Source organism: Daucus carota, chromosome 4 (assembly GCF_001625215.2).
Source record: "Daucus carota subsp. sativus chromosome 4, DH1 v3.0, whole genome shotgun sequence".
In the NCBI taxonomy this organism is placed as follows: Eukaryota; Viridiplantae; Streptophyta; class Magnoliopsida; order Apiales; family Apiaceae; genus Daucus; species Daucus carota.
The window spans coordinates 20,472,228-20,544,316 of record NC_030384.2 but is presented as its reverse complement, the minus strand read 5'-3'; the positions used below and the strand labels follow the sequence as shown (position 1 = coordinate 20,544,316).

General features: G+C 35.0%; 2 protein-coding genes across 2 annotated transcripts; both read right to left on the bottom strand.

The window, feature by feature from the left end:
* Positions 1 to 25,470: 25,470 nt before the first annotated feature.
* On the bottom strand, positions 25,471 to 40,696 carry LOC108219191 (lysophospholipid acyltransferase LPEAT2). The gene is made up of 14 exons (XM_017392497.2): positions 40,207 to 40,696; positions 38,334 to 38,514; positions 38,155 to 38,214; positions 36,780 to 36,943; positions 36,625 to 36,688; positions 35,839 to 35,907; positions 33,901 to 33,996; positions 32,003 to 32,047; positions 27,655 to 27,725; positions 27,488 to 27,554; positions 27,132 to 27,182; positions 26,152 to 26,262; positions 26,019 to 26,066; positions 25,471 to 25,892 (listed from the first exon to the last, which is right to left on the bottom strand). The coding sequence occupies exons 1-14, from the start codon at positions 40,689 to 40,691 to the stop codon at positions 25,716 to 25,718; spliced, it is 1,689 nt and encodes a 562-aa protein (XP_017247986.1). The 5' UTR covers positions 40,692 to 40,696; the 3' UTR covers positions 25,471 to 25,715.
* Positions 40,697 to 68,972: 28,276 nt separating this feature from the next.
* LOC108216998 (uncharacterized) lies at positions 68,973 to 70,301 on the bottom strand. The gene is made up of 2 exons (XM_017389850.2): positions 69,715 to 70,301; positions 68,973 to 69,327 (listed from the first exon to the last, which is right to left on the bottom strand). The coding sequence occupies exons 1-2, from the start codon at positions 70,299 to 70,301 to the stop codon at positions 68,973 to 68,975; spliced, it is 942 nt and encodes a 313-aa protein (XP_017245339.2).
* Between the last annotated feature and the right edge of the window lie 1,788 nt (positions 70,302 to 72,089).

Below are 72,089 nucleotides of genomic sequence, written 5' to 3'. Positions count from 1 at the left end.
CATCTCTAGTTATAGAAGTACGGTTGGCTCTCTTCTATACTTAACAACTAGCAGACCAGATATTATGTCTGCTACATGATTATATGCAATATTTCAAGCTGACCCTGGAGAATTTTTTTTTGTAGCTGTCGGAGAATTTTCAGATATCTCAAGGGTATTCTAAACCTTGGCATCTGATACCCTAGAGATTTCCGTTTTGATCTAATTAGCTTATCATATGCTGACCATGCAGTGTGCAAAATTGATAAAAAATGCATAAAAGGAACATGTCAGTTCTTCGAAACAAAGCTTGTATCATGGTTCACCAAGAAGCAAAATTCAATTTCTACATCAAATGCAGAAGTTGAGTAAATTAATTTTGAAATTTTGTTGTACAGATATTGTGGATGATAAATCAAATAGTTAATTATGGTTTGAAGGTAAATATAATCCCTATTTTATGTGACAACACAAATGTAATTGATATAACAAAAAATCTAGTGCCACACTAAAAGACCAAGCACATAAACATAGAGTATAATTTCATTAAAGAACATGTGATCAATGGAAATTTTGAGTTACGATTAACTTTAGTTGAACACTAAAAAAGATAAGGGTATACATCTAGTTATAAAGGTATGGTTGACTCTCTTCTATACTTAACTGCTAGTAGATCTCATATTAAATTTGTTACATGCTTATGTGTAAGATTTCAAGCTGACCCTAGAAAATTTTATTTAGTATCTATGAAGAAATTTTTCAAATATCTCAAGGGTACTCCAAAACTGTGCATTCAGCACCCTAGAGTTTTCATCTAATTAGCTTTTCAGATGCTGACAATGCATGACGCAAATTGATAGAAAATGCACAACGAGACTTTTGATTTACACTAGACTTGAGTTTAATATCAAAGAGAAAAAGGGAGACATCTCAATTTATAGAGATACGGTTGGCTCTCTTCTATACTTAACAGGTAGTAGACATGATATTACATCTACTGGATGCGTATTTACAACTTTTCAAGCTAACCTCGGAGAACTTTTTTTGTAGCTATTAAGAGAATTATCAGATATTCTCAAGGATATTCTAAACCTTGGCATTTGATACCCAAGAGATTTTGGTTTTGATCTAATTAATTTATTAAATTCTGACTATGACGGGTTCAAAATTGATTGAAAATACATAAAAAGAACATGTCAATTCTTGGGAAATAAGCTTGTATCATGGTCTAGCAAGAAGCAAATTTCAGTTTCTACATCACCTACTGAGTTGAGTATATTGCTACTCGAAATTTTTCTGTACAGATATTGTGGATGAGAAATCAATCATTCACTCTAATGAAATTATAACATAAAATATAAAAAAATAAAAATAAATATACAGATTAAAATACAAACATATCGGGCTTTATTTTCAAACAAAACACTCACACATTCCTCTTTCTCTCGATTACTCAAACCTAAACGTAGAACTCACATGCATTCAATTACACCTTCATTCTCCGATTAAACCTCTCAATTTCTTCATATCATCCCTTCTTTTCTTTCAAAAGTTTTGTTTTCAGATTTTTTTCAATTTCTTGAACATATTTGAAGTTTAAGAAGTAAAGTGTGTTCGTCTTTAAAGTTAAGATTCACATCTTGAGAACTAGAGTTTGTTGGAGTTTAAATCTTGGAGGTTATGGTTTGTTAAAGCTTAAGCTTATAGCTTGTAGTTTAGTTGAATTTTGGGGTTTGATGTTAGATTTTCTTAGATCTTGGATCTTGCTTTGTTACGTATATTCTTCTTTACATTTGTATTTATATTTGTTTGGGCTACATGTATATATTTGTGCAGTTGTACATATCCATGTGAAATTAAAATGTGTAGTTATATGTCTAAAAATGTTTGTATATTGTCCTCTTAGGAATTTTTATATGTTTGGAATTTTTGCATTTTGAATTTTTTGTATGATAGAAATTTTTGTATGTTTGGAATTTTTGGAGAGCAAACTGTTTGGACAAGATGACAAAATTATTGCGACAGATAAAATTGATGGATCTGCCGAGGACTAATGTACACAGAATTTTGAACAAATTTCAATATGTTTACGGATCACAATACTCATGTGATGTTCCCATCTTGCATCTACCAACCCTTAGTTCTTTTAAGTCTATTCATTATTGTTGATGGAGGAATTTAATAATCAACAGATGAGGTTCGTTGCTGAAATAAGGTGTTTCGTGATGATCGTATGACGGAAATCCGCCACAGGCTGGTGGTTATAAGTGTTTAAGGGTGGTTGAGATCAAAGAGATATGTGTTTACTCTCGTACTCTCAACTCTAGATGATATCCCTTCAATGTACCTATGTACCCTATCTATAGGGATCAAGCCATACGTAGTTCTGTTGAATCAAGACACCTAATCTAATTAGAAGTAGGCCTCTTGGAGATAAGACCACCCTTAATTGAGGCGGTGACTTATCCATTAGTCTTCTAAGGTCTTCTGGAGTCTCCCAAAGCGATGTGGATATACTCGGAAGGAGAGTCCTACTCCGCTAAGGACTAGCCTTGAGGCCAACTACCTGATTCCTAATCCAACTACATCACAGATACTGCATTATCCCTAATCATCAGGGATAACACTAACCGCTACTTTTCGTATCATGGAAGGAATCGTCTTGTAGAGCCGTGACATTCCTTGAGGTGTAAGGACGAGCCCTTACCCCTAGTGAGGATACTCACCAGAATACAGGGTTATAAGGTCCCCCTCTAAACAATCAAGACATACGATCATCCCAATCTCCGGATGAGGGTAGCTCACCAGAAATCAAAATATAGATCCAGACATGTGATTGTTCTTCATACCACCCTGGAGGGCCTTCAATAGAAATCGTGTTCACCTTAAGCCCCCGGACAATGGCAACTCGGCAGAATACATGGTTGAGGGTTGTAGATCACGCCAGATAGGCCCCGCGAAGCCTAGGTCTTCATATCCCCCGGAGGGGTGATCTTCGTATCCCTTGAAAGGGTTATATTCATGTCAATACCTTCATACATACATCTTAACACAAGATTACGCCTTTTAAGGGTGCACCCTTGGGTCATGGACATGCAATGTGCACCTTACACTTCGGACAACCTCTACGTTAGTCCAACTGAACCAATAATCACCAAGAGCTGCGCCCCTCCAGTATACACCTATGGGGCGCACAATTTCTTTCCACTTCATAACAGCCCCTCATTTACAGGATCAACTATATATCTAACTACCTTGGTGGTCCAGCAAGATTTGGGTATAACAATTATTATTACTCAAATTATGCACTATGTTTTATTCTTTTATCTTTAAAATCTAATCAAATCTTATGTTTGTTTCTAAGGAAAAACCAGAAGCTGCATAACTAGTGAGCAACATGTATAGGCATTATGATGAAATTTTTGTGATAGATAGAAATGATAGCGATGTTGATGATTTTTGTACATGAAATATTGGACAAATTTCTTTATGTTTATGCTATACTTAAGTGACGGGTTTACCATCTTGCACATACCATTCTTATATCTGCATTATGTCTTCGAGAGATAATCAAATTTTCTCTCTTTATCATAAAACCATACACTATAAAATAGGGTGATAAGTTTGTTTGGGCATGATATAGAGATTGTTTTGATGGATAAAAATGATCGAGCTAGGGTTGAAACTAGTATGCCAGTTTACTGGGCATGATTATATTGCTTCAGTGATTGTGCTCCAATGACATTTATAAAGTTTCTTATCCAGTTTTAAAATAACACTTTGAAGGGGGCAAATGTATCAGAGAATGACAATGAAATAGTCCTCAATGAAAATGCTATGCATGTATCATAGATGAGACACAATTTAACAACTATGCCATAAGTGCTCATTTGTAACATTCTTTTTTAGACGTTACCTTATTTAGTTATGAAAGGATATCTTCGATATTAATTTATTTTGGTATTTATAAATAAACGTAAAATTTAAATCACCTAATAATCCTCCCAATAGGATCATTAATTTGCATGATTATCTTTAAGTGGAAAAGTTATTTCTAGCAAGTTATTTGAAAAATCATTTTATATTTCTTCGTTTCAAAATACCCATTTTTAAGAAATATATTCACGCAATATTCATGCTGAGGGATATCGCCACTCTACGATATTTTCCTATTTTCATATTGCAAAATTAAACTCGCATGAAGATCGAAAAAGGATTATCAAGATTTGATATTCTTTAGAACCCTCATGTAACATTATTTTTTAAATCTCTTAATTAAAGTAATTTATTCCCTGATTTACCAATTTCTATTTTACGGGATAAATTATCTTTAATTAGTCAAAAATAAATCTTTCATTCCAAATATTGTTTTCTATCCAAAAGAAAGATTTACTCTATCAAAACATTAATATTTGGATGGTCAAATATTAATATCCATTTTTCTTGGTTTATTAAATATTTTCTCCAAGGTCTCTCAAATTATTCATTTTTCGGAGAAAAATATTTTAATACTTAGAATGCACTTTAAAATTGTTAAAACCATGATTTATCATGAATCATATTATTCTAAGTATTTTGGTATCAAAAATTAGTCAAGGGTCTACTCGTTTTGATCAAATACTAATTTTCTCGGTTTACGCATATTTCCTTATTTATCGAAGGAAATTAATTTAAATGCTCAAAAATATTTCCATAAATTCCAAACTATTCTATTCTCAAGGAAATATATTTGTAGTATTTATCCAAGTCAAAATTCTAGCCAAAAACGTTTTACAAATCGTCAAAAGGATTTACGTATTTTATTAATACCCGAAAAACGGTTTTTATCGTTTTAATTCCGGATAAAATACTTCCACTTGCTAGAATGACTTGAAACTTTGGGGATGTCAATTTTATGATGTGATGTATGTTAGGTAAAAGTTTCGTGATTTTTGGAGAATGTTTGTCGGGGTGTGTTTCCGAACGGTTGACCCGAGAAGCTTTGACTGAGCGTTTGACCTAGGAGACTTTGACCAAAAATTACCAAACTTCACAGATTTCCATTTTCCAATATTTAGAAAATTGTCATATTTTTTGTTGAATTTATTGGAGATGTTTAGAAATAAGCTAGTTTTAATTAACGATACTTAATCGTTAATTAATAGTTTATTGGGTTGCATTGGGGTGCGTGCCTTATCCTCTTCCAAGCAATAAGTGCTGAGATAAGGAGTCACATGTTGGTTGTCAAGTTGCTAGGCTAGTGGACAAGAACTATGTAGTCATCCCTTACATCACCTACCCATTTACATCATCCCTTACATCACCTTCCACTACCCACTACCCCAAAATTTCCCTATAAATACCACCCCATCCCCATTCATTTTCTACACAAGCTAAAGAGCTAATTAGTTGCTGGGAATTTTAGAAGTATTCTCTCTTTCATCTCTACAAACACTCTCTACAAATACTTCTTCTCTAAAACCTCCATTCTTATACATATATATTTATATATACAAGGTTTTAGTTATATAAGCTTAGTTCAACCAACCAAGCTCTCTCCCAACCCAACTAGCTCAACCACTACTACTTTAGGCCTCCCGTAGGGCTGCCCAAGTTCCGCCACTAAGCCAAAATCCGGCCGAACCTCCGGCGAATTTTTCCGGCGAACTTTCCGATCGTTTTTGTAAGTGGTTATTTTTTTTAGCTTCGATTCGAGTCTTAACCGACCATTATATATACAAGAGCTCGTTATTATTCTTGATCTATTCATCTTAAAGCTCTTCATCTTAAATCTCTTAGAAAAGAGATTTATTATTTCGAAATAATTTCAAACACGAACTAATAAGTCGTGTTATTCGAAATATAAATATATACATGAACTATAGATTCGTTGTATATTTACACGAACTAAGATTCGTTATATTTGAGTTATATTACATAAGAACAAAGATTATATCATTCGAAATATTCAAACTCAAATATATATAGATATATATATAAACACAAACGCACTTTAATTTATATTCTTGTTTTATTGTGTTTATAGACTTTCTCTCTCTTCGTTTTAAATTTGCTTCATCTAGTCCAAAAGACTACATCAAGAGAAGAATTGTATCAAGAAAAGTTAAAAGCTAAAGAGCTAACCATATAGCTTTCTTGATTTTATTACTTCGATATTAGACATACAAACGAAGTAATAAATAATACTTGTCAAAAAGGACGAGTAACCAAGTCGTAAGCCTTTGAGCCATAGACGACAATTTAAACTCCGAAGATCTTTAAAAGCATTATCTAACGGGGAGTTTAAATTAACAAGTATTCGTGATTTGTAATATTACGAGAATACTTGAAAAAGTCTAAAGCGAAGCACGCTTATAAGGCTTTATTTACTCCAACCAAATACTTATCTTTAGTATTGGAGTAAGTTAAAAAGTATACTTATATTTTTCTATATCCTTAGGAAAGTATACTTTAAATATATATATCATCAACATATATATATATACCCACTATCGGCCTAGTTGCGTCTAGTCCAAAACCCTTTTTATAAACTAAGGATATTTGTCGTAGATATTGTTTTCTAAGTTTTGCAGTGAGGTGAAGTGAAGTGAGGTGATCTTCGTTCTAAGACCCAAGTCCTAGACGAGCTAACGGGGAGTTAGTCGTCTTTGCACCGTGAGGAAGAGGAAAGACCCAAGACCTAAGACCTAAGATCCAAGACCCGCAAAAGTTTAGAAGTTCAAAGACTACACCCGGAGTACAAACGACTTTGAGGAGGTGACGGGGAGTTACGCTCCAAGAAGAGTCTTGTAAGTTTACATCTATAGTGAGGAGGTAACGGGAAGTTACGCTCCAAGATATATATTTGTAAAGGCTTCTCCGCCTACTGTAAAGGAGTTTCTTTATAGTAGAGAAAATCTCGAGTCCGGGGAGGAGCTCGGGGACTGGAGTAGGGGTGAGTGGACTCCAAGTGTTGAGTTAGCCACCGCGAACCAGGATAAAATCTCGTGTGTCGTATTACTCTTACATTGCTTCCGCACACATAAACTGCCTATACTCTCGATAAAAGCTATTCAAAAGGGGGATAAATTTTATTACACTACATCAATTTTTAAATTGGTGATTAAGCTATTCAACCCCCCCTTCTAGCTTAAATTACACTCTATCGGGACCTAACAATTGGTATCAGAGCCGTTGCTTTTAAAAAGTGCTATTTGAATTTCAAGCACAAAGAAAAGTAGATCCGATATGGCTTATATAAATGCTATCGGTTGTAGTGAAGGTCTCTCAAATTCTAGACCTCCTCTATTTGATGGCACAAACTTTGCTACTTGGAAAACGAGATTTAGAATATATGCAAGATCTCAAGGAGTCAAAGTTTGGATGGCCATAGAAGATGGTACTATTATACCGACTAAAATGGTCGACGATACCATCATCGAAAAGAAAGTAAGTGAATACACTCACGAAGAAGAAGATAGAATGAATATTGCCGCAAAAGCGGAAATGGTTCTCACAAGTGCACTTGCGGAAAAAGAATATAAACGAGTAAACAATTGCAAGTCGGCACAAGAAATGTGGAACAATTTAGTGGTAACCTATGAAGGTACTACCGACATAAAAGATTCTCGAATGGACACTTTAATCCAAGAATACGAGAACTTTAAACTCCAAGATGGAGAAAATATCATCGATATGGAAACAAGATTTACTCGAATATTCGATGAACTATCTCAACTCGGAAAGAACTATACACAAAATGAAAAGAATCGTAGAGTTCTTAAATCTCTACCTCCGAGTTGGAAAGTGAAAGTCACTACTATTAAAGAGATGCATAATCTCAATGACTATCACATTGATAACTTATTCGGAAACCTTCGTGCTTACGAAGAAGATAATATTCCGGATGTTGTCGTTCCTAAAGTGGAAGACAAGAAGAAAAATATGGCACTAAAGGCTATATTAATCGACGAAGATGAAAATGATGAAGAATTAAATGAAGAACTACAAAATCTCGATGAAAGCGAAATTGCTTTACTCACGAGACAACTTCGTCGTGTGCTTCAAAGCAAAGCACAAAGGTATGGAAAAGGCTTCCTAAAATCGAATAATCAACAAAGAGTATTTAACTCTAATGGAAGGCCTAATTACTCTCAAAATTATTCTCCAAACTACAAGAGTAATTTTCCTACCAACTCGGGCTATAACAAAGGCAAAACCAATCAAAGCCCAAATGGTTATAATACCAATAATTACACTCCTCCAAAACAAAAAGAACAAACTCCAGAGGAAACACAAGAAGTGTGTTTCGAGTGTAAACAACCGGGTCACTATAAACGAGAATGTCCTAAACTTTCTAAAGGAAGGATTCTCGTGGCCGAAAACGGTTGGGATTTAAGTGAAGATGAGGAACCTCCCGAAGCAAGTGAAGAAGTGGTTAATCTATGTTTGATGGCAATTGAAGATGCTTCTACATCAACGGATCCTTCCACTACTAACCAAGAGGTAAGTATTTCTTCACCAACTTTAGTTGATATTCCTCTTCTTAAACTCTCTAGTTTAAATTTGTCAAAAATGGAAAAGGATGAATTGATCAAGGTGCTAGTTGAAATGAATACTCGATATGATTATCTTGATCAATTATTTTTATCTACTTGGTCCGAGAAAGAAAAACTTGAAGATTTATATCAAACTCAACAAAAAGAGTTTTCTCGGATAAAGGAATCAAAAATTAAACTTGAAGAAGAAATGGTATCTCTTCAAGATTCCTTTAATCTTGATAACAACAAGATCAAGAATGAAATTACAAAATTGGAAATTGAAAATATTTCCTTGTTGTTACAATCTAAAGAAATGGAAGATGAGAAGCTTAAATTAAATGAAAACATTGGAAAGCTTCATGTTGATTTACTAAATCTTAAAATATTAAATGAGTCAATGACTCAAGAAAAATCAACTACGAGTTATCAAAAAGATAAACTCGAAAAAGAATTTGCTCATGTCCTTGAAGTAAAAGAAAAAGAGTTCAAAATAGAAACTCAAAAACTCAAGGATGCTCATTCCAACATCTTAGCACAATATATGGATCAAGAAAGAATTCTTAATGCTAAGATTGATGCCTTAATTAATGATAAAGAAGATCTTGAACGAACGATTCAGAGATTTACCAAAGGCAATGAAATGTTGGATAAAATGGTACATTCAAAAATATCCTACAACCGTGAAGGATTGGGATATGATAAAAATGCTCAAAGAAAGAGCAATATTCAACCAAAAGTACAACCCTCAAAAATGGCTTCCAAATCACCCATGCTTAAATGCTCATATTGCAACAAAAATGGACATGAAGTTCAAAGTTGCAAATTCAAGAGTGGTGAATTTAAGGGGAAGCATATATGGGTTCGTAAAGGGTCAAATCAATACCCCAAGGTTGAAAAACATGTACCATACAACAAAGTTGTAAATGAGCAAAGGCAACCAAGATTTAGTTATCATCAACAATCTTTTCCGTTTCAAAGAAGAAACACACGAAACAAGACCTTCTCTAATGGTCAAACTTCCAAAAATTATCATGTACCAAGTTATGATTTCTATCCAATGCATTATCCAAGTAATAGAAATCATGTGTATCAATATGAAAATTCTCAAAGATATAATTCGAGAGATACACGGTATTTTGATAACTCAAGGTATCAAAGTAGGAACAATGCACCTCAAAATTATTATGCTTCAAGAAATGTGTTGCCTACTTCTAATCCTTATCTTTATTATGAAGTACTAACCCCAGGACCCTCAAGACAAAAGGGTACCTATAAATATACTTGATTTATCTTGTAGAAATCCTTTGTTGCTAAGCAAAACATGTGGTACCTCGATAGTGGATGTTCAAGGCATATGACCGGTAACAAGTCTCTCTTGAACGAAATTAAAAAAGTAACCGCTGGAGTCGTCACTTTTGGAGATAGTAGCAAAGGTAATATTATTGGCATTGGAAATATAGGTAATGAACATTTTAAGATTGCCAATGTACAATTAGTTACGGGATTGAAATACAATCTCCTCTCGATAAGTCAACTATGTGACAATGGCTACAAGGTAATTTTCTATCCATCACATTGCTCAATTCTAAATAAGGATGGAAAATTAGTGCTTACATGTCCTCGTAGCAAAAATGTCTATACTTGCGATATTAGCAAACATAACAATGTGTGCCTAATCACTACACAAGATGACCCATGGCTATGGCATTGAAGATTAGGACATGCTAATATGAAGTTGATTAAAACTATATCAACAAATGATCGTGTTAGAGGTATACCAAAATTGAACTATCAAAAAGATCATACTTGTGAGGCTTGTGAAATAGGCAAGCAAATAAGGGCATCTCACAAAGCTAAATTCATGGTATCAACCTCTAGACCTCTCGAGCTATTACATATGGACTTAATTGGTCCGGTGCCCGTACAAAGTCTCGGAGGATGTTCTTATACCTTGGTAATTGTTGATGACTTTTCACGTTATACGTGGACGGAATTTCTCAAAGCCAAAAGTGATGCTTTTGAGTCCTTCTCGTCATTGTGCAAAAAGATTCAAAATCAACAAAATAACACCATTGTTTATATAAGAACCGATCATGGTAAAGAATTTGAAAATTCCAACTTCACTCAATTTTGTGAAGAAAATGGTATTACTCATAATTTTTCCGCTCCATATACACCTCAATCAAATGGAGTTGTTGAAAGGAAAAATAGAACATTACAAGAAATGGCAAACACGATGCTTAATGAGTATCGTCGTCCTAAGTATTTTTGGGCCGAAGCAATGTCAACGGCTTGCCATATACTAAATAGAGTTTTACTAAGACCAATTACTCAAAAGACTCCATATGAGCTTTATTATGGTAAAACTCCAAAACTTAGTTACTTTAGAGTTTTTGGATGCAAATGTTTTATTCTAAACTCTAAAGATTACCTTACGAAATTTGATCCTAAATCAAGCGAAGGTATATTTCTCGGTTATTCCACAAATAGTAAGGCTTACCGAGTATTCAATCTCAAAACTCTTGTGGTGGAAGAATCTATGAATGTTGCATTTGACGAAACAAAACCACCCTCGAAGTATATTGATCTTGTTGACAAAGAAGATGCACAACAAGATGGGATTGAAGATATTATTCGACAATTCGAAAATATGGAAGTCGGGAATACCCCTCAAAATAATCCATTAGAATTGTTAAATACGGAAGATGAACTTCCTAAAGAAATTCCTACTATACGAAGTCATCCTTTAGATAATGTATTGGGTGATTTAAGTAAAGGAGTTCAAACGCGGTCACAAGTACAAAACGTTGTGAATCATCTTAGTTTTCTATCTCAAATAGAACCTAAGACCGCTAAAGAAGCTTTACTTGACGAGGATTGGATTTCTACAATGCAAGATGAATTAAACCAATTTACTCGAAGTAAAGTGTGGGAACTCGTTCCAAAACCCGATGATACATCCATAATTGGAACAAAATGGGTTTTTAGAAATAAATTAGATGAAAATGGAACGGTTGTTCGAAATAAAGCAAGATTAGTTGCTCAAGGATATACTCAAATGGAAGGAATAGACTTCGATGAAACCTATGCTCCCGTAGCACGAATTGAATCAATTCGAATGCTATTAGCATTTGCTTGTCATAAAGGTTTCAAAGTATATCAAATGGATGTTAAATCCGCCTTCTTAAACGGGATTCTCGAAGAAGAAGTTTATGTAAAACAACCTCCCAGTTTTGAAGATCCTAATAATCCGGAATATGTATATAAATTACATAAAGCTCTATACGGATTAAAACAAGCTCCAAGAGCTTGGTATGAAAGGTTAAGCAAGTTCCTGTTGGAAAATAAATTTAAAATGGGAACTGCCGATAAAACTTTATTTACGAGACAAGAAAAAGACGATATATTACTTGTCCAAATATACGTAGACGATATCATTTTTGGATCAACAAATGATAATCTCTGCAAGGAATTCTCTGAACATATGAGTAAGGAATTCGAAATGAGTATGATGGGAGAATTAAATTTCTTTTTGGGGTTGCAAATTAAGCAATCCAATGAGGGCATTCATATTTCACAATCAAAGTATTGTAAAGAAATGCTCAAGAAATTTGAAATGGAAAATGCTAAACCCATTTCAACTCCCATGTCACTCTCGGATAAATTAACGGAAGATCCTAAAGGAATACCCGTTGACACTAAGAAATATCGTGGTATGATCGGAAGTTTATTATATATTACCGCTAGCCGACCCGATATTCAATACAGTGTTTGCAAATGTGCAAGATTCCAAGTGGCCCCTAAGGAATCACATTTATCCGCTGTAAAAAGAATATTAAGATATTTAAAGGGCACTGTTGATCTAGGCCTTTGGTATCCAAAAGGCGTACCATTTAATCTAGTATGCTATTCTGATTCGGATTATGCCGGACATTTAGTAGACAGAAAAAGCACTAGTGGTACGTGTCAATTTCTCGGTGGATGCCTAGTTTCGTGGTTTTCAAAGAAACAAAATTCCGTATTTATTTCAACCACTGAAGCTGAATATATAGCTGCTGCTAAATGTTGTGCTCAAATTTTATGGATGAAACAAACATTGGCAGACTATAATATTAAATTTGATGTCATATCAATATTATGTGACAACACGAGCGCTATTGATTTAAGTAAAAATCCCGTGTTGCATTCACGATCCAAACACATAGATATACGACATCATTTTCTACGTGATCATGTCAATAAAGGCGACATAAAAATGACTCATATTGAAACTGAGTTCAATATCGCTGACATTTTCACTAAGCCGTTAAGTTCCGAAAGATTTGCCAAATTACGTTTGGATTTGGGAATGTTGGAACCGGCTAAATAAAATTTTGGCATACTCAATTATAAAATAATAAATGAGTGCTACTCAGTCTTTCAGTTATTTCATGTACTTTAAATATCATTTTTAATTCGGTTCTCTCAAGTATACTCTAAAAATTCAGATTTGTCAATAAAGAAATTTATTGATCGGATTTTTCTGAGTCAAAATTTGGGAGTTCATAATTAATTATTATATTTATTGTACAAGCAAATATTGATGAAGCTATCTGAAATATTTGTGAAATTTCTAAATATGAGAGTCATTCACATCTTATTATGCCAAAATTAATTACAATAAATATTCAAATATTAATGATCCCATAATATTATTCAAAGAAATTATCTAAATAATGAGAAATATTGTATTATATTATTCCATATTATTTGGAAAATTAATTTGGAATTATTCTATTTTACAAAATTGTCCAACCAAGCTATCATATTAAAATATTCATTTTTGGACAAAATTGTAACAAATTCCAAATATCATTTAAATTACTATTATTATATGTCAAAACTACTCCAAATATTTTAAAATATTCAAAATTATCCAAATCGTATTTTAAATTATTTTTCAAAAATCTGGGTAATTTTATTTGTTTTTTAAAATTATTTTTCAATATTTAAATGTTTATTTTAACAAAACAGAAAAATCAAAAACTGATTTTTCGGTTTTAAAATGTTATTTTCGGGTTACAACCCGTGGATCCAACCCGACCCGAAATGAAACCCTACGATCACAACCGTTGATTTCAGTTAAGATCTAATCTGAGCCGCTCGTTGTTTTAATATATAAACTCAAAAATTATTATTTTACTCAAACAAACACAGCCGCTCTCTCCGTCTCTCGAACCCTCTCTCGCCTCTCTCTCTCGTTTTTCTCTGTAAACCCTAGCTTTCTCCGGCCGATTTCTTTCAATTTCTTCACCGGAATCGCTAGTTTCTTTCCTAAAATGCTACACTTGATAGTTTTTCTCGTTGATTTTGAGCAAAAACGGCGGATTCGCTTCGGTTTGGAACATCAAAGCTTCGATTTCAGTCAACACTCGCACATCAAAGTAATTGATGATGTGATACGACTTAGAATCGACATTGTTACATCGATTAAGATGTAATACACTTCGTGTTTGAGCGATTTTATAAAAACCCTAATTAGGGTTCTTAAAGTTTCAAAACCCTAGCTCAAATCGAAGAGTATTAAGTCTAATTGATGGAGTATCTAACATCTTTATGCAGATTGGGAGCGATTTGATTCGATTTGAACCCCAAATCGAATCAGGGTTCTAGTCGATGATTCGATTTTGGTGCTTAACTCGTTTAAAATGACAAGCATTGCACTCGATTTAGGTTCTCAGGTAAGTCTCGAGTGGTTTGAGGCCTCGAGCTCAGGTATGAACGAAACCCTAATTTAGCTTTGGTTCGATTTATCACTAACACCTCCTGTCGAGTGTTTTTGCAGGTTGGGGCTGAAGAAAAAGTGGAGCTCAGCTGGATTTAAGAGACTGGAAAGCGTTCTGTAGTACAATATGTATACAGCTGGAGAGGTAAGTCCCCAAGAGGCTTCGATGCCTTGGGGCTAGGTAAATTTTGAAAAATCCCTTATATATACTCTGTCTTTGTGAATTGAGGAGTTTGGGATTTGTTGGAGGCTTGTTGGCAGTTTGGTAGTCGTTGGATTGATTGTTGGTTTGGACTGATTAAATGAATTGGTGGCAGTTTGTTGGATTTTTGATTTAAATTTTTGGATTGTAGTTGCTGATATATTTAAGATTTTTTGAATTTGATATGTTTGAAGCATGAAAATTGGATTATTTGAATTTTGTGATGTTAATTGGTTCAAATGAATATATGAAATTGAGTTATCTGTATATTTTCTATGTTAATTGAGTTTTCTGGCATAAAACAAACTTGATTTTATTAATAATTGTTTTATCAGTTTGACTTGTTGACTTTGTATTTGATAAATGCTTGATTCATGATTCGACTCTACTGTTCATAACTGATATTTGATACTCTTGCTTATATATATATAATCTTGTTGTATGATAAGCTGTAAAATTCAAGTTGCAAAAAGTTGAGTTCAAATTGACTTCCTAGTCTGATTATTTGATTATAATATTAATATGACCTCTGTTCTTCTGACTCATCATGTGATCTTTTCTGAGTTTGTCTCCTGAGTGCATGCCTACACTTGACTTGTGTTATAAAATATTAACTGAAGTATGTGATACATGTTGATGAGGTGTCTACTTTTGTTTAATTAACCATGTGCTTAACTTATGATGTGTCATCTGCTGGTTTATTCAAAAACTATCTCTCATGAGGTGTCCTGTTTTGATTAAGTGTATGATATTAAGTGGTGAAGTGGTGCACTGATGTTATGTATACATATCTCTTGTATTCTATTTGATTAAAAATGCCTACTTTTATATGTCTGAGGTATGTATGCTTATGAATTACTCTGTTATAGTGAAAAACACTTAAAAACACATAAAACTAGGACACACACACACCTGCCCGTGCATTAAGACCTGGCTTGGGGGTCCTATGAGCCCCTGAGTATCTGGATCACTGGTGTAACCGGCCACTAGTGTTTAGGATTAGAAATTCAGACTTTTAGGAATCAGTTTCTGCAGTTAGTGACATGATATTTGCATAACTTTATACATATATGTGCTTATTGTCTGACTAAGTGATATATACATGCTTACTTGCTCTTAAATGATGCTTGGAACCTTATGTGTGATATATGAAACTGGCTGCTCACATTAATTGGATGACTGGTTATCTGAAAAGTTTGTCATACATAGATATGCTTATTACTTGCCTATTCTGATAAGTTTCATCATCTAAATGAGCTTGACTTAATTAAAATGATTTGAAAACTCATACAAGCATGCTGAACTTCTACTCCCTCACATCTGATTACTCTGTGTTAACTGTCAGTGCATTAACTCCTTATACTCAAGGTATTTTTGTATGTATACACTGTTATCTGCACTAGTTCCACAATATACATGCTTAAACACTTAGCTGAGTTGTAGTTTACTACTTGCTTCATGACAGACATTAAATGCAAGCATGCTTGAACTGTTTATGTGATATATGGCTGCATAACACTTCCAAAACTCACTAAATGCATGTCTGATCACACACACACACTGCATACTTGCATACATATTTGCATATACATGTGCACAGATTTTTATCTATAAATAGAACCTTTTGCATGATTTCAAAAACCACACCACCTTTTCAAAAACAAAGTATTTTCTGCATGGAGTTTCAAAAACTGCATTCCAACCCTTCTTCTAAACCTCTTCAAACTCTTCCTCTCTTGCATACTATGGAGAGGAAGTACCAAAATGAAAACCACCCTACTGATTTTCAAACTTATAAGCACAAATCTTTCTACAAAAAAACAAAAATACATGCATCACAACCCCTCTTCTCACAACTCTAGACAGCAAAATCATCACATACCATCACAAAACACTCATGTTCCTAGGCAGATCAATACTCCATATGCTAAGCCTACTGTCACTGCACCTAAGAGCATCTTAGTTGACTTGTCCAACTTAGGAAAACTTGATAATATGCTGCTTAACTTGCAACCTGGCATGATGATTTGTGTTCCACAAAATGGTGTAGTTCATAATCTGTTTTTGGCTGCTAAGTGGGAAAATATGGTGTTTTATAGGGGACAGAACTACTTTGTGCATCTCATTGGTGAGTTTTATGCTAATATGATAGTGCAGAAGGGTTTGGATGATGTGCTTAAGATTAGTACTGTGGTGCATAATAAGAATATGCTTGTTGATGTGAATACCTTGAATAGATGTCTTAAACTAGGAGAACATGTTCCACATCAACCATGCATTAACATTTATGAGAAATTTGTCTTTGATAAAAAGGAGTTTGAGTTGTTTGTTGGCCATTTCTGTGATGCTGATGTTCCTCTAGGGTTATGTGAAGAAAACTGTGCTATAGAGTATCATCATTTTACCCCTCTTTACCAACAAGTTGCTATTATTGTGAGATCTAATCTGTTGCCTAAGCCTAAGAATGCTCATTACTTTGATTTTGTGGATCTTAAAGTGATGTTTCAGTTGGTAACAAATCAAATTGAGTTTAACATTAACTATGTTATCTTGCTTAACATGATTATGGCTTTTGAGGTTGAATACTTGCCTTATGGATTGCTACTGACCTCCCTATTTGAACTTTATCACATAGCAATGCCTAGAATCTTAGCTGAGAAAATTGAATATTGTGATATTATTAACTTGGTTAAGCCTCAAGTTCCCTTAAGAAACTGTAAGCCCTTTGCTGTTAGTCCTGTGTGCATTTCCCCTACTGTGATGATAACTGGAAATACTCATGCTTCAGTTAAAAATGGTGCTGAGATTAATAAGTTAAAAGGTGAAATAGAAATTCTTAAGGAAATGACTACTAGTATTGTGGCTAGGCTTGATCAGTTAGAAGGCAAGAATAAGGAAGATTCTACAGTTGGTAATGTAGAGGGAATTGATGAGAAAATGGATAGATTATTTTCTGAGGAAATGGTTAATGAAATGGTTGATAAGAATGATAAAATGGCTATTGATGAGGCTGAAAAATCTGATAAAGAAATTCTTCCTGGTATGATTGACTTGACTGATGATATGGGATTTGTTTCTGTTGATGGGCCTGAGAAGGCTTAGATCTGTGTTTTGACTGCTGTTGGTTGGGAATGTTGACTGCTTGGTCCTGTTTAATCTGGTTCTTGTGTGGTTTGCTGGTTTTCTGGCTACTATGGTTGCTCTGTTGCTGGCTGGTTTCCATTTTGCTGGTTCTATAACCACTGTTAGTGGTTCTGTGTTGCTTTAATCTGTTTTGTGAATGCTGGTATGATCTCAGTCTGCTGAGATATGTATGTTAGTAAGGTTCTTGTAAGGTTGCAGGTTTTAGTCCATTTTATGGACTGATTTTGGTATATCAATATAAATCTGCAAATTATATAATCCTGTTAGTTTGTTTCATTAACATGCCTATGCTATAATTTGATAAGTTATGCATGCTAGTGTTAGTTTCTGATAAATGAGATTTCACTGATGCTTTCTTAAAACTATTAGTGAACTTGTACTCTACCATGATCTTTAGGTTCAAATGAGTTTTATATACTCTGCCTTGAGTTTACAGGTGCAGTTCAACTTTAAACTTAGTTATTGTCTAAAATCTTTCCAATGTTTTTCTTGTCCTTCTTCAAATCACAGATTTTAAATAGACCTGTATGTAATAAAGAAACTAAAATTGAATCTAGTTTCTCAATATACAGCTTCTAAGTTCGAATATGAATGCATTGGACTGATAATATGTTATAAAACTGTAGTCTTTTGGACTGACTTGATCTGCAGGGTTTTAGTTACTCTTTAGCATTCAGAGTTTTGTACACTGTAATTTGAATTCGACTTGTACAAATTTCATGAATTAATGAAAGTTCATTTTTTTTGAGATCTTATTTCAGCATTTATATTGCACTTATCTCAAATTAAACAATCTCAAGAAACTATCTCAGTTACAAAATCAAATGAATATCTTACTTCGTTTTTGGATATTATTCAAGCAAATATTTGCATTCATCCTCGAAAACGAAACGATTCACACTTATAAATTTAAAGCAAAATGCTTCAAGTGATAAAAATGAATCGAAAAGATCAAAAAGAAAATACTCTTTCATCGATTCAAAACAAATATGCTCAAAAAATTACACGATAAATACGAAACTACTGAGCATTTTTATCAAGTCTAAAAAGAAAACTAATTGCTTAAACTTGATACATTTCGAAACCAAAGTAACTCAAAAATTACAAGCAATACTCGAATTTTGAGTTAGTAAACATTTTTGAAAGATACACATTTGACTTTCAAATATACAAGATATATCAAAGTCATTCAATATGAAAAATTCAAGTCAATTATGAAACAATCTATTCATGTATCAAGGGGAAGCGAGTTATCAAAAGAATTATTTGTACTTCCTAATATCTATTGACCAAATCACTCAAATAGTTTTCATAATATGGTCAATCAGTCAAGGGAAGCAAATCAAAGTAAATTATCTCTTCCTTACTAATACATCTACAAAATGATGTGAATATTGAATACAAAGGAAATATTTTTCAGGAAGAGACGTGCTTTTTAGTCAAATTACGATATTCTACGAAACAATCGTACCTATCTAAACGGGAAAGATTATTTTTGGTTTTTATCAACCAAAAGGGGAAGAGACGTGCAATATATCAAAATTTAAAATTTTCCCAAAGATAGAGAAAAGAAAATTTTGGATTAAAATTTTAAAATTGTCTATATATCTAACCAATTTCTTTTCAAGGTACCGCTATTGGAATTACGAGGATTATAAGTTTTTGCTATCGGGATTGCGAAAACTACAAGTAAAAATTCTGAACCCTATTATGTGCCTATGTGAAAATTATTTTTCAAATTCATGCATACACTGAGGGGAAGCACACACTTGTAAAATTTAAATTTTAGGTTTGTTTGATAAATACCAAAAAGGGGAAGATTGAAAGGATATCTTCGATATTAATTTATTTTGGTATTTATAAATAAACGTAAAATTTAAATCACCTAATAATCCTCCCAATAGGATCATTAATTTGCATGATTATCTTTAAGTGGAAAAGTTATTTCTAGCAAGTTATTTGAAAAATCATTTTATATTTCTTCGTTTCAAAATACCCATTTTTAAGAAATATATTCACGCAATATTCATGCTGAGGGATATCGCCACTCTACGATATTTTCCTATTTTCATATTGCAAAATTAAACTCGCATGAAGATCGAAAAAGGATTATCAAGATTTGATATTCTTTAGAACCCTCATGTAACATTATTTTTTAAATCTCTTAATTAAAGTAATTTATTCCCTGATTTACCAATTTCTATTTTACGGGATAAATTATCTTTAATTAGTCAAAAATAAATCTTTCATTCCAAATATTGTTTTCTATCCAAAAGAAAGATTTACTCTATCAAAACATTAATATTTGGATGGTCAAATATTAATATCCATTTTTCTTGGTTTATTAAATATTTTCTCCAAGGTCTCTCAAATTATTCATTTTTCGGAGAAAAATATTTTAATACTTAGAATGCACTTTAAAATTGTTAAAACCATGATTTATCATGAATCATATTATTCTAAGTATTTTGGTATCAAAAATTAGTCAAGGGTCTACTCGTTTTGATCAAATACTAATTTTCTCGGTTTACGCATATTTCCTTATTTATCGAAGGAAATTAATTTAAATGCTCAAAAATATTTCCATAAATTCCAAACTATTCTATTCTCAAGGAAATATATTTGTAGTATTTATCCAAGTCAAAATTCTAGCCAAAAACGTTTTACAAATCGTCAAAAGGATTTACGTATTTTATTAATACCCGAAAAACGGTTTTTATCGTTTTAATTCCGGATAAAATACTTCCACTTGCTAGAATGACTTGAAACTTTGGGGATGTCAATTTTATGATGTGATGTATGTTAGGTAAAAGTTTCGTGATTTTTGGAGAATGTTTGTCGGGGTGTGTTTCCGAACGGTTGACCCGAGAAGCTTTGACTGAGCGTTTGACCTAGGAGACTTTGACCAAAAATTACCAAACTTCACAGATTTCCATTTTCCAATATTTAGAAAATTGTCATATTTTTTGTTGAATTTATTGGAGATGTTTAGAAATAAGCTAGTTTTAATTAACGATACTTAATCGTTAATTAATAGTTTATTGGGTTGCATTGGGGTGCGTGCCTTATCCTCTTCCAAGCAATAAGTGCTGAGATAAGGAGTCACATGTTGGTTGTCAAGTTGCTAGGCTAGTGGACAAGAACTATGTAGTCATCCCTTACATCACCTACCCATTTACATCATCCCTTACATCACCTTCCACTACCCACTACCCCAAAATTTCCCTATAAATACCACCCCATCCCCATTCATTTTCTACACAAGCTAAAGAGCTAATTAGTTGCTGGGAATTTTAGAAGTATTCTCTCTTTCATCTCTACAAACACTCTCTACAAATACTTCTTCTCTAAAACCTCCATTCTTATACATATATATTTATATATACAAGGTTTTAGTTATATAAGCTTAGTTCAACCAACCAAGCTCTCTCCCAACCCAACTAGCTCAACCACTACTACTTTAGGCCTCCCGTAGGGCTGCCCAAGTTCCGCCACTAAGCCAAAATCCGGCCGAACCTCCGGCGAATTTTTCCGGCGAACTTTCCGATCGTTTTTGTAAGTGGTTATTTTTTTTAGCTTCGATTCGAGTCTTAACCGACCATTATATATACAAGAGCTCGTTATTATTCTTGATCTATTCATCTTAAAGCTCTTCATCTTAAATCTCTTAGAAAAGAGATTTATTATTTCGAAATAATTTCAAACACGAACTAATAAGTCGTGTTATTCGAAATATAAATATATACACGAACTATAGATTCGTTGTATATTTACACGAACTAAGATTCGTTATATTTGAGTTATATTACATAAGAACAAAGATTATATCATTCGAAATATTCAAACTCAAATATATATAGATATATATATAAACACAAACGCACTTTAATTTATATTCTTGTTTTATTGTGTTTATAGACTTTCTCTCTCTTCGTTTTAAATTTGCTTCATCTAGTCCAAAAGACTACATCAAGAGAAGAATTGTATCAAGAAAAGTTAATAGCTAAAGAGCTAATCATATAGCTTTCTTGATTTTATTACTTCGATATTAGACATACAAACGAAGTAATAAATAATACTTGTCAAAAAGGACGAGTAACCAAGTCGTAAGCCTTTGAGCCATAGACGACAATTTAAACTCCGAAGATCTTTAAAAGCATTATCTAACGGGGAGTTTAAATTAACAAGTATTCGTGATTTGTAATATTACGAGAATACTTGAAAAAGTCTAAAGCGAAGCACGCTTATAAGGCTTTATTTACTCCAACCAAATACTTATCTTTAGTATTGGAGTAAGTTAAAAAGTATACTTATATTTTTCTATATCCTTAGGAAAGTATACTTTAAATATATATATCATCAACATATATATATATATACCCACTATCGGCCTAGTTGCGTCTAGTCCAAAACCCTTTTTATAAACTAAGGATATTTGTCGTAGATATTGTTTTCTAAGTTTTGCAGTGAGGTGAAGTGAAGTGAGGTGATCTTCGTTCTAAGACCCAAGTCCTAGACGAGCTAACGGGGAGTTAGTCGTCTTTGCACCGTGAGGAAGAGGAAAGACCCAAGACCTAAGACCTAAGATCCAAGACCCGCAAAAGTTTAGAAGTTCAAAGACTACACCCGGAGTACAAACGACTTTGAGGAGGTGACGGGGAGTTACGCTCCAAGAAGAGTCTTGTAAGTTTACATCTATAGTGAGGAGGTAACGGGAAGTTACGCTCCAAGATATATATTTGTAAAGGCTTCTCCGCCTACTGTAAAGGAGTTTCTTTATAGTAGAGAAAATCTCGAGTCCGGGGAGGAGCTCGGGGACTGGAGTAGGGGTGAGTGGACTCCAAGTGTTGAGTTAGCCACCGCGAACCAGGATAAAATCTCGTGTGTCGTATTACTCTTACATTGCTTCCGCACACATAAACTGCCTATACTCTCGATAAAAGCTATTCAAAAGGGGGATAAATTTTATTACACTACATCAATTTTTAAATTGGTGATTAAGCTATTCAACCCCCCTTCTAGCTTAAATTACACTCTATCGGGACCTAACAAGTTACAATAGACATACTTTTTTAGTCTAAAGCAACAATGCCTAATAAGTATTACATTTATACAAAACCGATGTTATTCTGAAGTTGAAGTGTTGCAACCTGCAACACTAATTAATCAAGAAACATTATAGTATAACTACTTCAATTTACTTTACATACACTAATTAATTAATTTCATATATAAATGAAATATAATCAGTTATATACAAAAATGACGAAACTTTTATTTCAGTATGTGTTTATATTATATACTTAGATTACATAATTTAATAATATTATAACTACATATAAATAATATTTTTTTAAATATTTCAAGTCATTAAAATATCAATATAGTATTAAAAAGAAAGAGAGAAAAAAACAGTGCAACACAGTTATCGAGGTGGTAAAAATAAGAGGCACTATTTCCCCCGTTCGGAAAAACACAGCCTTAGTCACTAAACCCCCCTCCCCTCCCCCTCTCCCTCCCCTCATAGCTCCCACAACTCACCCGTTTCAAATCTCACTCTCGACTCTCACCCGTCTCAACTCTCAGATTTAAGGTAAATCGAAGGAGCTCTCTTAAACTCGCTCTCGCTTCGCACTCATTTATACTCAGCTCTCGCTTCGCTAAATCGAAGGAGCTCCCTTAACCTCGCTTCGTTAATTCAAATCATAATGAAGTTATACATTGAAGAAAAATACATCAGATTGTTAAAAAAAAGTGATGTTTAAATTGTTTATAGACATCGGCTAAAAAGCGATGTGTAATGCACCTACTTTTCTCATCGCATATAAGGATATTCTTCAGATTTTTAATAGCTCACATCGCTTATTAGCCGATGTCTATTAACATATTTCTAGTAGTGACATTTCAAGATGACCCCTAAGAATATCATTTTGTAGCTATTAATAGAATTGTCATATATCTCAAGGGTACTTCAAACCTTGACATTTGGTAACCTAGAGATTCTAGTTTTGATTTAATTGACTTTTCACATGCTCACTATGCTGGGTGCAAAATTAATAGGAAATGCACAAAAGAAACATGTCAGTTTTGAAAAACAAACTTATATCATGGTTCAGTAACTGCTGAAGTTGAGTACATTGCTACTAGAAATTTTTTTACACTGATATTGTGGATGAGAAATCAATTAGTTGATTATGATTTGAAGGTAAACAAAATTCCTGTTTTCTGTGACAACCCAAGTGCAATTGATATAACAGAAAATCTTGTGCCACATTCAAGGAACAAGCACATAAACATCAAGTATCTGACCCTCTTGAAGAAAAAGGAGTCGACCTCAGTCTCTTTAACTGATAAATTGCCAATAACTGAGGCGAAGCTGTCTTTAGTGCATGAAGAGAAAGAGGGTCCTTAAATTTCTATATGTTATTTACTTCTTAACTTTTATTTTTGAATACATATGAAAAGTTGAAAAATTGAAAGATTGTATTCAACCCCTTCTACAATCATTTCAATCAATTGTATTATTAAATAACAAATATAATTTAGTATAAAATAGATAAATAATGTGTACAATGAATTATTATGTATAATATATGATATTATATAACATAAAATTTGGATTTTGCGTCATTTTTGGGTTCAGATACAAAACAGATTTCATAGTTTGAGTCCGGTTCAAAAAGATATGACCTACACCAAAATCTGATTTGAACATATTTTAAATTTATATATCATATTCCTATCTAAAAAGCGAATCGAATTCAATTGATATGGATTGATAAAATATGTTTATACTATCTTAACATGTCCAATGCATTTATTGGGTGAATGAATAAAACAAGTCAGGACTGTGTATTCGCTCAACCGAAATCGAAACTAAGATATTTTTTAACCAAATTCAGAAATTACAAAACTTCTCTGCCGAATACCAAATTAAATTAATTTAAATTTTATAGCCGAACCGAAATTTAAATATCAGTGTAAACAGAATTTATAAACCGAAATTCTTAAAAAATATCTGAAAATGTGCAAAATACTGCTATTATAGTTTGACACCAAAATATTTAAAAATAAGAGTTACGATCAACTATTTACTTTATGGTTTATTTTTCCAAAAAAAAAGTAAAGAAATCTTCATCTAGCAACCGAATGGCAAGAACAGTAGCGACGAGCTAATTACAGCAGCTAATGTTTACATTCCATCTCGATTCTCTCCTGCTGGCTGTTGTTCCTTTTGCTTTTACTTAGAGTTTATTACATGCCTGAAGGGACTAACATAAGTCATTAGAAATAAATTTGACATGGAGAGGAAATAAAATTAACAAGAGAGAGGGAGAGGACTGAGGAGTAGTGTTTGTGTCTGATTTGTGAATTTGAGAAAAGATACGATGACTTGGTGATGCAATCTGTTAGATTGTTAACATCATTTTTCGGCAGGCACGTCTTTTAAGACCTCTTTAAAATATAACTTCACAATATTTTTTAATTTTTTCTGAATAAAAATTTTGTGTTTAAACTTTTATTGAGAAAAAAAAAATTAAAAAAACATTGTAGAACTATATTTTATCGGAGCTCCAAAATACGTGCAAATAGATGAGATGGAGGGAGTATATATTATTAACTAAAATATTTATATTTTTCATTTATATAAAAAATTTAGATAACCTTAACTACGTTTTATATAAAATTTGTATAACCAATCAATTGTCGATTCATTTCAAGATAAATGTAAACCAAACTTTTTTTTTTTTTTTTTTTTGAAGGCAAAAATGTAAACCAAACTTATGCACACTTTAGACAGTAACGTAATGTTTAATAATGCACCTACCACGTTCGTCACATAAAATTTAAATATTAACTAATTATAAAAATAGTATCATAATATATAACTGGAACAGGGACTGCTCGTACAGGCTAAATGATGATCGAGTTGTTCTCCCATCCTTGTTATTACTCGATACATATTTAATAAAATTAGCTATAAAATTAAGTACAAATTACAGATCCAACAAGCTTTCTCTAACTCTATATTCTGTTACTGAAAGAAAGGGATAAAACAGCTTCACCCTATCTTTCACTATATCAAAACTGAATCCAATACCGTTGTTCATGGACCCATACTTTCCGTTGTCCGTTCACAGACTTTAGAAGACAAGTCTAGTTGCAATAGTCGAGGTGCGAAAAGTGAGATAAGTAAAGGATTTTGTCTTAAGCAAGCCATGAAATCATCCCTGCAAATCCTCCCATCACTGTTGAAATCGAACAAAATGAAGAGTTCATGGATCTGCAAGTGTCAAGTCAGATAAAGGTTTAGGCACAATATACATGCAACCATTTATATTATATAACGTATTTTTATTTTGTCCCATTTTATTCTGATAAATACAGCCTGAACATTGGTCAAACTCACCTCATCTTCTTTCAAGTTTTGCATTGCCATTATGATGGAACATCCGAACTGTTACAAATGCTTTCTAGTATTAGTAAGCTGCAATAGTCTATTCAGTATATTACCAAATCTAGTAAAAACGAAAGAACCATACTTCTTGCTCTGAAATGTTATGGTTTCCACTAATATCACATTCTGTAAATGCCAATTCACAAGCTCTACGGAACAATGGATGCTTTAGAACATGAGCTGATCCCAGCAGAAACTACAAAACATGCATATTCCGATTAAATACAATTTTTATATATTGTTTGCATGTTGCAGCCAACAAATGGAATATAACAGAAAATCAAACAACTATGGAACCCCTGTGCAGTTTAAGGCCAAAATAACAAAGGATATCAATTTTTTGTGGAATCACTTATACTATAATATATAGGAACCAAAATAAATTTTTGCTGCTGACTTTACAATCAAATTAGATATAGGAATATAGGATACAGAAGAGAAAAGTAAAAATTAATCAAGACCAAATTAAGAAAGGACGTGACCAACTTGTCGAACCCTATATGAAATTATTTACTGTATAATTATGTGATACACTCGGTCAATACTAAAGGACCTTTGACTTATTCAAGAAATAAAAACAAAAGCTCAAGGGCAATACAGCCAATTGGAGGGTGCAGTGTCCTAATAAGCCAACAGTACGAACTAAGAAAGTGAAAAAGCATTAGGCAAGGTTATGATCAAAAGGTTTTATTCTTTTATTCTCATATTGTTAGTCCTGGAGAGCACTGGACCTCTCAAACGTCCAGAACTATCCCTTTATATTGCTCTAGTATAAATAGAGTACTGTTTTGGGTTGATTCAAGTTTAACTATCTTTATAAATCAAGTTATATTAGTTAGTTCATTGTAAATTAACTTGAAAATCATATAGTTCCAAGTAGATTTACACTGGTTACATTTTTTATATAAATTACCACCTAAACAACGCCATGACTTGAGCAACAGAAATGCACAGAAGTGTACAATTTCAGAGATTAGAAACATGTATACAGTAATGGGAAGGCTCAGAGCAACTGTGGGGAGAAGAGTGAGACAGACACAAAGAAAAAGGGAGAGAGAAAAAAACCTCTTTAAATGTTATCCGACCGGTCTTCTTCATATCAATAAATCCAAATACCTGAAACAAAATAATATCTCTCTGATATAACATGATAAGTGCTAGGAAATGATGACCACCACAGCTCTTAATATAGTGCTACCACTTCTGTATGGAAATAGATAAACACTAAATTACCCTGAAGAACTAAAAAGAGTTGGAAAAGTTTCACATGATATTGACCAAATGTCATCAATGACTTTCTATGATAAATAATATATAAAATTAAAAAAAAAACTCCATTTTGTTGAGAAACATTGAAACATGATGAAAAATAGTGTTATCAATACAATTTAAAATTGAAGAGGAAAAAGATCAGTACAGACCTTTTCAGAAAAATAACAACGCTTCAATCTCAGAATTCTTAAGAAATTGCATACTCCAACATGTCCACTGCGAATGGGAGAAATAAGTAAATTAATACCAACTTTTACAAACTTCAAAGAGAATTTAGTATGATCAAGTGTTGCAAGAAAATATCGAGGCCCGTTACCTGAGGTCTGGTTTCATTGAAAGAAACTTATCCAAAAATTCCACAGCTTCCGAAGAGCTTATATGGTATGTCTGAAAAACAGAAAGTACAAAATGTTAACTGTAAATTATATACTATATAGCAAGCTTATAATTTAAAGTTTAAAATAATTGTTTACATGAACCGAGCCTAAAAATATTATACTCAGATAAACCAACTCTATATCAGTTGTTTGCTAAATCATCAATTTAAAAATATGGCTTATTTACATTCATGTCTATATTTAAAGCATAGACTTCAATATTTTAGTCTGATGCCATAAATTCTGGGAAGTCATACCAGATACAGTGGAATTCGGTATAATAATATACCAAGCCACTTGGATGTTTGACAAGTAGCCACAAATGTGAAAATTGCGGACATTGAACTTGCGAACAATTCAAAGAAGCAACTTTTTAATTAAATACTGATATTTGTAAAATATAATTTCAAGGACCTTACAAATAATTCCCTCCGGGGTTCATCATATTGGGCATTTGACTTCTTTACATGCATCTTAAGGTGCTTTAACAATATATAGATTATTCAATTTTTATATATTCTTTTTTTGAATAAAAAGTATATTTGCTGAATTTTTATTCTTACATGCCGCCTTAGTTTTGAGAGTGGCAATGTAACATGGTACTATATTTTAGATATACCTAGTGCTCTTGAGTTTCAGCACACCTACGAATTTTTCAACATTTATTTGTATACTAAATTTATGTTCATTGACTCGATATGGTCCACCCTCATATGTTAAAAAGGACTGTTAATATTAAGATACGCTTTAGAGAGTATAAACAGAGATATAAGATCCAATGATGCTTACCCTGACAGCTTAAGATATTATTTTAAGGTAGTTGGTGATGAGAAACTGAATTGGGAATGCCGAAAGATTATATAACATATATGTCGGTTTACGCCAATAGAAACCTCCTTATTCTAGAAACTAGAAACTATCACTAAATTTGTAAAAGAATATCACTAAATTCTCAAACAACCACACTTTCTCCTTCCCGCGCAAAGAGCAAATATCTAAGGGGGTCCTTCCCGCGCAAAGGGGCTAGAGATGAAGAGCTCTCTGATCACTGATGCAAAGATTTAATAAAAATTGGGGGCAATATAATCCTTGCTATGACAAAATAAGCGCACGTATGTACTGGCCAGGAGCTAGAACAGATCTGGAGATTCTGAGCAGTTTCTACAAGTTTTCACTAATTCCTGAAACACATATCACTAAATCCTAAAGAGAATATCACTAAATTTTACTGAGAATATCACTAAACTGAATTGGTTTTTAATTTTTATTTTAACAGTGGTTTCTATTTGATCATGAGCATATATATATATATATATATATATATATATATATATATATATATATATGGTCATGCTCCAATGAAAACCCAACTAACGTGAGATATCAAATCAAGTTTTATCCACTAATTTATATAAATTATATTCATCTCCAATTATTCATTATTTTTTTGTAAATATTTTAATATTTCACCACAACCTTCCTTCTAATCCAAACACCCACCACACACAACCTCCAACCACCGGCAAACACCGCCGTCAACTGCAAAAAACCACCACAATCAAACGAAAAACACCATCGGCGACATCCGACACCCACCACCTACGGCGAATAGCAGTAATCACCACCTCATAATTATAATCACCACAGTTTAGAAAAAATCACCATCATTCCAATTTCCACTACCGGCCCAATTACAAACCACTAGCATCTTGACAAAAATATTCATCGACATCATCATCTTCACCACAATATGACCATCAACAAAACCTACAAAATCTCTAATTTTATCATCAAATCGCAAAAAGTTCAACATAAATAAAAAAATTACCAATTTTTTTCATCAAGCAACCAGAAAATCACCACCATCGTGACCAGTACCAAATTTTTAGTTGTATGTATATATAGATGGGGGAGAGGGAGAGGGAGAGAGAGGTGGGTGGGTCGTGGATGGATGGGGGGTGAGGCGGAGGAAGGAGGAGGTGGCAGGGGCGGGGAGGTGGCAGGGGCGGAGGGTCGTAGTGGTTGGTGGGTGGGGGTGCATTTGTATATATATGTGTATGTATAGATAGAGGCAAAAGAGAGAAAGAGTGTGAGTGGGATATGATGGGGATGGGTTAAATGAGAGAGATAAAAGTATAAAGTGAAATTTAAAGATATAATTTGTGTGGCTAAGATTAGATCTCATATCTCACACAATAGTGGAGGTATATATGCTCGCGCACACACACAAATATATATATATAAACACACACACACACACACACACAAAACAAGTTATTAGCTAAGATTTTTCTCTAAAATAAAATGAAAAAACAAAATTTCATTATTATTAAAAAAACTTTATATTCATAAAGGATAAAAAATTAAACTCAAAATGGTGTGTGTGTGTGTGTATATATACAATACAAATAATTATTATATCTAATAGTTAAGCAGGCAACCTGAGCCAAACTCTAGATTGATCATGTATCGTTTGTTAAAAATAGTATCAAACCCTAACCCTAATCTTGCCTCCAGTTTCAACCAAATTAAAAAATAATTATGAGATCGGTTATCTGAGGGAAAAATAGTTATTTTAAAGGTTTGCGAACAACTCATTAACATGGCTCACGAGCTTTCTCACGAGTTTGTGCTAGCGAACAACTCATGAACATTACTAAATTGCTTTTTCATGACTTTGTGCTTACGCATAAATCATTAATATACTAATTATAATACTAAATTTATTGTTATGACATATATTATTATTTAATAATAAAATTATCCATTAGAACTATTTATTATATAATTGCATTACCTACTATACATCATACAATATATTCCATATAATGTAGAACTAATAAGTGTAATGAATATATTTAAATAATCACACATACATATAAATCTAATTATTGAATTCATTCATGAACTATTAATGGACTCATAGATCCGCCATATTCACTAACACTTTAATTGAACTTGTTCACAAACTATCCTTTCAAGCTAAACTCTAATGTGATCATCTTGTCTTGTATATAAATCAATCCTTAAGATAGATCCGCCATATTCACTAACACTTTAATTGAACTTGTTCACAAATTATCCTTTCAAGCTAAACTCAAATGTGATCATCTTGTCTTGTATATAAATCAATCCTTAAGATGGTGTTCAAGTTTAACTCTTTCATAAACCGAGCAGACTGAGACAATCAAGCTCATCGCTGAGCCGTTCGCAAGGGTACCTTACAGCCCTATGTAGGGTATAATTTTTCAGATTATTTGTAAAAAGCCCAATGGTTTGTGAGCCTTAGTCCATTAGCGTTTTGTTCCAGTTATTCACATTTTGCGTTGTACCTCCATTTCATAAGACTCAATCTATTATAAAGTGATTTTTTTATATCAATATTGATCTATTCCCTCGCGTTTATGGGTTGCAGTCATTAATATCCACTGTTGGGAAACCTTTGGGGCAGATTATTTTTTGCTATTAGTCCCCCAAGTTTATCTTTGTTATCATTAATTTTAGTACTTAATCCCCAAGTTTTTCTTTGTTATCGGTTTTGTTCCATAAATCATTGTAATCAAATCTTGTCCTGCATTAGTTGGTCGACTACATGCATCTATCGAATAATAAAAGCACTATAAATAAAAAGATGTATCATAATAATCAGATTTGAACCAGGTTCTTCTCGGGTTTTAACCGGGCTTTTTACTCGGACTAGGCTAAGACCAAGATCTTTAAAAGCCCGGGCTAAGAGAAAGATTTTTAAATGCCGGGGCCAAGACCAGGCTTTTTTTGGGGCTGGGCTTTACACAAATATATAAGGCCCATTGCCGGGGCCAGATTTTCAGGCCCAGGATTTTTCTGCATCTCTAGCTACAACAATGGAGAAACCGACATTGAGACGGGGGGTGTATTTTTATAAGGTGTAGATTTATGACCTGGTCACATGTAAAGCAGCTTCTAAAGATCATGTTAGGTGAGGATTCCAACATCCGGCCTGTGAGAGACATTGGTTGTAACACCGCGTCCCCAACAAAACAGAATGAATTTGTGTTTCAACTTTCAAGTATAGCTATTACAAATATCTCCGAGTGGCGAGACAATGCTAGTCATCATTCTCTTGCAAGTCGCTTAAAACCTTTTAGAAGATGCATTAACAACCATACCTTTCAGTGAAAATTTGAATAGAAAGGACTTAGAATAATCTTAAAAGTCTAATCCCATCATTGATGTAACAGACCATATTACCATAAATATAACTGTATTAGGCAACCTCGCAAATTTTGTAAAATAATTTAAACTCACCTTTGCCACCTTTTCCATTTCAACCATATATAGTGATGGATTTACCTATGAAAAACAGAACAAGTATCAGTACAAGAATACCAGCTTAACAAAATAATAAAAAATAATCAAACCTGACCTGCTCAACAAAAAACTGAATATTCTGTCTTAACACAAAACTAAATGAATAATACATAAAACTAAGTATGTTGTTTTCAATTATTCAAAACTGTAATTTTTTTGAAATAATCAGCTCAACAGACTCAACGACACTCAATCAAGATCTAGTGGGGCAGATGCAAAATGGATTATATACGTAACTGTAAGATAAGTAAACGATGCACCATGCACGCACACACAATAATACAATGTTAAATTTTAAGCACTTTAATAGAACCTCGGATATCTGAATACATCCCAAAGATATTCCTCGTAATTTGGAACTTACCTGAACTGTTTAAAGATTGTAAACCAGAATCTTAAATAAGTTTGGTGTGCCTAAGGGCATACCAGTTGAACGCAGATTCTTCTTGTTGATCTATCAAAACCCCAACCCAAACTTTATAAGCTTTTTACAAAGCATATGGCTTTTTGGATGTAGATACCAGATGGATCTTGTATATCCTGCGATGGCTACCACATGGGTCGATGTCTGTTAGGATTGCACTAACAACTGCATTACATTAGCACTCTTCTTGAATGTTAGTGTTAATACAGTACCAGGGAAGGACAGTTTAGTACTTTCATATTACTTGGAGGATATATATAAATAGAAGTCTGAGTTTTATTTTTCTATTATGCCGAACATTTTATCAGAAAGAATTAGTTTCCACCCTCTCTTTCTCTCTCCAGAATTCTGTTTACTTTCTCTCTCTATAACTGATCTCTGTGCTTTGTCTGTGCAAATCTCTTTGAATTCTCCATTTCTGTAGCTTAAATCTCTCTCTTAATCCCTGTTTCTCTGTGATTTCTACCTAGAATCTGTTAATTCGTTTCATATAAACCAGAAAAAACTAAAAATACTCACATATATGCTTTCATAAACCCTAGTTCCTGAAAATATCCAATTGTCTGGAGAAGCTCATTAGTTATTTAGCGGGAAAATCTGCATTCATATAATGAAAGTGAGGGACTCATGACAATGATGGAACGCCCTGAATAATCAACTTGTTTGCCAAGAAAAGTCTCGTGAAAACCTCCCTGTGCCTACAAATTGACTTCCACACTTAATTATGAGTGTCTCTCATCGGTTTTCCACGGATTCCATCATCAAGAAGTGGAGAATTGTATCCACAGCTTCTTGTACCAATTTTTCATAAGCAGGAAGGGAAATGAATACTGAATCATCAGTTCATCACAAAGCCGCCCCAACGCGAAGTTTAAACACAGCACTTCGCATTAATTACACCTCTTCCTCGATTCTCTTTTCGCATTAATTACACCTCTTTCTCGATTCTTTTTTGTTGATAGCTTGAGATCCTGAAAGGAGGCTACTGACAGGTTTTGTTGTATATTTAAAATAATAAAATGTAAGCTGCTGAGGCCACCTTCGAGTGGGACAGAAGGGTTATTAATCAAGTGTTTGACTATTAGAAATCAATGTGGAGATTTGTGACTTGTAACTTGTGAGGTTCTCATTTCTATTCGACTTCTAGCAATATTTGTACATACAAAGAAAGGAAGGTTATTTCCTATTTCTAGAGGTTTGATGATTGTTCCTACTATTTGCAAGTCTTAAGTGCAAAAATTTAGACAGAAAGACATCGAATGAATGGAGCAGTTTGCAACTTGTCCATACTCTAAACAAGAATTTTCATCCATTCAATAAAACATTAAGCCCCAAAGCTTTAATCAAGTGAATTCATCTACGCAACAATATTTAATACAATAAAAACTGAATATGTGCATGAGAGACATACCTGTTTAGACTCATTTGCCTTGGCGAGAAGCATCACATCGCCAAAGGAATGAGATGTTTGCACAACATTGAGAGCAACACACATAGCATGAGAAGTCTGTGCATGTATATACATAGCCAAAAGTTAATCAATTCAAAATTTTATTGTGCAGATAGAAAAATGTGATTTATACTACTCTAGGCAAATCAATCTCATATTGTAAAATTAGTAAATACACACACACACAAACATACAACTGGGTTGCTTAGCTCTTAAATACTATTTCTTTATGCACCCTAGTGACTACACAAAAGATGAAATAAGGAAAACCATAAACTTAATACAGATACAAGTAAACACATTTTCGGTGCAAAATATCCATAGAAGCAGAAACACCAATTACATGTCAACCACTGGCCAATTAATGACAAATCGAAAGAAGGTAAACTGATAAGGCTTTACTAATATGAATACGTACACGATTAGATAAAAATAAATAAGTGAAGAAATATTCAATTCCAGTGTGGCGCTAAAACTGTCCAAAAGTTAGTTACATTGCTGTTACAATCCAGTTGTATGAAATGAATCTCCTCTTTTCCTAAATCTTATCTCTGTCTACATCTCTCTCTATCTCCTGTTATTTTCTGTGTTTGTTATATCACCATCTTCACAGACTCTGATTCAACATCACTTAAGATCTGAATTGTTACGTCTCTATCACTTGAAGTACTGTACTGTATCATAACCTTAACCTCACTTCCACTTTTCAAACTGTAGAACAGCATATGCATAGTGGCAAGAGATGCTTACTAGATGGCCATTCCACACAAAAGTCCCCCTCTCAAGGGCCAACCCGCAAAATTGACAAAGCCTGAGAATGGCACCAAGTTGAGATACCAGGCACCTATGTTGCACGGGGACACCTACCAATTGTCGTACCCAAGTTTGGGACATTTCGGGAAAGGAGACGTCCACAAAAATCTGGGGACGGCAGGCTTACAATGGGGATGTCTCGGGGACCAAATCACTAAATTGCATGTCCCTGCTAACTAAAAGTCATTACCCTAATTCTATTTTTCAGCACATAGACAGACAGCCCTCGTCTGACAGGTGTAATAATAAACATGTAGCAGTTGATAGAGTTGTTGCTTCTGAAAGTACTTGCCTTCATAAATGGTTAGCAGCTCGTTAAAAGGGTGGAAATGAACCTAAAGTGCCAGATCAGGGGGCTGGTAGCACTGGAGTGAACCAGACACCACCTAACACCATACAGCACATGACAATCAAACTAAACCATAGCCTGAAACTCAGGCCTGTCTCCTACACCAGGATACACCTTGGCCCAAAGGCCCCACACGTGGCCCGCCACTATGTGGCACCAGTATACATCTGCTTCCAGTGCTTCTCTCAGGCCTTACACAAAGCAACCCATTTTTATGAAGTTTACTTACATCCTTATCAAGCATGACTTAAAACATTCCTGACACTATCAGCAAGTAAAGATCACCATCTCCTATTCTAACTTTACACCTCGTTTGAACATTTCACGTACTGAAACCCTGCAATTACCTCCATGAACAGGTCAAAGGTCAGTACTCTTAGAATGATGTATGTTCTATTCTTTTTTCCTGATTTCTCTTTCCAGATATCTCCATATATGGAGGTTCCCTGTAGCAGCCAAGGCTATCATGCACATTTTCTTGTAGGTTAAAAAAAGCGAACTTAGAAACAAATCATGATCAACTCAAGTACTCAACTAAACAAAACCTACAAGTAGAAGACACAAATTCAACACAACCTTTCAAATATGCAAAATGACACCAACAAACAAGTTATGAAAAAAATGTGACCATAGACTGAGCTGTATTATTGTTCTTCAATTGCATATGAGAAGCTGTGATAATATTATCAACATTTCTTTGCAAGTGCAACACAATAAACAATAACAAACTGACTCACCCTCTTGCAAAATTGCACAGCATTTTCCTTTTGACCGACCAGGGGCATAACAACTGGCAGATATTCAACCTACAACATTTGAGAACCAGAAGTAAATAATAGAAAAGCTAAAAGAGAAAAGGAAGAAGCATAGCTGCAGTTTGTTATGTGCAGTTTATTATGTTTACACACATGAAAAACAAACAAAATGCATAAATTGTGTGCCTTCCATATGAAATTTCTTTTGAAGCGGGCATTTTGCCAAGTCGTAGTATCTTCAAGACCAAGCTTCTCGTCTGCATAGTGTTACAAACTCTATACGGTAAATAGTTTAGTGTCGGGAGGGAGGGAAGGAGGGGGAGTGGGGAAGGGGGAGGGAGGGAGGGAGGGGGGGAGAGGGAGAGAGAAAGAGAGAGAGAGAGAGAGAGAGAGAGAGAGATACAGCAGAATCAACATTAGAGCCAGAGTGATTAAGGCAATGATACGATATAGAACAAAGTAGTTTTTAGAGAGAGATTCCGTAGAGAGAATGGAGAGAGAATTTGGTGAAACCAAGTCCTATTTTCTATTATTTCATCCAGCATAAACTGAAAGCACAGGACTCAACAAGTATATATAGACCATGAACTCTGAAACTAATTCCAGAACAGTAAATGACTCGATTACCCTTACTAATACTGTTACTCAATACTATTATATACTGCTAAGCTGATTCCTAACTTTTAGATACGAACATAAAACGACTTAAGCTTCTTCCCCCTCTCAGATTTTCTTAGTGGAAAAGAGAAGAAAAAAATAATATTGTACCTCCATGAAATTGTGAAACTGTGTAAACATTCTGAACATAAGTCTAGCCAGTGAAATATTTCCCCTGGACAAAATGATAATAGTTATACATAGAGATGTGAGGTGCTACTGAAGAGCGCAACAAAAGAATTTTCTGATGAAAAGCAAAATCTTACCATGATTGGTCAAAGTGGACATGGGGATAACGAACAACCACTGGTTGGATAGCATATCCAGGAATAAATGCACCTAGTTGGAAAGAGATGAGAGATCTTCCATTCGTCGTGGTTCCTTCAGGAAATAAAAGAACTCTGGGAAACCGATTGGACGATGCCTTTCTCTGTTTTCAGATCCTTGAAAGCAAAATTCTGTATCAAATAGCTTATATACTGGCATAATCTAAAAAATATGTAACACAAACAAAATATAAATTCAATGCCTTATTAAATACCATATGATAAATACATCAAAACCACTAATTTCACTACTATTTCTGCATTTCTAAATACTGAGAAGTGATAACAAATCATCGCAAGTGACCATATTGCTTAAGCAAGATTTATTTAAAGGACAACATGAACCTGATTAAGTGACATTGACCTAGAATTTAACAAAAAGAACTTGCAACTTTGAATACAATTACACAAACGTTTTAGAAGAGGGAGTCTGCACAGAAAGGAACAGAACCTGTATTGTGAGCTTTAGATGGAAAAAGGCAGCAACAAAAAAATCTACTATTTACAATAGAGCCATTAGCAGAAGAGGCATGCTTTAATATTGTATGAGAGTGACCAAAGTAATTCAAGTATTTTTCCTAAACTTGTATCCTAGTTAATCGCCCTCTTCTCTGATAATTTAATATTACATGAGAGTGACCAAAGTAATTCAAGTATTATTCCTAAACTTATATCCAAGATAATCCCCCACCTTTCTCTGATGACAAGAAATTGAGGGTCAGAACCTCATTAGAGGCACGTGCGAGTATCCGATTAAGGGTAAGGGTCCCTGCCAAAATCCTGCCTTCATTTGTAAAAGAAAGAATAATTTATGTGTTACTATGCATAATGAAAACATAGTTTCCAGTGTTTTCTATTGACAATTACTTCGTATGATAGCAATTTGAGAGATTGTGTGTCATCCCAAATATATAAATAAATAAGGTGAATAATAGATTTAGCCAGTCAACTATTGCTTTTACCAAGCAAGATCTATGATTATAATTCATTCGGCAATTGGAGTATAAAATGGACGTTAATTCAGAAACTCACATCAATAATTCAACATTACTGCCATCAGTGCATGACCTTGACAATTATGTTATTCCTTCTCAAACTAATTATTACAATTTTGGAGCAAAAATGAAATAATTATACTGAGACGGAAAAATGATAAGCAGAAGAGGGCATAATGCTATGCCAGGATTAGTAATAAGTATATTAGAACATGGCATAATGGCATGAGAATAAGAGGATTATATGTAGACGATATAATGTTTTGTGATCAAACTTAAAAGCTTAAGAAATTAGATACAGAAGGCAAAAAGCATTTTACCTTTATTTCACTAATAGCATGCTTTCTGGATGATGGTGAAAACCTATTGACATATATAACCTGGATGCGTTGACATGAAAAAGAAAATGGATATAGTGAACTCAGAATAAGATTAAAATTGGAAACAACATATATTAGGCATGCAGCACCAGAAAGCTAAATCATCTTATGATACATACCTGCATAGCTCTGATGATGGTACCAACAACGGGCATGGAATCATGGGAATCACTAGCAACGATAGTAGGAAAAATTTCGTAGAAAAAGAAGATAGGGTCAACATATGATACATGATTAGATACAACGACAGGAGCAGTGTCCCTTGGAGCAGGCTTCCCTCTACGCTTTATCCAATGATAACTGCCACATTCAAAGGAAATTAAATCATTCTAGTAATACTGCTGAAAAAGAAAAGAACAAAGTTGACACAGAAAACACAGGATTAACTTTCAGAAATCCATGTAGTCATTCAGAACACAAATTTCTCTTCGACAACATGTAGAAATGAGCCTAATTGTTTAGTCAGAGTGCCTGCATACTATAGTAGCTGTACTAATGTCAAGTATTATGAATGTCATAACATCAACCCACGAAGACAAGATACATGATTGCAATTTCAGATGGCTATGTATATCAGTGTTACTGATCCAGGCAATAACAAAGGTTACCTTGAGTTTGAGGGGTATCCACTAAAATAACCAAATCTATTTATGATAAGTTTCTACTTCTTGTTAGTGGACTATAACTTTTCTCTCTCCTTATCCCCTGAAGTAATATTCTTTAGCTATTAACTAAAAGGTAACTAAATATGATCCATGGGTTTAGTGACAAATTATAGTATGAATTTTATATGAAATAATAGGCCAATAGTTTGACAATTTACATTTTAGTTGCAGTAGATATAAATAACCTGAAGTTTTACCATACAGATACTGAGAAGTTAACTTCAAGAAAAAATAGACTCGACTACTCCTACGGTATATATAAATTCAACACGTGGTGAATAATTTAACTACAATTTGGATTCTAATGTTCAGAGCATCTCCAGCACATGGTCTCCTCCTTAGCTATATCAGACAACAATTATAGATAATTGTCTTCTTTTTTCTTTCTCCAAGGGAACAACCTGTTACTTAAATTGCGAGAACTCTAATGAATCTCTATATTTACAGATTGGACAGCTTTTATGTATAATTTTCCCACCAAATTAAAATATTAAAGTACTATTCTCTTCATGGTCTGGAAATTTTTAAACTAATAACAAATTATTATTTTTTTTAAAAATAGCTAACCATTATACATGATACCATTGGAGAAAACCACCTTTCTCGTTCCCTATATAGAGTATTAGCTATCTATCATTTTTTTATATTTTAACCAACCAAATTTAGCTAACACCCTATAACCCATTCTATACTTTACCAGAACACATACAGACACACAATATTAGTATGTGTAGAATCTGTTAATGTATATACTCATGGTTCTCTACTAACACTATAAAACACTACACTACCGGTCTGGTTCCTCCAGTACAAATCATCAATCACAATACCATCAATCACCAGCACATTTTACAACCAAAGAACTGTCTCCGCAATACAAATCACTAGTTTGTAACTCAAATAATTTTGTGTTTGAATGAACATGATTATACACAATCACAGATACTAATGAAAAGTCAACACAGTAAATACATAAGCAAGAGTCTAAAGCTGCAGAATAGCTTGTGCTGGATTCTAGAAAGTTAAAAATAATTGTGACAAGCTTATAATTCGTTTAGATTACTGGAGAGTCAATTACTAGCATTAGCTAAACAATCTGCATACTTATACCTTTAAAAGAATAGTAAGCATACATCGCATCTAGCTTGAATTAGTATTATATATAAAATCAGTACATGTATAATCTCAAGAAGGATCTTAGTAAGCATATGTACTCATTCTAGCTTGTAATCTGCATTCAAAAAGAACAATAACAATACGAACAATTCACAAGTTCTCCACACACAATGATCATAACAAAATGTCAAGTGCATTCATATAAACTCACCCAAAAGCAAAGAGAATACCCCGGGTTGCGAACCGGGTAACCCACATAATCCTACACCTCCACCTAGGCAAAGGATTCTCCTTATCTTTCCACCCCAAAAGAGCAATCTTTGTAGCCACATATCCCACACTCAAACAAACCCCAAACAACACCATCCTAACCAAAGCAATTGGCAAACAAATCCCAATCTTTAACCACTCATAAACCCCTTCAATACTATAAGTCCCATTCCTAAATGGATCCACAGTTGTTGAATCCAACATCTCATAGCCTTTTGATCCAAGAAACTCAAATGGGTCATCAAGATTCTTGAAATTAAGGCCATTGGGAACTTTTTGGGCTTCTGGGTCATGGACAGTGATGATGAATTGGGGTTCATCGTTATCATATTTTGAGTGGCTTTGAGAGGGTAAGAAAGGAGTAGAGAGATCTTTGTTCTCCATTGATTGGTAATAACTTGATGACATAGCAGCACACACATGCATATACAAGTCACAAGTGTGAGAATTAAAGTATGTAGTATTAAAGGGTTGAATTTTTATCAGTAATAGTTTAGATTATCCATTTCTACACAATTTATCACTGTTACGCAGACACGTATTAAGTTGGCCAGATTGTCCTGGTGCGTTGTCAGGCCTATTTTTATCATTTTTACTGCAAAATATCTTCGGAGTGAACTAAAGTATTTACTCTCTCCGTCCCGTCAAGAAGTCAAGAAAGTTTACCTACATTATTTGCACGTATTGTGAGATTCTCGTAAAATATGGTTTTATAATGTATTTTTAATTTTTTCTTTTTTTAATAAAGTTTAAATTTTAGACTTTTTTCAGGAATTTTTTTAAAAATATATATATAATGTAAGTATATTTTATATGAGCTATAAAATGCGTGTAAAAATATAATGTTAAGAACTTAGTGGGACGGGGAATATATATGTATGGTATATTCTAGTGGCTTAAATAAATTCGCGCTATCCAAGTTTGGTAAGTTGTACACATTTATCATGCAATTCTGAAAATATATAGTTCAACAGATGTTCCACTCTCGGTTTACGGCATCTGCAGAGGAACTTGCCAGCAGATGTTCCAATCTTGAAGTGCACATAGACCATTCTTTTCTGGTAAAGGTTCTCCAGCTTCTATTGCTTCAAAGTCTCTTATTTTGCTTTATCAGTAGTTGTAGCTTACAAGAACTAGTCCATTGTATATAGTCATCTGTTATGTTATACAATCGCCTTGTGATTATCATTGACATGTTGTTTGAGAAATATGAGTTGGAAAGATCACTTCTGACTTGGCAAAAGAGAATCTCTAAAGTTTATGCTCTGGCCTGTGAAGGATGAGAAAACCCAAGCATTAAACAAGTTTCAGCCTCCGTGCCTACGCTATATCAAACTATGGCATTCAGTTACACGTCGATCATAATCAATGTCCTCCACTGGTATCTTCATCAATTTGGACTTGGTGCTCTACTGATATCTCCGATTCCGACATGTTTTACATTATATACTTTATATATAACAACCGTAAAAGGAGATATTACAGTCGCATGGTCATAGTACTACTAAAATGTTATCATCCGTTGGATCATGTACATGATAAATAAGCACCGTTAGACGAGGAGAATTTTTTTTATTCTATTCAAAACATACTCAAATTTGAATTAAAAAATTATTAGTAAGCATCATTGGATTAGAAAAGATATGGGTTAAATATCAAAGTGGTCACTGAAGTGGAAGTCATATATCACTTTGCTCACTAATCTTATCGGGGTTTCATTTCAATCATTAAAGTCACAATAAATATCAATTAAGTCCCTTCAAATTTCATTTCAAGGAGTAAAAATATTATCGAATTTTCTATGGTGTGCCCATGGGCACACACTAGTCACTAACTCTCATGAGAATACTACCTTTTGATTGGTGGATTAGTAATAAATGTTAATGGCCCCCCCTGCATTCACACCAATTCCACCAATCAAAACAAGCCATTTTCCTAAAAGTTCGTGCTTATTGTGTGCCCTTGGGCACACATTAGAAAGACCGAAATATTATTTAGAGAGTTTGACACATTATTTTTGAATACTACCACAACCAATTAAAAAGTTATGACTTCTAGCATTTATGACAATATATTCAGATTTTATCAATTTTATTTAGTATTTATTTTTAATTAAAACAAAAAAATGTATTAATATAATAAAAAATAAATAGTAAATAAAATTTAAAAAATCTAAATATATTATCATAAATAGTAGAAGTCATAACCTTTTACTTGGTTGTGGTAGTATTCAAAAATAATGTGTAAAACTCCATAAATAATATTTTTACTCCTTGAACTGAAATTCGGAGGTACTTAATTGATATTTATTGTGACTTTAATGATTAAAATGAGACCCCGATAAGATCAGTGAGCAAAGTGATATATGACCTCCACTTCAGTGACCACTTTGATATTTAACCTGAAAAGATATATATTCTATTCAAATACTATTCTATTCTATTCAAGACATATTTAAATTTGATAAAAAGAAATTATTAATAAGCATCATTAAATTAGATTATAAGTGAGATTATTATTGTTAGTTTAGCTATACAAAAGTTTAGCACCGGATGTTTCAACCTTCCTCTTGCTGTTTATGATTTCACTACACCATAAAAGGCCTTTCGCAACGCCCTCTTAGTGAATGTTGCTACATTATGTTATCTTAGTTGTATCACTTCTACCGTACAGCAACATTATGTTTTTAATGTTAGCTTAGCTATAGATGTGAAGTTGCCTTAGCGAGAACTTGTGTGTGGTTGCAACATACATTCAAATATGTTAGCTTAGACGATTATATAGGGTAGATCTACTCAATTGTTTTGATATAATTAAAGGGTTAATTATCTAGTTAGTCACTGAAGTGGGCTTAATGTATCAAGTTGGTCACCGAACTGAAAATGGTATCAAGTTGGTCACTGAAGTCACCATAAATATCAAACAAGTACCTCGAAATATGAGTTGAAGTAGTAAAAATATTATTTAAAGAGTTTTACACATTATTCTTGAATGTTACCAGAACCAGTAAAAGGTTATGACTTCTAGTATTCATGATAATATATTAAGATTTTATCAAGTTTATTTATTATTTATTTTTAATTAAAAAAATAACTATATAATTAAAAATAAATAATAAATAAACTTGATAAAATCTAAATATATTATCACAAATACTAGAATTCATAACTTTTTAGTTGGTTGTGGTAACGTTTATAAATAATGTGTAAAACTTTATAAATAATATTTTTACTACTTGAACTCATATTTCAAGGTACTTGTTCGATATTTATGATTATTTTAGTGGCCATCTTGATACCGTTTTCAGTTCAGTGACTAACTTGATACATTAGGCCCACTTCAGTGACCAACTAGATAATTAACCCTATAATTAAAGGTAAAAATATTTATTTTATTAAAAAATACAAAATTATTTTTGGGAAATTGTCCTGTATATTGTTTTTTTAATCTTATTTCTATTTTTACTACCCCAATTAATAGAATTTTCACTTTTACTACCTCTTTTAAAACCACAAGCTTTTAATACCATTTATACAATACAGTTGAGAAAGTTTTTTAAAAGTACGTTGGGTATTGGGTATTGGGCTTAGCAGCACAGACCAACGTCTTCCTCGTGCACCTCTCTCTTCTTCGAGCACCTCTCTCTTCGAGCACTTCTCTCTTCTTCACAACGTCTCTCTTCTTCGCAACATCTCTCATCTTTATCAGCTTCTTCATCGGCGAAGCTTCTTCACTCTGTTCAGTTGCTTAATCAGGTGATGCTTTGTAATCTCACTCTCAAGCTGTTGTGAATTTTGTGTTCGCCTTGTTCGATTTGTTCGATTTTTGTTTTGTAAAACCCTAAATACATTTGTTTTGGATTATTGTTGCTCTTCGTATGATAATTTGTGTGCTTCGATTTAAATGAATTTGAATATGTATATGTGTTTAATTTTGTATATTTTAGTTAAAGACTGTTATAAACTCCTAAGCTCTTGATTTATCATGTAGTGTTGACTGTTGTTCTTTGTAGATTTTTCATGTACTGTTTGATTTTGTATAAGAAGTAGATAGTTGCAGATGAAGTTGCATGCATTTTAGGCTTGATTTCTACTGTTGAGGCTGATAATTTAGGCTTCATTTGCTTTTGGATAGGTGGCCCCGCAGGGGCACTTATTGCATACCTGGATGATTGTTAAAATTGATTTTGTTGATTAGGAGGTTGCATGTTAGGAGTTGAGTTGATTACTGTTTGATTTTGTATAAGAAGTAGATAGTTGCAAATGAAGTTGCATGCATTTTAGGCTTGATTTCTACTGTTGATAGGCTTCATTTGCTTTTGGATAGGTGGCCCCGCAGGGGCACTTATTGCATACCTGGATGATTGTTAAAATTGATTTTGTTGATTAGGAGGTTGCATGTTAGGGTTGAGTTGATTAAGTTGATTTAATCAAAATGTTAGGAGTTATGTTGCTTAAGTTCTACTGGTTAGGATGATAATTTAGGTTTTATTTGCTTTTGGATAGGTGGCCCCGCAGGGGCACTTTGCATATTAGGATGATTGTTAAGATTGAGTAATTTGATTAGAAAGTTGCATTTTAGGACTTGAGTTGCATAGACTGTGGCTAATGTTGAATCAACATTGTAATGCTAATATGCAGGGCACTTTTAAGTAATGGATGAAAGAACTCTTGAAGATTTGACTCTGTCTCAGTGCATGAGTGGGATTTTTATTTGGGATGTTCCAAATCCTCTTTATTTCAGAGTAGTAAGGCATCTACAAAGGCCATTTAACATGAATCTGGATATTATAGAAATCCAGATTCGTTTTAACAATAATTTGCGAAGAGCTCTAAGAATCCATAAATGTTGGATCAATTTCACCTTCTGGACAACTTTGACACCTTCGGTTGAGGGATTTAGATCTAGATTTAGGTTTCATGTAATGGATCATTTAGATCAATTAGGAGTTATTTCAATTAACAATGTAATTAGGGCTACTCAATATTTTTATGCTAGATATGAAAGACATATTGTACAAGTTGTTCAAAACGAATCAATACAATTTTGCCTCTTTTAAATTACATTTCCGACTCATTGTGTGTACTAAGTTGCATGTAATGTTGCAAATTATAGTGTTGTGTTGCTTGTGTTGTGGCATTGTAGGTTTATAATGGTGCATACGAGGTTCTCTTCAGTGTCTAGGTCTCCTTTGGAGTGTGCTTCTGCTTCAAAGGAGAAATCTAAGATGAGCCTGAAGGAAGTTGCAATGAAAAAGTCGAAGTTAAAGGGGAAAGGGAAGAAGACGAACTTTACAATTCAAGATAATGTGATTGCACCTACTAAGGTACTGCATTTTTCTAGCAAACTAGTAATGATGTTGATTATATATCTGTATTCATTGTTTTGTATTTTCAGGGGATGCAATATGTTATTCCTGTTAAAGAGCACGAGACAACAAAACTTCACACGAACAACAAGTATGAGCAAATTAGTGATTTAGTAGAAACATTATCTGTAAAGTAGCTTGCTGAGTTTCGTGCTTCTTATTTTGGCAATTTCACCCATTTAAAACCTTTCAAAATCCAATACCAACCGATTCACAACCTTTTGCTTAGACAGTTGAAACAACCAAACCCTCTTGAAATCTGGTTTGGTATTGCTGGGACAAAACTTCGTTTTAGTATACATGAATTTGCACTTATTACCGATCTTCGTTGCGTTGGTGCTTTATATAAGAAACGGTTTTTGAGGTCTGAGAATGAGTTTGTCAAGTTATATTATCAAGGTGGTAATAGTATAACCAAGAGTCGCATCAAACAGTCCTTTATTCAGAAAGAATGGAAAACTGATGAGGATGTAATTAAGTTTGCGAAATTATATCTACTTCACCATTTTCTTCTTAGCTCCAGTAGTGATTTTGTAATTTCTAGGGGTGATCTTGATATGCTAGATAGTGGAGATTTTGATCAGTTTCCATGGGGTAGGGAAGTTTATAAGATAACCTTGGAGTCACTCAAATGTAATGCAAGAACTGGTTGCAAAGACAACTATTACCGTTTGAATGGTTTTCCATACGCTCTTCAACTCTGGTTTTACGAGTGCTGCCCATATTTGAATGGAAAGTACTCTGTTGCAAATAGTGGATGTATTCCACGTATGCTTCGCTGATCAAATGATGGTAATGTGAAGTTTGAGGATGTCTATACCACACTGTCATTGAGCGCAAAGGAGGTATAACTACTAAATTTACCTTCCTCTCGTTATAATTATATAGATAATGTTTTATTCATTTGTTTTTATTTGCGCAGCTGGGATTGAGAAACTTAACGGCTACTGCAAGTGAGATCAAGGAATTGAAGTTGGAGGAATTGTTTCCAACTTCCAATCAACGGAGTGTTCAAGGGAATGACAACAGCGATGATGACTTTGTCAACCCTCCAACCCCACTTTTGAGGCTGTCTTCTTCACATGCAAATGTACCAGAAGGTAACATGTCTCTCGCTGAAATGCAGAGGAAAATTTGAATGTTTGAAACTCGTCAGAACAATCTCACTGCTGAGGTTGATTCTTTGAAGACAACTATGACTGAGATGCGTTCATATTTTGAATCTGTCTTCTCAAACCTGCAAGAAACTATCATGAAGGAAGTACGTATCTTGGTTTTTTAGTTTCAGTGACCTTTTTTAAATAATATAGTTGATCCTTTATGTTAATATGGAATGTCCTTTTTGTTTCAAAAACTCTACTAATGATGATATTTTATGCAAAAATAATTGAATTTCTCAGGTTAAGAGGAAAAATGAAAATGATGATAATGTTTTTTATGATAATTACACTGGAAATGAATTTGATCAGGTTTGCATTATTGATTTCTTTTGATCCTATTGAATTATTGTCATATTATATAAGTGCATGATTATGTTATACATTATATCATGCAGGATGGAAGAGGATGTGACTCTTGGCTCCAAAATGTGGTTGCAAGAGAGGTTGCTGCAAATGAAGATGTTGCAGTTAAGGTTGCTGATGTTGCAGTACAAGTTGCTGCAGTTGATAGAGAGGTTGCAGCTGAGGTTGCAACATCTTATTTCTTTTCTTCCTATTGCATTATTGTGATATTATTTAAGTTCACCAATATATTATACATTATGTCATGCAGGATACAAGAGGATGGGATCCTTGGCCCAAAAAATTGGTTGCAAAAGAGGTTGCTTCTGCAAATAAAGATGCCTCAGTTAAGGTGGCAAATGTTGCAGTGCATGTTGCTGCAGTTGATAGAGAGGTTGCAGCAGCTGATGGCAAAGTTATAGGGGACACTGTAAACACTACAGAGAAGAATAACAATGTTGCGATAGGAGGTTCAAAAGATGCAGGAGTTGATGTAGCTGATAATGGATTTTTTGGTAGCCTCTCGGAGAAAGAATTGGCTGATTTGGAGTTGGCTGTGCAAAGTGCTAGCAAAATAGGGAATCCCAAATTGGTAAATGTTAATAAATTTCTCCAGTGTAAATATTTCTATTTTATGTATAATCATGTAAATTTTATTTATTTTGTTATAGGGAACTTCTACCAAACCTATTCAGCCAACTCCTGCTAATCCTAAATGGATGGTTAAGCCTGCATATTTGCAGTCTCCCTTTTTGCAACATATTGGTTCGACATCAGGAAAAAGTACTGACCCCTCAGCTATTAAAGAAGTGTTCAAGCCTGTTAAAGGACTTTCAGCATTGGATGGTAACATTGGAGAATTGCCAAGCTTTAATATTTGTGGAGGGTACATAGAATGGTTGGATCATGGCATGATTACAAAGAGAAAGTAAGGCTTTTATCCTTGTTTGTGCATAGGTATATTGAGTATTAGGTTGAATTTAATGTTTATGTCTTTTATATTTTTGTAGTACGACAACATATTATTCAAAAGATGTTACATATTTGATGATGTCGCAGGTATCTAACTTGTTTAGTGTGCAGAAGCAAATATCAGAGTTTAACTAGAAATCAGAGTTTAACGACTGCCAGCTGGATCAGAGTTTAGCGAAGATCAGAGTTTGCAGGCGGCTGATTTTCAGGAGCAGATCTGTGTAAACAAGGAAGATAAAGATCAAGGAAGATTATGCAGATCAGGACAACAGAAGGATAGCTACTGATTAGATTATTTTAGGAAGCAGATAATTATAAATCAATCAGTATATATCATGTAACTGTGTATATAAACACAGCTTAGGGTTTACTCTATAAGAGTTAGAATATCGAGTACATTGTTCTTGTAACCCAGCAGCTCTTAGTGACAAGTTATAAATCACTAAGAGAGTATTTGTAACCTACTGTATTTTGTGAATAAGAGTTTACTTGGTTTATTCTCTTATTTGAGTGTTCTGCTATTGATTGTGTTTACTATATTCATAGTTTAATCGGCCTAACAAGTGGTATCAGAGCGACCTCTGTTGATATACCTACAGTGAAATCTTAATCACACAATCATGTCTGAAAAATCACAAACTTCAAACAGTAGATATGAGTCAATTAGGGTTCCGATCCTTAGGGTATCTGAATATCCTGTTTGGAAAGTCAAGATGGTTATGTTTTTGGAGGCAACAGATCCAGAATACTTGGATAGGATTTATGATGGTCCACACATGCCAACAAAGCTCTTTGTTGCAGTTGGAGATGAACCCCAGATGATGATTCCTAAAGAAAAGAAGGACTATACTCCTGAGGACATCTCAACAATCAGTAAGGATGCAAAAGTGAAGCCCTTGTTGCACAGTGCTCTAGACAATGCTATGTCTAATAGGGTGATTGGATGCAAAACTGCAAAAGAAATATGGGATGCTTTGGAAATCAGATGTCAAGGAACCAAAGCCATCAAGAAGAACAGAAGGACCATACTTACTCAAGAGTATGAACACTTTGATTCAAAAACTGGTGAATCATTGACTGATCTTTATGACAGGTTTGTCAAGCTGCTGAATGATTTATCTTTATTGGATAAAGAATATGATTTGGAAGACTCAAATCTCAAATTCCTACTCGCTCTTCCTGAAAAGTGGGATTTGAAAGTAACCACTATAAGAGACAATCATGATCTTGAAGAGATGTCTCTGGATGATATCTTTGGAAGATTGAAAACCTATGAACTTGAGATGGAACAAAGGAGCAAACGACATGGAGGGAAACCTAAGCATGTTGCTCTAAAAGTTCAAGGAGAAACTGCTGTGAAGAATAAAGGAAAATCACATGTCACAAAGTCTGACACTGAGTCATCAAACTCTGATAATGACTCAGACTCTGATATATCTTCAGACTCTGAGGACAGTGATACTGGAATGATGCAGCTGGCAGCATTGATGGTTAAAAGTTTCAAGAAAATGGCTTACAAGAACTTCAATAAAGGGAAGAAGTTCTCAAAGAAAGACAGAAACTCTGATAAGAAGGTGTTCAAAAAGAATGAAGGCAAGGAAGAAAAATCTGGAAAAGCTGATAAGTCTAAGTATACCTGCTTCAATTGTGGTGAGAAGGGTCATTTTGCAACTGAGTGCAAGAAAGCGAAGAATGAAAAGGGACAAGCTTTTATCACCAAGAAAGGAAGCTGGGCAGACTCATCAGATTCTGAGGAAGAAATCAACTATGACTTAATGGCAAACACAGACAACAGTTCTGAGGCTGTTGAATCTAAGGTACCTCATTCCACTCTTGCTTTTGACACTGAAAATATAACTGAGTTAAGATTGTTTCTTAAAAACTTGCATGTCAGTTATAGAGATCAGACTTTAGAAAAAGAGATATTAAAATCTGAGATCTTAGATGTTAAGAAAAGGAATGATTATCTTGAGAAAGAACTAGTTCAGATGCTAGAAGTTCAGAAAGAAAGAGATGATTCTGTTTTCATTAAGAACGAGCTGTTAAAAAAAACTGCCTCTCTTGAATCAGAACTTGCTAAAGAAAGAGAGATAATCAGAACATGGACTAACTCAGGTAAAACCACTCAGAATATCTTAAAAAGTGGAAATTGGAAGAAAGGACTAGGATATACTGATAAAAATGAAGCTGAGTCATTTAAACAAGAGACTGTTAAAATTGAGAGACCTAAAGTTGCTCCAGTTAGATTTGTTGCAGAATCAAAAGCTCAGGACAAATCAAAGACTGATAAATCAAAACAGGTTAACATAGGTTTAATGACTCAGAAACAGCTTAAACACAAGCTCAAGGAAGTCAAACAAGAAAACAGGATTAAGGAACCTAGGAAAAACAAAAATGGGAAGGTAGGAATAAACAAAAGCAATAATTATATGCCTATTCCTAATGCTCCTAGGAAAACTTGTCATAACTGTGGAAATCCTAATCATCTTGCTTCTTTTTGCAGGAAGAATAAGGACATGAATTCTATGCCTCCCAAATCAGAAGTTAAGACTAGGAATGTTAGATTTAGACCAGAAAATCCTTGTTTTCATTGTGGTAGTTTATGGCATTCCATTTACACCTGTAAGGAATACCATAGTTTATACTATGATTATTATGAATTGAAACCCTCTTTGAAGAAAAAGATTGATTCTCCTGGTTAAAATTCTGTTTTTTTTTTTTTTTTTGACGAAAACAATAGTATGCATTACTCAAGCTTATCAGCCATCAAAATGGACTGCAAATCAATAGGAACAGACCTCCTATCGAAAACTCGACCTGGAAAAGAACGTGACTCCCTCGCTAAATAGTGAGCGGCCATGTTAGCAGATCGTCTAATAAATAACAACTCAATGTTTAAATCAAGGAGCATTCTACGACACTCCATAATGATACTGCCAAACTGAGAGCTCATGGTAACATTACTTCTCAACGCCTGCACCACAGTCAAGCAGTCTGACTCAATAACAACCTCCCTCCATTCTTTCAACTTCACCCAACTTAACGCTTCCTTCACTGCTATAGCTTCTGCAATTTCTGGTCTAACAGCTCCATCATACACCTCTGACCTTCCCTGAATAACCTCCCCCTTATCGTCCCGAGCTAGCAAACCAATACCATGCTTAGAGTGATCCACAAACGTTGCAGCGTCGACTGTTATCTTGACTGAATCCTTCTTAGGCTTAACCCAGGAGACTGCTCCATCACCGATCATAACATCCTGGTACAGAGCTTTTGTTGAATTACCCTGGGCACTTCTCCAATCTGCAAGATACCGCTTCGTCGAGAACACTACACCATTCACTTCACTCTTTTTCTGGTTCCACACCATATTATTCCTAGCCTGCCATATATTCCAACACAAATTGACAATTTCCCCCTGTTCCTCCCTCCCCGTTCGATTAAACATCCGCTGTAACCATTCATTAAAATTAAGACCTTGGCAATTCAAATACACTCCACCTCTTCTTCTCCAGCATTGATCTGCAAAAGGACAACTGACTAAAGCATGAAAAATTGACTCCTCTGCACCATCACAAACTGGGCACAACAAATTAATAGGAACTCGTTTTGCCTGCAAAACTGTCTTCGTTGGTAAGCACTGAGAAAGAGCACGCCAAACCATATTTATACTCTTTGGTGGAGCCTTAACCCTCCATATCAACTTCCACAAGCTGCTGTTATCCGAAGAATGCCACTGCCCTTTTTGCACCTGAAGTAATCTATATGCACTTTTCACCGTATATTCACCACCGAGATCTGCATTCCAATACAGCTTATCTGACTCATTTCCCCCCCCTATATTCGTATTTAAAATACATTGCTGATCTCTCTGATTGAATAAGTCCTTTAGAATATCTATATCCCAATGTTGCCCTTCCATATCCATTAAAGACATCACAGTAGCATTTTCTAACCCCTGTAATTCACTCGTTACACACGGATTAGTAACTCCCTGCAGCCAAGGGTGTCCTCGAATTTTGATCTGACTCCCATCTCCTATCTTCCACCTCGCCCCAGCCATCACCACACTCTTAGCTTCCCATATACTCCTCCATATTAGACTAGGATTATCTCCCAGCTTTGAGTCGAAAAAATGGCAGTCTGCAAAATATCTAGCTTTATAAACCTTACTGGCCAAAGTCTTCGTTTGAGTAGCCAATCTCCAAGCTTGCTTTCCAAGCAGAGCTAGATTGAAATCCCGAAAGTCCCTGAACCCCATTCCACCATTCGACTTGTGCTTACTCAGCCTACTCCATTTCATCCAATGAATTCCGCATTTATCATTTTCCTTAATCCCCCACCAATATCTTGACAGACTCCTCTCAAAATCTTTCGATATATCATTTGGCAGCAAAAACATACTCATAGCATATGTGGGCATAGCTTGAGCAACCGTTTTTATCAACACTTCACGCCCCGCCTGAGATATCCAAAGCTCTTTCCATGAGTGGACTCGATTTTTCATCTTTTCCTTTAGAAAGCCAAACACTCTCGTCTTATTTCTTCCAACCACATTTGGCAAACCCAAGTAAACTGTTGACTCATTAGCTTCATGCATCTGTAGTAAGTGACAGACTTGTTCCTTACTATCTCGGCTCACATTTGAACTAAAAACCACTGTGGATTTTGACAAATTAACTTGTTGCCCTGAAGCCTCTTCAAATATCTGCAGCAGCTCCATTAGCTTTACAGCTTCAGCCTCATTTGCCTTGCAAAACAGATAGCTATCATCTGCAAACAGTAAATGATTCACACTTGGTGCATGACGACTTACTTTTATCCCATGGAGTACTCGTTGGGTCTCATATTTCTTAAGCAAAGCTGACAATCCTTCCGCACAGAGGATGAACAAATACGGAGATAAAGGATCTCCTTGACGAAGTCCCCTACTAGGAACTACTGGCCCCATCTCTCTTGTGCCATGAATTATAGTATACGAGACTGAATTCACACATTGAATCACTAAATGAACCCACCAATCATTAAAGCCCATTCTGCACAACAATTCTCTTAGATAGCCCCATTCAATCCTGTCGTAAGCTTTACTCATATCAATTTTGACCGCCATACAACCGTCCTTCCCTCTCCTTTTTCTCTTAAGATAATGAATCATCTCATAACCCACCATTACATTATCAGTAATCAATCTCCCTGGAATGAACGCACTCTGACATTCAGAAACCACTTCGTCCAACATATGCTTCATACGATTAGCCATCACCTTAGTGACTATCCTTGCCAAAACGTTACATAGAGATATGGGTCTCAAATCTCCTACCACCATCGGGCTCTTCTTTTTCGGGATAAGAACCACGTTTGTATCATTTAGGCCCGTAGGCATAACACCGTCTTGAAAAAACTTCCGCACTAAACAAACCACATCCTCCCCTACTATCGACCAATGCTTCTGATAGAACCCTGGAGTCATCCCGTCAGGGCCGGGAGCTTTGTCTGGGTCCATTTGAAACAAGGCTGACCTGACTTCCTCATCAGTTACTACTCGAAGCAGCTCTCTATTCTGGTCTTCTGTTATCTTTGTGTCGATACAGTCAATAACCTCATGCCAGTTTGTTTGAGTAGCCCTGAACAGATGGCTGTAAAACTCTGTTATATGCTCTGCTAACCCTTCATCCCAGTCTACCCAGCAGCCTTCACCATTCTTCAACCTATCAATCTGATTGTTCCTCCTGCGAGCTGTTGCTGCAGCATGGAAATACCTACTATTTTTGTCCCCCGAATGCAGCCACAACTGTTTTGCCCGTTGGCGCCAAAATATTTCCCTCTGTTCCAATATACGAAACAACTCGGCTTTTGCATCATTAAATTCCTTCACAGACAAAGCATCTCTGCATTTTCTCAATCTTTTCATGTCCTTCTTACACTTTTTTATTCTGTCCCCAAACCTGCTAGTAATTTCCTTACCCCACTGTTGAAGCTTTTCACCACAAGTTTTGATTTTTATCTGAATATCTTCACTACTCTCAGGACCCCAACTTTCTTCCACCAATTGCTTACACATTGGTTCTGTCAACCAAGCATTTTCAAACCTAAATTTCTGTCTTACCCCAGCCTTAGTATTACCCTCCAGAGTTAACAAAATCGGACTGTGATCTGATGATGATCCTTCCAGATTGTACAACTTGGCAACCGGAAACATATTCAACCACGTCATTGTTGTCAATGCCCTGTCCAACCTTACCTCGGTCCATGCTGTAGTTCCTCTCCCTTTTTCCCACGTAAATTGGTGTCCCACAAGATCCATGTCTATCAACTCTACGTCCACCAGAACTTCGTTAAATCCATCTATCAGCCAGCTAGGATAAGGTGCACCTCCCTTCTTGTCTTCTTGAGACAAAACATTGTTTAAATCTCCTATAGTACACCAAGGCAGATTCGAATCTCTTGCTAACGTTCTAAGGAGATCCCATGTTTTCCTCCGTTGATTTCTATCCGGCTCTCCATAAACTCCAGTTAACCTCCATATATCTTTGCCATTCATATTTATTTCCATATCAATATGGTTTCGAGATTCACTACGAAGCTGAGCCTGATCCTTATGCCTCCACAAAAACGCCAAACCCCCACTCTTACCAACAGCATCTACTGAAATTAGGCCATCAAACCGTAATGCCCTTCTTACTCTCTCCATTTTATTTTTATTGTCGATAGTCTCACACAGAAATATAAAATCAGGTCTTTCTTGACGTACAACGTCTTTAAGGAACTGAATCTTCGAGGGCAGACCAATACCTCGACAGTTCCAGCTTAGAACACTCATAATCCTAGGCGGGCCTGCATCGCAGCACCCGCCTCCAATTCGTTTTTTTGGTTCATTAAGCTGATATCCTGTGTTTCAAGCATAACGATATCCACCTGATTTTTATCTTGGGCCAGCCCATCTTCTAACCCCTCATCCAATCTTCTTCTTTTTGGGTCCACCACTGAAAGCCCATCACCCAACTTATTTTCCCCCCCTGTCTTTACATTTGAATTTTCCCGCTCCGTGATTGTAGAAAGAATATTTTCCATATCTTTCTCACCCGTGTTATCCTTACTTCCTCCTCTATTCACGTTGTCAGTTACATCTCCTATCTTTCCTCCCACCTTTTGAGCTATCCCTGATTTTGTGGGATATCTTTTATCATCTGCGACAATCCCGCGATCATCCTCACCACCCTCCTCCACCGTTGTCCGCCCTAGCCGACCTCCCTCAGCATTTCTAAGCCACTGGTTTTTTACTGCATTTGTTTGATTCCGCATTGGAGCTCGAATAGATGCATCATACTTCCTGTTTTCAGCCGTACCAGCATTATCAAACAACTTTTCACAAAATTTCTCCGAATGACCAATGATTCCACAATAGAAGCAAAAAGAAGGGAGTCTTTCATATTTGAATTTCACCCACACCCACTCGCCTCCCTGTTTTTTAATCCGCATTTGACCTTTCAATGGCTTATGAACATTCAGGGCTACTTTTATACGCATAAATTGCCTCCATATGCTCTGAAAGTTCTTCGTATCTGGCTTCAAAAATCTCCCAATGTAGTTACCAATAGACTTCAAAATGAATTCCGAATTGAACCCAACCGGAAGATCATATATTTGAACCCACATGTATAACTCATTCAATGCAATGTCAGATAATTGTTCGCCTTCCTCCAATCTTTTCACCATCAGCGCTTGATTATTGAACGTCCAAGGACCATCATCCAAGACCCTCTGTATATCAAGCTCGTGAAAGAACCTAAATAAGTACAGATTGGGAACATTTGTCTCCTCCATAAACACTCCTTTCACCGGTCTCCAAATGGAAGAAAGGGTATCCTGCATAGCCGAGAAATTAACCTTTCTCCCTGTTAAGAAACTCCCCACTAGGCAGAAATCCAAATTCAAACCTTGCACCTCTTCATTACTACCTTCAATGACTAAACCTTCATCATCATCGTCATTGATACCCAACCTTGAATATTCCTCCTCGATATTCAGCCTGGATGAACTAGCCATTTGTAATTTATATACTAATCGGAAGGAAGTACCACACTAAATATAAGCTGTTTTGGTATTAGGGATCACTAGAGATTGTAGATCGAACTACTAATAGATAATAGATAAGCACGTCAATAGACGAGACCAGACTTCTCTCACGTCAAAAGACGAGACGAAAACTTGAAACCAACGTGTGACTTTGTATTTTGTCATGCCATAACAGGGCATAAGATTTTTGTTTGGGGACGGGGGGAAAAATGGGTTAGGTTGGTTAAAATTCTGTTAAGAAGTCTGTTAGCATAAACTCTGATTTAAACTCTGATAAATCTTCCGCTGCTAGTGTTAACAAACTTAACAAGAACAAAGGATCCAAGCAAGTCTGGGTCCTTAAAACTAACCATTAGTTGTGTATGTGATTGCAGGGCAACAGGAAGAACATCCTAGTTCTGGACAGTGGATGCTCAGGACATATGACAGTAAATAAAGCCCTCCTATCAGACTTTATGGAGAAGGCTGGCCCAAATGTTTCTTATGGAGATGGCAACATAGGGAAAACTTTGGGATATGGCAATATCAATCTTGGAAATGTCATCATTCAATCTGTAGCTCTTGTCTCAGGACTTAAGCACAATCTGCTCAGCATAAGTCAAATCTGTGACAGAGGATATCATGTTGATTTCTTCGAAGAACACTGTGAAGTGATTAGCAAAAGCACTGGAAAAGTTGTTCTGAAGGGATACAGACATGGAAATATCTATGAAGCCCGGCTCTCTTGTAAGAGGACTGCCCAAATCAGTATTTACACCAGATGGTCTTTGTGACTCCTGTCAGAAAGCAAAACAGAGGAAATCCTCTTTCAAAAGTAAAACTGAGTCCTCAATTCTTGAGCCTTATCATCTGCTTCATGTTGATCTTTTTGGACCAGTTAATATCATGTCCATTGCAAAGAAAAGATATACTCTGGTGATTGTTGATGAATTTACCAGATATACATGGGTATATTTTCTACACAGCAAGGATGAGACATCTTCTCTTCTGATTGAACATGTCAAGCAATTGGAAAATATTTCTAAAGATGCAGTAAAGATCATTAGAAGTGATAATGGCACTGAGTTCAAGAATTCAAAGATGAAAGAGTTCTGTAAAGCAAATGGAATTAAGCAAGAATTTTCAGCACCTGGAACACCTCAGCAAAATGGTGTTGTAGAAAGAAAGAACAGAACTCTGATTGAAGCTGCTAGAACCATGCTGGAGGAAGCAAAATTGCCAACTTACTTCTGGGCTGAAGCTGTGCAAACTGCTTGCTTCACACAGAATGCAACTCTGATAAATAAGCATGGGAAAACACCATTTGAGATGGTTAAAGGCAGAAAACCAAATCTGAAGTACTTCCATATATTTGGGTGCAAATGCTTTGTTCTCAAAAGTCATCCTGAACAGTTGACCAAATTTGACTTAAAAGCTGATGAAGGAATCTTTGTTGGTTATCCTCTGTCAACAAAAGCCTTCAGAGTTTACAATCTGAGAACAAGAGTAGTCATGGAATCCATCCATGTCTCCTTTGATGATAAGAAAATAACTGGGATGGAAGATTTTGATGAACATGAGCAACTGAGATTTGAAGATGAAGATGCATTCTCTGACTCAATAAACTCTGATTCTGAGATCATATCAAAATATTTCACTCCAACTCATCAACCTCAAGCACATGTTGAGGGGGAGCACTTTCACAATGAACATCTGGACGAAAATGATGAAGACTTAACAGAAAACACAAACTCTGATACTGATTCCTCAAACTCTGATAGTTCTACATCAGAAACTCATAAGACTACATCTTCAGGGGGAGCATCAGAAACTCAGAATGCTCATGAAGACAGCATGGATTATGGGGGAGGATCAAATTCCAGAAGTCAACTGCCACATGAAAGAAAGTGGACAAAGTCTCACACACCAGATCTAATTATTGGAGATCCAGATGCTGGAGTACAAACCAGAACTGCAACAGCAAATGAATGCCTGTTTCATTCATTTCTATCTCAGACAGAACCTAAGAAAGTGGAAGAGGCTCTTCAGGATGCTGATTGGGTGACAGCAATGCAAGAAGAGCTAAATGAATTTGAAAGAAACAAAGTCTGGACATTAGTACCAAGACCAAAGAACAGATCAATAGTTGGTACCAAATGGGTGTTCAGAAACAAGACAGACAGTGATGGCATAATCACCAGAAATAAAGCTAGACTAGTAGCCAAGGGATATTCTCAACAAGAAGGAATTGACTATGATGAGACCTTTGCTCCAGTTGCCAGATTAGAAGCCATCAGAATCTTCTTGGCCTATGCTGCACACAAGAAATTCAAAGTTTTTCAGATGGATGTGAAGAGTGCATTTCTCAATGGGGAGCTGGAGGAAGAAGTGTATGTTGAACAACCTCCAGGTTTTGTAGACTCTAAATTTCCAGATCATGTCTGCGGACTAGAGAAGGCACTCTATGGACTAAAGCAAGCACCAAGAGCATGGTATGAAACTCTGGCTTAGTTTCTTTTGGACAGTGGTTTCAATAGAGGTACAATTGACAAAACTCTGTTTTATCTCAACCATGGTAATGACCAGCTTTTAGTTCAAGTTTATGTGGATGATATCATCTTTGGATCCACTAATCCCAAACTCTGTGAAAGATATTCAAAGCTTATGCAGTCTAGATATCAGATGAGCATGATGGGATAGATGAGCTATTTTCTGGGACTACAAGTCAAGCAGACTGATGAGGGCATCTTTATTAATCAGTCTAAGTATACTAAAAACCTGCTAAAGAAATTTGGTATGCAAGATAGCTCAGCTGCTACCACTCCCATGGCAACAGCCACTAAGTTAGATAAAGATACTGGAGTATCAGTAGAAATGACTAACTACAAAGGTATGATAGGCTCACTTCTTTATCTGACTGCCAGTAGACCTGATATCATGTTTGCCACCTGTCTTTGTGCAAGAGTTTAAGCAGATCCAAGAGAACCACATCTAGTAGCAGTCAAAAGGATTTTCAAATATCTCAAGGGAACAGTAGAGATGGGACTCTGGTATCCCAGAGAATCAGACTTTACCCTGATTGGTTACTCTGATGCAGATTTTGCAGGATGCAAAATAGACAGGAAAAGCACAAGTGGAAGCTGTCAATTTCTTGGAGGTAGATTAGTGTCTTGGTTCAGTAAGAAATAAAAATCTATCACCACATCTACTGCAGAGGCAGAGTATATTGCTGCAGGAAGCTGTTGTGCTTAGATTTTATGGATGAAAAATCAACTGTTGGACTATGGGTTATCTCTCACTCAAATCCCTATTTATTGTGATAACCAAAGTGCTATTGCCATGACAGGAAATCCAGTACAGCACTCTATGACAAAGCACATCAGCATCAGATACCATTTCATCAGAGAACATGTGATGGAAGGGACAGTGGAACTTCACTTTGTCCCTACAGATCAGCAGTTGGCAGATATCTTTACCAAGCCTCTGGCTGAAGCAACATTTACAAGACTTGTAAATGAATTAGGGATGATCTTTGGTCCTCTCTAAACTCTGCTAAATTACATTATAATATATCTGTTGTTAATTGCTACCACGAGCATGATTTATAACTGCATCTGTTATTCTCTGATTCAAACTTGGATGATTATGTTCTGATATGACAAACTCTGATAATTATGCTCTGACCTGACAAACTCTGAATACATGAAATTTTCACTGATAAGTGGCATTCCTGTGAAGAATATGTTGCAAAATCATGAATTGAGTCATTAAAAACTCAAAAGTCTGCTATTTTTGTGATATTACAGATGTGGAAATTTATCTGACACTGACCATGATCTAAATCTGTCACTTAAACTGCCTTACTTCTTAGGCATTAGATATGTGATCAGTGTAGAAACCCTTTTACTCCCTTTATAAGCTAAGAGTTAATTCAACCTTAAGTATGAATCAATAGATGTTAATTCTTCTCTTAAAAAAAAGATGATGATATATATATTTTCTCAGGTACTCCTTTGAGATCTTAGATACTCTGTGAAAAGAATGACCCAAGTGCACTGCTGGTATTAAGCAAAACGCATCAGAAAAATCTTATTTTTCTTGGGGACTTTTCGCATTCTCTGATTACTGGAGAAATACACTGAGAAGTAATATTTTAATCTGATGAAGGTTATGACTCACTTACCCTGAGAAGTTTCCATTCTGAAGATTAGTAACTTAGTAAAGAGAAGAAAGTTTAAACTCTAATTCATACCATAGTCGACTCGGCTTATGAAGTGTTTAAAGAATTTTCTGATAATATGGTTCATCCTAATGTTCTTCAGAATTTTGTCAATCTCTGTGACAATATTGGAATCAAGTCAACACACACCTTGCACTCGATATTTGTGATTAACAAATTTTGTGACAACGAGTGATTTTTGATTAAATTCAAATAATTGTTTGTACACTCTGAGGATAAATTATCGTCAAGACTCTCAATTACTATCACTCATCAGTACAAAATTCATTGTACATTCTCTGTTTGTCACATAATCTGATATTTATTTAAACTCTGGTTCAAGTCAGCATCTGCTCGACTTCGGAGTTTAAATTAATAAATATTTGGTTGGAAAAATATCAGATTTAATTGTCAAACGGTACAAAATCTGTTTGAATTCTTGAGTGGAGAAAAACACGGTAAATTATTGTGTTTTCTCGGAAATTGTTATGCAAACACAAGTTTACACGCATGATAATTATTACCTCTCCACTATCTCTTTTTGTTACCGTTAGCAATCTGCCACGTGTCCCACTAATGCAGTAAATCAGTACATCATGTATATGCGTATATATATATATATATATATATATATATATATCAGTTTTAAAAATTTTTTCACTTTTTACACACGAGTTTTACTGCTCTCTCTCTTGTTTTCTACTCTCTACTTTCACTTGTGCAAATCATCAAACACCTTACCTGCATTCTTTAAACTCTAATTTTTTTTTCAGAAACATGTCGACAACAGCGTTTGAGTTTGATGGAGCCAAATTTGTGACTAATAACTATGCAGCGATCTTGGATAATGATGAAGCCCCTAAGGAGTTTCATCTAATTCAAGATTTTCTGGCCCATAGTGAACTGATGTAGCCAAAAACTTGTTGCGTAAAATACTAATGTGCAAGTGTACACAATCGCAAACAAGTATTATAGTAATAAATACCAGATATCGTTCCTCAAGGACTATTTAAACGTATTAATCACAAATAAAATCTAACAGTCTAGTTATCGAACACAATAAATTGTTGAAAGTTTTATATTAAATCTAAATTAACAAACTAGAATTATACTAAAGAGCTTAACGAGTTTCAAATATGAGATGATAAGTCAGGATAATTATTTCCCCCTAACACAAGAATATCGGCAAAAGAGTCGCGAAATATTGCAACAAATCACAATTTACTAGCTAGAATACAATGGTCATAGGTTTCTCTCGAAATCACTATGATATAATTCCTACAATTAAACCAACATATGTCTATGCCAATTTAATATTCGGAATCCAATTAAGCATCAATTCACAAAGCTATGCATGGTCACAATATATGTCTATACCGTAACTAAATTATAATCAAAAGATATAATCATGCACCATTCAAGTCTTGTGTCAATTAATCATAACACTCTCAGTATTATGATTAACTCGATAACCCACTAAAGTTGATCAGGCAATAGCAAGTATTAACATGAAAAACACTTGAATGAGTAAACCGCAAAATTGCATACAATACTCTTTAACAAAACACCAAAATCCTCATGCTAGGGTTCCATAAAAATCCCAACTTTATACAATTTGTTCATACTCAAAATATCAAAATCAACCAAGAATAAGAAACACATATTCATGATAACAAGAGTTAAGGAGAGAATTCTAAACAAAGAGATGAGGAAACAAATCCACTGAATGTCTTCAATGGCTGAAATCTCTTCCGTCTTGCTTCTACTTTCTCTCTATGCTTATGCCTCCGTTCTCTATCTCGTATCGTCTCTCTCTCTCTCCCTCTCTAATTAGGTCTCAATACCCAACCCTAATAACTATATTAAAAGTATTTTTAATGAATTAATGAAAATACAAGGAGATTTCCGAATCAGAATAGAATTCCAAAAGAGGAAATTCGCAGTTGACTTTTTGACTCAGATTCTGGGCTGATATGGCTGGGATCAAATTGCAAGACCCCTTTTGAATTAAAGGCCTTGTTCTAAGCTTCGCGTGGGCTCTTGAATCACTTGATTTGGACTTACGGAACTCCAGATATGGCCCGAACAGTGAATGTTGCGCAGCTGGCCTTAAAATCCGAATTTTATTCGAATTAAACTCCAATTCTTGCTATTTCAACTCCAATCCGTATTTAATTAGAATTCCTTGCATCCTACAATAAAACATTAATATTTATTAAATAAAAATCCAATTAAGTACAAAATAACTAAAATACTGGGACAATATTAAGATATAATGCACGCTTATCATATGCTCTGACTCAACCAGAGTCAATTTCTCCGTCTCAAGTGCTCACACTCTGGAGGTCTGCCAACTATGATGATGGAGGTGATCATGGGTCTCCCTCTCTGACCTGTGACTATGAAGGTCAAGAGTACTATGTCTCTCCGGCCACGGTCAGGAAGGCTCTTCATCTTCCTGATCACAAGGGCATTTGGGAACAAGTGCAGCAACTTTGATGCCATTCCCATTTTCACTCCAAACCTTTGCAAAGAATGGAGCTTTTTCTATGACTGCATCACAAGGGCATTTGGGAACAAGTGCAGCAACTTTGATGCCATTCCCATTTTCAGCCAACAGATTGGGTATTCTCTGATCAATCTTAAATTTGATATTGCTACTTCCATCTTGAGGTTTATTGGTGATAGGAGACAAGAGAATATGAATGTTGTTTATTATGCTAGATTTTGTCAGTTAATATTCTCTTACTGCTTTCCAAATGTACCTATGCCTGAATCTGGTAATGAGTTGCCGTTTAGAATAACTAAACGTGCCTTTACTGACCTCATTAAAAATGATAGCAAGAAACCCAATCCACCAGTGTTTGCTATTCTGTAACAGTACAGGAGAAGTTGAGGGTAGCTATGCCAGATAAGTATGGACCCCTATTCTCTGATGAGAATATTCCACAACCCTCTTCTTCATCTGCTAAGCCAGATGCTGCACCAACCTCTGGTCCTTCCCAACAAGGGCCAGTTGTAACATCTGACCAACAACCATCCTCTGGTCCTTCCAAAAAAGGATCAGTTGTAAAATCTTCACCTACAAGAGTTCTCAGATCCACCAAATCTCCAACCAAACCATCTCCTCCACCCAGGAAAAGAAGATTTCTTCAGAAAATCTCAGACTCTGATTCTGATGAAGAACCTCAACAAGCTCCACCAGTTAAGAAACAGAGAAAGAAAATCAAGCCAACAATAATAACTGATTTGACTATTGATCCTCCTCAATCAGAGGATCTTCATCAGGCAATGATTCCTTTCTCTGATCAACCAGAGACTGCAGATCCAGTAATGATTGAACCTCTTTTTGTACTGCCACTTGAGGAAACAACTGCAGCTGATATCCAAATGTCGGAAACAATTCCTGAATATCATGATCAAACAAAAGAAATTCAACCAGAGGCTGTGATGAAGATGAATCAGGAATCTCTGATTCAAGTTGAAGACCATGTTGCAGCTCCTGTTTAGGAGATATCTAATGCTGCAAACTCTGATGCAGCCACAGAAGCTCTGGCTTCTCATACTTTAAGCATCTTTGTACATGATGATGATGAAGATGATGCTACAGAAGTCACCTCTGTTCCAATTCAGGCTTCTGATTCTCCAGTCAGAATCTCTGATCCAGTCAGAGAAATTACTCCAGTAAGAGTTGATTCTCCAGTACATGCTAAGTCATCAGTCAGAGAATCTTCTCCTCTTAAGACTACTACACCAGTTCAACATCCTCCTCCTGCAAGGAGCAAGGTCTGTCAACTGACATATTTCCAGAGGATGTGCAGAGCTCAACCTCCATCTGTGGAAGACAGACTTGCATCCATTGAAGCTGCTCAGAGATCCATGCAGACTACTCTGGCTGATTTGAGCTCATCTGTAGCTCAGCTGGTTCAAGTTCTTACCTTTGCTGATGTCAAAAAGGGGGAGAAAGTAATTAAAGACAAATGCAAATCTGACCAGCCAATGACAAAGAAAAAGCCAAACGGTGATGAAGATGGAAATGAGGAGATTGCAGATGGAAACTCTGGCAAGCAGTTAAAGAAGCTGCAAATCAAAGATAAAGAAAGAAGTGATAAGGGTGGAAATGACAGGCTCAGAGAATCTCAACAAAAGCAAAGTTCTCTGGAAATGATTGCTATGTCTCAAGTTCAGAGCATAAATGAAGCAGTCAGAGTTTCTGATGAAATCTCAAAAGAACTTGCTGTTGTGAATTCTGAAGTTGTACAGAAGAAAGAAAGTCTGATCTCTGAATCAGATAAACTGATTGAAGCTGGAGATCCTGAATCTCAGAAGTTTTGTCAAACTCTGAAGTTCAGATGTAAAGAAACTACTTTGTTCTACAAATCTCCTTCTCTGCAAGCAATTGATGAAGCTGTGGCTAGAAATATTTTTGAAAAAGAAAATCCAGGAGTTGACATTGAAGCTATCAGACTTGAGGAAGAAAGATTAGCTGCTGAGAAGATGAAGATCAGCAAGACTAAGTCTGATAAGAAAAAGCAAATCACTGATCCCTCACAGAAACAGTCAAAACCAAAACAAAAAGGGATAGTGATCAGTGAGATGAATTATGCTGATATCAACAGACCTAGAACCAGGTCTCAAGCAAAGCCTGAGGATGATTCCAAGGATAAGGGAAAGAAACCTGTTGATGGAGTTCCCACTTTGAAGAATAAATCAATTGTCACGATTGCATCAGAGAATCCTTCTCAGAGGATGATAAAGCTAAGCAAAATTGCAAACATAATCTATGATGTGTCAGATCAAGTAGAAGAAGAAGAAGCTGGATTGACTAGAAGAAAGAAGAATGCAGAATCAGAAGCCAAGTCAATCTCTGACTTAATTTTAACCTCTGACATTGCTCAAGTTAAAGTTCAAACAGCAGAAGAAAAGTCTGAGGCTGTGGAAACTAAAGTCTCATGGCTAAAGATAAACTCTGGGAAAACTCAAGATCAGAAGAAGAAGAAGAGTCTCTTTGGAAGCCTTGGTACAAGTCTGTACAAGGAAAGCTCAATGCTTACCAGGATCAGAACTCATGGAACCAGGGGAAAGGAAGCATATGATACTACTGGTCTAGGGCACTGGAAAGAAAAGTTGAATACAAGCTCAGCAACCACTTTCAGAGATCCATATCCTCTAACTGACAAGGTAGGAGAAGCTGTCACACAAAAGGACCTGGACAAAGTTGAATCAGTGCAGATACTTATGGATACCCATGATGGTACTGGAGACAAAGAAAAGATAGCTATATTTCTTGAGTCTGGCAGAGTTTACAGAATCTCAGAAGCTGACTTGTTGCTGAAATCTCTGAGGGAGCTTGAACATTTTCATTATATGCTTGAGATTAAGAATGAAGCTACTCCGAGATGGTCTGATCTGATGAAGAGGAGGACTATCCAGGAGAAAAGAAGATTCTATGGATTAGTCTGATGAAGAATACACTCCAAGAATAGCTCAAGATGATGGTTCTGAAATTTGTATGGAGAAGAACAGCTCTGTTATGGAGACCATTGCAAACACCATAATTTTGGGTTATAACAATGATGCAGATAGACCAAGGGTCATTCAGCTAGGAGATGCTATGAGAAGAAGCAAGGTGAATGCCTTGAGAGCTGCTATCTATCAGACTGGGGAAGATACTGAAGAGCTCAGAAATGTTAAAGCCCAGATGATACAGACCTTGAAGAAAAAAGAAGAAGATCTGATTAATTATTTCATGCATTTGTCCTTGATAATTTTTGACATCATCAGCATATATATATAACTTGTTCATTCTGTCTGATGTACAAGTTGGGGGAGATTGTTACATATTTGATGATGTCGCAGGTATCTAACTTGTTTAGTGTGCAGAAGCAAATATCAGAGTTTAACTGGAAATTAGAGTTTAACGACTGCCAGCTGGATCAGAGTTTAGCGAAGATCAGAGTTTGCAGGCGGCTGATTTTCAGGAGCAGATCTGTGTGAACAAGGAAGATAAAGATCAAGGAAGATTATGCAGATCAGGACAGCAGAAGGATAGCTACTGATTAGATTATTTTAGGAAGCAGATAATTATAAATCAATCAGTAGATATCATGTAACTGTGTATATAAACACAACTTAGGGTTTACTCTATAAGAGTTAGAATATTGAGTAGATTGTTCTTGTAACCCAGCAGCTCTTAGTGATAAGTTATAAATCACTAAGAGAGTATTTGTAACCTACTGTGTTTTGTGAATAAGAGTTTACTTGGTTTATTCTCTTATTTGAGTGTTCTGCTATTGATTGTGTTTACTATATTCATAGTTTAATCGGCCTAACAAAAGAAGATGACAAGATCGACCCGGCTCTGAATTTAGGGGTTGATTTGGTATCCTAGAAAACTTGGTTTCATATTTTGGAGTACGGTTGCAAAAGTTTCACGAACTCTATAAGTTTTAATGATTGTTGGATATGAGGTTGCATTGCTCAAATTGTACTATAATATTCCTGTTTTTAATGATAAAATGTCCTTTTATTCTTTTGTGCAGCATATCTATTAAATTAGTTTCATATGATGTTGCATATTGGATTATTAACTTGAATAGTAGCAACTTTAAGAATTTACAACTATAAGTGTGTACTAAGTTTCAAATAATGTTGCATTGTAGGTTTATACAGTCTTACAAGGATTATCATGTCAATGTATGATATTTTTAAATTCATTTGGATTGTTGGCCCCGCAGGGGCTCTTAATGAAGTTGTTAAATATTTGACATATATTGCAACTACTAGTCCAAATTTAATATTTGTCATGTTTAGTTGCATACAGTGTAGCATTCAGTGTTGCTAATGTTTAACATACAATATATGTTAATATGCAACAGAAATCAACTTCAAATGCAACTGAAAGCCTCAAAGTCAAATATATGTTTAATGATTGTTGGATATGAGGTTGCATTGCTCAAATTGTACTATAATATTCCTGTTTCTAATGATAAAATGTCCTTTTATTCTTTTGTGCAGCATGTTGATGTGTTCTTTTACCATTTAAGGAAGAAGGTGAAGGAAAACTTTGAAGTTCTTTCAACAGATTCCACCTTTCAACTTAGAGTTTCTACCATGTATGATGCATATGTGAAGAAGAATAATTTTACAGTTAATATCAAGCAAGAGATTGCTAAAGTTATGATGGGTGATGGCATTCCTTACAATACTCATTGGGCTTTGGTTGCTGATGTCCTGTTTCCTATATTCATTCGAGAGCAAAAACATTGGCTTCTTGGAAGACTTAGTTTTGCAAATAGGGAAGTTCATGTGTATAACACCTTAAAAGGTGATGGCGTGAAGGAGATTCTTGTAAAATATCTGCGTCCATTTTGCAAGTTACTGCCTTACTATATGAGAATTACTGGCTTCTACGAACGTCATGATATTGATTTCTCATCCAAGGCTTATTTGAACAAGTCAGAAGCTGATCCTCTTGGACTAGTTATGCATCATGACTGCGTTAAGTCATCATCTATGTAAGTTGAATGACTATTTTAAGTTTCTTAAATTTTTTAGAACTTGTATAATTATATTATGTTATATTTGCTGCAGTGATAGTGGTATGTACATGGTCTCTTTTGCTGAGTATCTTGCTGATAAGAACGAAATTCCGCAACGAGACTTGGATATTGGCGCTCATAGAAGCAGACTTGGTTTTCTCTTTTACTCATATGGCATGGCAAAGCAGATTTATGGCTACGAGAGCGAGGGAGAGGACAAAAAAGGAGATGAGAAAGCGATAAAGACACCAACAAAGAAGAGAAAGACGAGATCTATGAAATGATTTGCCTTTATTCATAGTGGTTAGGGATTTAACATGATTTGATATGATGGAATTCAGAAGTATGTAAATGATATGGTTTCAAAACTTATAATTTGGTTCGTTTATGAATTATTTTGTTCGTATTTGGTTGTTAGTTACATATCAGGGCACTAAGTTTCATAATTATATCATATTGCTGAGTTTCATTATATGTTGCACATTAGGGTGGCAAGTTGCATATTGAAATAATAATTTGGTAAAGTTGCAAATGAAGTTGCATATCTATTAAATTAGTTTCATATGATGTTGCATACTGGATTATTAAGTTGAATAGTAGCAACTTTAACAATTTACAACTATAAGTGGGTACTAAGTTGCAAATAATGTTGCATTGTAGGTTTATACAGTCTTACAAGGATTATCATGTCAATGCATGATATTTTTAAATTCATTTGGATTGTTGGCCCCGCAGGGGCTCTTAATGAAGTTGTTAAATATTTGACATCAACCAAAAGAAACCTCAATTGGAACTGCTATATGTAAATCAACATATATTGCAACTACTAGTCCAAATTTAATATTTGTCATGTTTAGTTGCATACAGTGTAGCATTCGGTGTTGCTAATGTTTAATAGACAATATATGTTAATATGCAACAGAAATCAACTTCAAATGCAACTGAAAGCCTCAAAGTCAAATATATAAAACTAGTAGTTCTATTCCGTGTACTATAAAACGACAATTTTGTCTTTGTTTGAGAAAAATCAATCAATGTAAACTAACTAATTCAAGCAACTCTAAGTGGAGGATTTCGACAAGTTCTCCTATTATGTCCATAGAGATTGCAACTCCTGCATTTGACTTGTTCACGCTGTTTTGCATTTATCTCCCAAGAAGCTTTGCATCTTCTTTTTTTTGGTCTGCCCACTCTTACTCGTCCTTGTGGAGGATATAGTGCCACTGACTTGAAATTTTCGGGTACTACCCACGTGTCTTCGTGACCAACAGGGAACACCGTCTCTTCATATGCATGAATCATTGCTTCCTTTGTGAAATATGGTGAACAACAATCATATGGATCATGATTAGCCTTTTGTAAAACAACAATTGCATGACCACAAGGAAGTTGGTCCAGTTGAAATCTATTGCATGTGCAGGTTCTCAAACCAATATCAACTATAGCTTTTCTATCACCATTGCGAACTTCAAACAAAACATCATTTGTCGGATGCACCCACAACATATGAATAGAAAAGTCAGTGCCTCTCAATACTCATTATATTTAAAAAAACTCTAAAATATAAAGTCTTACCGTCAAATTAATGGAGTATAGGTAATTATCTTTCAACATAACTTCGAACTTAGTGGTCAGTCTTGTCAAGGTTGCATTTGCTATATTTCTATCGCTCCAACTCCATTTTTGGATCAAAGCAAGCAAACTCTCTAGCATAGTACAAATTGGGAGTTCTCGAATTGCTATGATTACAGAATTTAAAGATTCAGCAACGTTGGATGTTAAGTTTGAGTACCTGTTATTTGGTGAATGAACTCTTGCCCATTTGTCATACCCAACTTCTTCCAAAAATGTTCTTATCCTGCTGTCAACCTTATCAAGTTCTCTCATGTGATACTCAAACTTTTTAACAGTGTATGCATTTTCCGCTGAGAAAGACTCTTTAATCTTTTTTGAGTTCTTCTTGAACTTGCTTTTAATGTTGCTCAGGAGATGAAAGATGCAAAATCCATATGGTATCTCTGGATACACTTTGCTGACAGCTTTTATTATGCTCTCATGACGATCGGATATTATAGTCATGTCTCCCCTTAATCCATAAGCATGTCTAATCTTGTCAAAAAACCAGTCCCAAGAACCATCATTTTCTGAATTGACTACAGCAAATGCCACTGGAAAGATCTTACCCCCTGCGTCCTGAATTGCTGCCACCAATAATGTACCTCCATGAGCTGATTTTAGAAAGGTACCATCAACAATGACAACCGGTATGCAATGAGGCCATCCTTTCATTGAAGCATTCAATGCAACAAAGACGTATAAGAAACACCCATTGTCTCCCACTTGAAAAGTAACAATTGATCCAGGATTTTTTTGTTGCATTGCCCCTAACAATTTCTTGTGCTTTTTCCTTGGATCTCCAAGCTTTGCTGTAATTCACTTGCACTTTATAATCATGTCTCTTATTATATCCGCAACTGTGTACTTTGTTTTGATATTGGTGTATTTGTTTTTTATGATGTCTGCAATCACGGTTGCAGTGGCTTGCCTTTGATCCTTAAATCTCAACTCCATATCACAAGTGTGAGTGTCAACCAACTTCCGTACTATGAACTGACTTGTTTCTCCATTTCGTGATGCTCGCATCATCCAGCTACAGTTTTTGTCGATGCAAGCAACCAAATACTCCTTCTGGCAAGACTTTTTAACATAAAACTGAAAATTGTTACGAATGGCATAATGACTCATAACTATCTTCAGTGTTTCTCTGTCTTTGTATGTTTGATCCAATTCAATCTGTTCATGTTTCTTGTTGCTAATGACAAACTTCTTCTCAATATGAGTTGCATCTCCATTATTTTCAAACTCATTTGAGATATCCACAAGTTGACCAGATATGAGTTTTGCATAGTCAATATAATTTGCAACCATTTCGCCATCCATTTCAACAAGTGTACTTGATGTTGCATCTTCAGGTTGCACGGCTTCAATGCACATATAATCACTTGTTCCACTCCTGGTTGACGTAATAGTGTCTTGGGCATTACACTCTCCGATTGTCAAACACAGAGGATATCTTATAAAATCTAGCTCTTTTTTCTTCAACTCAATATAAAACATAAGTTGACAATCATTAGCAATATCAAATGGAGGATAACTATTTTTAACTTGATACTCGATTTTTGTTGTGGATGATTCTAGAGACAACATCAGCTCATTGACAATAAGTCCTAGAAAATTATTATAAGTGCAGTTGATTGGAATCAGCAATCCGCAAACCTTAAAGCTGATGTAGTTTTGATTTTCATTCCATTGACCACCATGTTGTACTATGACCGCGATATTATCCATTTATCCAATTGCAACTGCAATCAACCAAATTCAAAAACATATAGCAAACAATGTAGTTCATTAAACAATGTAGCAACACTATATGCAAACAAATTTGTCCACAGTCTATGCAACACTCTATAAAGTTGATTAAACATTAGCCTCTATGCAACTTCAATGAGTGCTCCTGCGGGGCCACCTAAACAAAACCAACTAAATCCTAAATCAGCAACTAAATCAACTTCAGCAAACAACTGAATTAACATGCTAATCCAAATTCATAATCTCATAAATCATAATCAACCTCAATTGCAACTGAAATCAACTGATTTGCAACTTGCAACTAAATACAACAATGGAGCATAAACTTTAATAACAGCAATATACAACAATGAATTTAGTCTGAATAAACTTCAATTGCAACTTAGAGTGACATTCGAATATACATATATGCAACACAAACTTACGAAATCAACAACAACATTTACAAAACTATTGTATTTAAAGCTGAAAATCATACTGAAATCTGGAATCGTAAGAAACACAAAACGCAACTATTAGATGCTAGTTCAAGCGAATTAACTCAAATATACAAAAGTGAATTAGCTGAATGCAACTAGAATTGAAACTTTAAAACCGAGATTATACCTTTTTCAAGCGATTAGATGCTAGTTGATGATGACGGAGTGCGAGGTGATGAAGAAACGCGGCTGAGAGTGCCGGAGCGACGCAGCGAAGGAGGAGCGAGTGCGTGAGTGCGGGAATGAGCTTCTCTTTCTTATTGGGTTTGAAACAGAAATAACGTATTTTTGAAAATGGAGAGAGAAAGAAGGTATTTTT

Bases quoted from the DNA above. Each gene is read 5' to 3' on its own strand.
- LOC108219191 (XM_017392497.2), bottom strand. From the start codon at position 40,691: ATGCATGTGTGTGCTGCTATGTCATCAAGTTATTACCAATCAATGGAG. The intron at 38,215-38,333 runs GTATGTATCATA...CAACGCATCCAG, and splicing joins CCATCATCAGAGCTATGCAG to GTTATATATGTCAATAGGTT. The intron at 33,997-35,838 runs GTGAGTCAGTTT...ATACATGCACAG, and splicing joins CTGTGCAATTTTGCAAGAGG to ACTTCTCATGCTATGTGTGT.
- LOC108216998 (XM_017389850.2), bottom strand. From the start codon at position 70,301: ATGCAACAAAAAAATCCTGGATCAATTGTTACTTTTCAAGTGGGAGAC. The intron at 69,328-69,714 runs GTACTCAAACTT...CACATGCAATAG, and splicing joins GTTCATTCACCAAATAACAG to ATTTCAACTGGACCAACTTC.